This window comes from Polyodon spathula, chromosome 30 (assembly GCF_017654505.1).
Source record: "Polyodon spathula isolate WHYD16114869_AA chromosome 30, ASM1765450v1, whole genome shotgun sequence".
Classification (NCBI taxonomy): domain Eukaryota; kingdom Metazoa; phylum Chordata; class Actinopteri; order Acipenseriformes; family Polyodontidae; genus Polyodon; species Polyodon spathula.
The window spans coordinates 3,826,554-3,898,642 of NC_054563.1; the positions used below are offsets into that span (position 1 = coordinate 3,826,554).

General features: G+C 38.0%; 2 protein-coding genes across 2 annotated transcripts; both read right to left on the bottom strand.

Moving 5' to 3' along the window:
* Positions 1–1,949: 1,949 nt before the first annotated feature.
* On the bottom strand, positions 1,950–17,395 carry tmem123 (transmembrane protein 123). The gene is made up of 8 exons (XM_041233189.1): positions 17,095–17,395; positions 16,388–16,468; positions 14,663–14,722; positions 11,011–11,037; positions 8,687–8,716; positions 4,352–4,441; positions 3,321–3,465; positions 1,950–2,549 (listed from the first exon to the last, which is right to left on the bottom strand). Exons 1-8 carry the CDS (start codon positions 17,162–17,164, stop codon positions 2,525–2,527), a joined length of 528 nt encoding a protein of 175 aa, XP_041089123.1. The 5' UTR covers positions 17,165–17,395; the 3' UTR covers positions 1,950–2,524.
* Positions 17,396–19,733: 2,338 nt separating this feature from the next.
* On the bottom strand, positions 19,734–38,196 carry zmp:0000001236 (mastermind-like protein 2). Its single transcript, XM_041232587.1, has 5 exons — positions 38,146–38,196; positions 36,510–37,892; positions 25,526–25,672; positions 24,837–24,948; positions 19,734–23,767 (listed from the first exon to the last, which is right to left on the bottom strand). Exons 1-5 carry the CDS (start codon positions 38,194–38,196, stop codon positions 22,821–22,823), a joined length of 2,640 nt encoding a protein of 879 aa, XP_041088521.1. The 3' UTR covers positions 19,734–22,820.
* Between the last annotated feature and the right edge of the window lie 33,893 nt (positions 38,197–72,089).

The following is a 72,089-nucleotide window of genomic DNA, read 5'->3' on the forward strand; positions in this document are numbered from 1 at the left end:
TTTAAACAAAAAAAACACCAATGGGATTTGAACCTGTTTCCAGATGTGTGTTGAGACTTGACCACAGTCTGCTTTATCTTTTTTTTTTTTTTTTTTTTAAGTAATTGACAATTGTTTTTATCATGTTCTCCCCAATTTGGAATAGTCAATTACATTTAGGCTCTGTTCACTGCTTCCACTCCCGTGCTGACTTGGGAGTGGTGAAGATGAACACACTCTGTCCTCTGAAGTGTGTGCCATCAGCTGACCACTTCTTTTACACACTGTAGGGCCACCATGCAGCCACCTCAGAGCTACAGCATTGAAGGACAATGCAGCTCTGGGCAGCTTACAGGCAGTCCTGCAGGTGCCCGGCCAGACTACGGGGGTTGCTGGTGCACGGTGAGCTGAGGACACCCTGGCCGACCTATGCCTCTCTCCGGGCGGTGCTCCCATCCACAGTTGGCAGTGAAATAGCCTGGACTCGAACTGGCGATGTTCAGGCTATAGGGCGAATCCTGCACTCCATGCAGAGCGCCTTTACCGAAGGCGCCACTCGGGAGCCCCCTGCTTTATCTTTTTAAATCCAAACTTGGCATGAGTCACGAATTTGGATTGTGCTGCTCTCATTTGTCGCTGCAGAATTTAATGTCTTCATTTACCACTTACTGTAGAAGTACACTTTCACCCCCTTTTTGATACCTATCTCTACCAAGATATCCTCAGATATATTGTTTTGGGTATGTTAGGAGTGTTTATATCTGTCCAGAAAAATAAATTGAATGGTGCTGCATCCTAGTAAATATTTTAAGTTAGTATTAGTTTTTATCGTGTCTCTGGACGGAGAGTAAGAGACTTTTTTTGCAGATTTACCAAGCCACGTTGCTGATGAATCAATGGAATCATTTTATAAACCGAGTAGACAAAGTTCTAGGGTCAGTGAATCACTAGGAATTGAACATGCATTGATGGACATGCATGGCCTCTTGTTAGTAACTTTATCCGTGTTGATGTACAGCAGTAGGGTTTGATCCAATGTTCAGTGGAAATGTCTGCTTCAGGATTTAGACACACCATCGTATGACACCGATTGGGATGAAATACCACATCGAACGTTATCTATCGTCTGATGAATGAACCAGTGTTCAGAGAGTCTGTTCACTCTAACTTATTTACATTCCTTATTTTCAGTGGAATGGGAATGACCCTTAGTTCACCTGCAGTACATAGCACTGTGCAATTCTAATGAGCAGGATAGATAAAGTTCACATCAGCAAGGAGTGCCTAAAAAGGAGTCAACTGAAATTGTTATTAATACTGTACGACATACAATCATACTACCCACCATTACACTGCCATCTTTGAACTGCTTTTTAACTTTGGATAGGTCATATACTGCAGCTGTAGGTAAATTCTGCTTCAAAATAACCACTTGAATAATAATAATTCAAAATAAAACTTCAAACAGGTTCACCAATTATTTTGCCACCAGAGGGGGCTATGTACCAAAAATTACAGCATAAAGAAAGTTAATTTTATCTACATGAATATTGCAAAGCACAAAACTACATGCATTTAAATAAATGGTATAAAACTAGCAATAAACTACTTTGATCAATCCGGCAACTACTCTTGCATGGAAGTAAGCTGTTTTTTTTTAATTAGTTGTGTAGGATTAAAATTGTTTTAGTCCTTAGAGCATTAGAAAACGATTCAGCACTATCATCCAATCAGCTTCCAGCTGTAGCGGGCTTTTATCAGGCAGTAGATACACCCTAGTCTAGAATCTTGTAAAGTGCTTTGTGATGGTGGTCCACTATGAAAGGCACTCTATAAAGATTATTGTTTATGTCACAGCATCAACAGTGAATCAAAATGTAAATCAATAATTGTCGGCTTTTTCATTTTGACTTGCCGTAATGAAAGCTCAGTTCACATTTATTGGACAGCAAACACTAAACAAGACAAAATTGGTCCAAATTTACTTTATTATCCATCAGAACCAAAACCAAATCAACACTTTGCACCGACAAAAGCAACTAGTCCTTTTTTCTCCAATTACGTATGTGTTGTATTTAAACAACCTGGTTTACATACAGTCGCTCTTTTGATTGGCAAGAATCACAGTAATGCTTCCAGTTCCCTTCCTGCAGGGCCATTTCTGATCAATGTGTCCCTGGTCTGAGAGCTCACTGGTGCCTGACCTATCAGTATCAACACACATCCCTAAAATGACATGCAGATCCTTATATTACAAAGCAGGTAACTAAACATGCAAAAGAAAAACATTTTAAAAGTATAAAAGCACCCCCCACCCCCCCAAACACAACCGTGTAACAAAGTAAAGCATCCAAGTGGTGTCATAACCATGCATTAGGGACAATATATTAAAGTATTTACATTTAAAGCAATAGTGCAGTAAATCTGAAATTATTTCTGTAGTATTGTACAAAAAATAACATCTGTGTCATTTGGATCTTCTTCCCTCAGGTCTTTTTAAGAAACTTAGAAAAGTTCTTCTGGATTTTCTTCATATCGTTATTCTTTAGATTATGGCATCATGTTCCTCGCTAGAAAAAAACAACAACAATTTATATAAATACAGTTTTTAGCTTCCAATAAACAAACTACAATGACTTTCTGCACATTATTTAATATTTTCCTCATTAAAATCTGGCACCAATGTTGGGCAGAGATGGGCCTGGAGATACTATGATTACGTAACGTTAGACCAGTCATTTACTAGATGGGGCAACGACTTGATGAAAGTTGAATGTGAAGGTAAGATTTGGAGTTCCTCCTCCAAAGGCACAGAGACTTGAGCTTGATCCGCTGAGGCGCGGTGGATGGGACACCGCTGTAGAAGTGGTGGACTCAAAACTAGATAATTGTGTGTTGTTTTGCAATTGGAGTTTGGTTTAAATATTGCAAAAAAAAAAGCCATAATAAATGGTACATGATTGTTACAAGCTAATGGTAAGCACTGCTAACCAAAATACATTTGATATAATAAGTAACACATGCTAGAATAACCACGTTTTCAAATATGTGCTTCAAAATACATAAACTAATTTGTTTATATTTTTATAAGTAGGACATATATCATTTAAAGAGCACCTGCAAAAAAACAACTGCATTTTGGTTTCCTCCCTTTCACACAAGGGAGGAAAGCACATGCATTCCAGGATCCACAACACAATAAACACATACACATACAATGCATCATGTAAGTATGCACGACAATACAGGAGAACCGCCATGGTTTGTGCACACGTGTGCATCATCACTTGTTTGTGTTTTTTTTTTTTTAACCAAACTCATATAAATAAAGTAATCCTTACATGGTTCTGTATTGCACTTCTCGTTTTGCACAAGAGAACTTGTATCCCATGAACAGAATGGCCGTCATACCCAGGGTCAGTAAAATGCCACCTATGAAACTGCCTGCGTCGAACCTGGAGCCAGTGCGTGGACTAGCTGTGGTGCCTAAATGGAGAGAAAGATATGAATGAAGTGAGACTGTCATCAAGTCTTCAAATGAAAATAAAAATGGCCTTTTTTGTTGGGTTATTACATTTGGATGACATTTTGTACAGATATCAATTCATAAAATCATATGACACGGTATAAACAGGCTCCACTGGCACAACAACCTATAAAGCAGTTACAGGATTCATTTAAATCAAACACAGGGGCTGGAGAAACAACTCAAAATGGCTTTCACACATAGCAACAATCAAAAGTGCTATTCTCTCTATCCCTCTCATTAATGGCTGTCAACCTCATAGAGTACCATTATGACACCTCTACAGAACAGCCACCAAACAAACTAAATCTGCCCCAGTAAAGGTCAGAAGCGATGGTTCTTCCTGAAAAGGTTGTTTTTCAAGTTTCGGTGAAGACTAATCTCAATTTGACTAATCTCAAGTTTGGATGTGATATTTTGGGGGACAGCCAGTCCGATGAGGTTTGGCTATTTATTTTGTCAGGACCACAATGAAAAAGAGCTTTCCTGAGCAGCCATTTTCTATTGAGAATTCAGGTATGCAAATTTAACACAGTATCTTTTCCTATATTCACACAGATTTGTAAACCTTTCTATTAAAACATAGGAGTATATAAACTTGTTTTCGTGTATGTTTTGTTGAATTTGTACATTAATTAGCTTTTGTTATAATAAACTTTGTGTTAACAAGTTAAGAAGTTGTATGTTTCGATGTGTAAAGCTATACGTTCAATTTGAAAGCACTGTATTGTTTTAAAAAATATTTTACTAACAAAAAGACTAGTTCACACTTCCAGTAATAAAATAATAATAATAATAATAATAATAATAATAATAATAATAATAATAATAATAAACAGGATGTACTTGCAGAGGCAGCAGAAGTCTTTGCAGGGATTGTAGTATTGCTTGTTGTCACAACTGTTGTATTACTTGGTGTATGTGGAGTTGTTCCATCTATTTACAAAAAAAAATGATAAAGATATGTTTAAATTCAGTGAGTGAGCCTTCCCTAAGATTACTTAATAGTAGTTTTGTAGTTCTGCTTTGTCCATACACCCTCAGAATTCAAATGCCAAATCAGGTCACTTTTTTGAAGATTTGATCAAGTCAAAGAAAAACCATCTATTAGAAACTAAAAACCAGTTCATATATACAGTCAGCTCTCATTAACATGAATTTCAAGGGACCAGCAAAAAAAAAAAAAAAAAAAAAAAAAAGAAAGAAAAATCAGGAGTCTAAGTCAAATGCAGACTTTTTACTGAAGTTACAGTAACACTGAAATCAAATTTCAAGCACAGTACAACGAAAACTATTATAAATGTAAAAGTACTGTGCATTTTAATGAAACTCCACTTGTAAGTGAACTTTTAAAAAGTATACATTGCAAATGAAATGCTCTTGAAATCTGCATGTCCCAGCTGCTGTGCTTATTTGTCAGCTTTGTGTCACATTCTGATCACAGGCATTTTAAACCACAAAAGCAAGGCGTCCTCAACATCAGGGCATTGGGCAAATCGGAAATGCCGACGACTTGCATCCAGTTTGCAGTTCGTAGGCCTGTATTACTGTACCCAGGTTTTTCAGAATGGCTGACAGTCTTCGCAGGAATGTTGAAATCTGGAGCATCTTCTTGTATGGTAGTGCATTATCAACCACTTTCAACACCTCTACTTTTGTCTGCAAGGATAGCGCATGTTTTTTGGTCTGGTCATTCATTTCAGTCCTTCATGTAAATGGCAGTGATGTGTGAGCATTATGGCAACTTGAAAACTGTGTCTACTGGACACACAAAATGCATCCTAGGATCAGTAGTCCCAAAACAGCACTAAAATACAGCCCAGATGTGCTTATCTGGATGCAAGTTAATATCTTTCCCACTATCTGGGGAGGGGGGGGGGGGCAATATAATTTGCACAAAACAGAAAATTCATATTCAGTGAATTCATATTATAGGCAATTTACAATAAGCGACTGTAAATTTGGCTGGGGCCATGTAGTAAATTCATATTATCAGGAAATCATGTGTTTAATCCGAGTTAGCTTGTAATGAGAGCGGACTAGTGATTTGTCACTTTATTTGATTCTATTATGAATAGAAGATGGCACATTGTTGAAAGCCAGGAGAGAACACGATTCTATTATTTCCTTCACCTTACCCTGAAGAGGTAACAAACTGCTCAGTATGCCTTTGTACATCTTTAACCAGAACCTGTTAATTTATCTGAACAGTTTGTTAACTCTCGCAGATAAAAGATCCTTTTTAGATTTTTACATACAGCATTAGAAAAGGAACAGTATCAGAGCTGAAGGACAGTCACTCATCGTTTTGTTCCATGTTCAGCAATAGGTTTTCTGTCTTCTTTCTAAAAAAAACATACAAACTAAATCTGTATGCAATTCCTTGTTTGTATGCTTTAAAATCCTAGTTTTCAGTATAATTGTTTAAAGTGAAATCTGCTTGAGGAACAACAAAAAAAAACACTTTAGCAGTTTCTGATGACTCAGTATATCATTTTAATACTCTTCAAATCCAAGGCTCACATGATGCGCTCATGAACCTCTGAAAGTTCCATTCATCCTTATGATTGGAGCTTCTAGGTGTATACCCTAGGCAGCATCTCTCACATGCATCCATCAATAGCCAATCATATTAGTGACTGCATGAATACAATACTGGCAGCTACAGCAATGGAAACTGCTCTGCAATCAATCTGAACCGTTTAACTAAAGGTTCTTGATAATGTCAGTTGCTTTTGCTCCGTTGCTAAAAAAGTATATTTGAACAGCCTGCTAAACTAATTTCACTTTAACTAGTTAAAATCTAAATGTAGAGTATGGACCTTAGAAATAACTTGCCAATTTGTTTTGCAACTCTCCATTTTGTTAAGCACTGCAGATCATTTATTGGTAGATTTGAGCAGTTTGCTATAAATAATTGCTATCATAAAAAAAGAATGCGCTATTAGTCATCATGTAATTTACTGCCAATGCAACTGTCCTACAAAGTGAAAGCACTGCATTTCTGATTTCATTCTCATACTTCCAATATATCTCATAACCTGAATGTACTGACACCATAGTTTACTTCAGTCTGAGCACAAAATGTATTTCTAAAGACAGTCACATTGCAATAGCAGGCGATGTCTCACCTTTGTAGGAAAAGATGCCGATAAGCCTGTTGTAATATGATTAATACAATCCTGTTATCCCATTGTCCTTAGGGTTGATCATGCTTTTGTTTGCAGTGTAAATCTCCTGATTCAGTATGTACAAATTTCAGATGCCTCCCAGTATCAAAAATAAAACAAAACCCAAAACATTTGCTACAATTTATTCAAAAAATATGTTTAAAACTACCCTGAACATTTAAAAGGTCATTTCACTTTGGTTCAAGAAATTGTTTGCTGCATTTACCAGATACATCATGATACGCTGAAAAATGTAATGCAAGGGTATACCGCTAAAGCTGCCTCATAATACAGTACCTTGATTAGCAGGGGGTTACTGACTTTAAAACACAATGCACTTCAGGCACTGTGTTGTCATTCACACATTTGCTTATTGACTTATTTTATGCATTATTTTTTATGCCTGTGATAAAGTTTGATATTCACAATATGGGTTAAGAATATTGTAAAATAAATTTAATAGATGAAAAGGTGGGATGTTATTAGTAATAATTTAAAGAATACTACTAACAACAACAACAACATTTATTTGAATATGCTTACTTTAACTTTTGGTCTCTACTAGCAACAGCATCAATCATATTATTCAAGTTGGAAACTTTGCTACCAAATGTCATAGTGTATTTTCATCTTACATGAAGCAAGTCGTTGTTACAGTACGTGAGATTGTGCATAGAAGATGTGGGAAGAAAAACAATAAACAAGAGGCTTTGGGAATGCGTCTTAACGGTTTGCAGCACTGTGCAGGAAACAAAACTGCTGATATCAGATCATTATTTATAAACCACCAGGCCTGCTCAGCTAATTAAAACACTATATATTTTGTTAACTTCTCAATCAATAACTGGTCACAAATTCAAAGCAGCATGTCCGTATTATGTACTTTTCAGCTAATGCCATCATCACATAAATACAATTTTTAAAGGGGAAGGGATGAAAGTAAAATTCACACTGACCTTCCATAACTAACCCTTTAGTGTCTGTTTTCTAAAGAATCTGTAAATGTTCTCAACAGAAAATATCTTAAACTTGAGACAAAGCAACAGTATACATTGCGTGCATAACAATATGCCTGCATGTTAGTGCACAAGCCTGGAGCTTATATGACTTCAAACAAGCATGTTAGTAACACAAACCCCCTGCCACAGCTTTAAATGCATAGTATCAGTATCCTGAAAAAGTGTTATTCAGTACTATATGATCTACGCAAGTAATTCAAGACAAACAGATGTGTATCTAGGACTGTGTCCTCATTCTGATACTCTCAATAACTTGGACTAAGCACTTCTTTAGATGCAGCTAAAACTCTTTAAAACACGTGTAGATATGGGCACCTCCTCTATTTCCCTGTCGCTGGGGACAAAAACAAAAAAAAGAGCACTGACAGTAGTGTATGCATTTCTGGGCAGCTTACAGGCAAGCCCGCAGGTTCGCTGGTGCGCAGTGAGCCGAGAACACCCTGGCCAACCTAACCCTCCCTCCCCCGGGAGGCGATTTAAGATGAGTGTGACCCTTATATCTCCCTGACTTTTTGCCATTGTGCAAGGTCAAGGCGATCTTGAATAAATATATATATATTTTAATAAATGATTTACTGAACAAATTCACAAGCTCTGGCAGCCCCAAGCACATCACTCTACCACAATCAAAGCTCTAATTTCACCATCCAAAAAAAATGCTTAACATTTTTTTCTCTGAAGTTAAACCTTTGATAAAAGAGGTCTGGGTTAACAGTTATATCCTGTAGCTCTGCAAAACATCTCTGCTTCATAAACAGGCAATCCTAACAAAAACTGTAGCGTTCACTACAGTCAGCAGTTTTAATAATTGTTATGCAATATGTCCTCGTTTACACTATTGGGTTTCAAAGGGCATTGTTTCACAATGTTTTTTATTGGTGCTTCGTGGCCCATCAAAATAATTATTTTGTAAAGATAATATCCAAAACAAAAGAAAGAGCAGTGGAAATACTGAATAAGTTCAAACTGACACAGTGTAAAACTATACTCACTAGCAGTTGTGTTGGGAGACTGTGTTGAGGCTGAAAGACAGAAAGCAGAGAAGTTAGTGTTTAATGTGAAAATGACTTCATAATTAATAATTAATTTAAAGCATGTTATAATAGACAACAATTGTACTCTTGCAAAACTGAACATCACATATCCCACACTGTTACAGATTGTTTGTAAAAATCTGCTCTTCAATAAAAGAACAATACTTAGAAACGTGACTATTATGGGCAACGGTGTTGTGCGTCTGCATTAAAAGTCCTGTTGCAGTACACTTCTTTTAACTGGTGCAGCACTATACTGAGCTGCAGACTAAACATACAGTGGAGCAACCTATAGCAAGAAAAACGGAGCTTGTTTCTGCTTTTCCCTTTCTAAAGTGAATACTATATATAAAGTACTTTACAGTTTTAAATTAGACTGTTGATCTTAAGTTTTTAATCCTTTTTAGGTTCCGATCGTATATTTCAAACTAAAAATATGGTAGGTGGTGATCTGCAACACACTGGAGAGAAACAACAAGACACTAATGAGAAAGATGAGGGTTCGACCCCATAGTTTAAGTTCCATTTATCCACGTCTAGTATTATCTCAGATACACAGTCAATAAAAGTGCTGCAATGGCACAAATAGTATCTGTTAATTTGCCTGAGGGGAATTTCCTGTTACAACGACTGTGAATTATCACATTACTCATCAATTCTTTTCAATTCAGCAGTGCCACAGGGTTTAGCGTATGACATTACAGCAATAGTGGCTTTACTTATTTAGAACCTCACAGCTTTTGGTTGCCAGTAACAGGCAGAGAGATGGTGATTTGACAAATAAGTCATGCCTTTACCGAATACATTTAAAAAAAAAAAAAACACCTGTTGGTTAACTTCTCACTAAAAGTTTTTTTGGTCATTAATCAATGTTGTTTTTTTATTTTTTAAAATTGTGTGAATTGTGCTTAGGTAACAGGCCTTTGAAGTTGTACTCATGCAGTATCACCACCAAAAAACCAACATGTGAAGCAAAGCAAAGAGAAGCTGGAAGGTTGTGAGGTCAGCCCTCAAGCTCTACTTTTACTAGAGTGAATACAGCAGCAGCAAATAGATATTTCTGTATAGTCTAGTTCACTGTTGCACAGGGACTATTTAAAGAATCTTTCACACGGCAACTTCTGATAAAAGCTGCAAGGAACTAGGGTTCATATAAATACTGTTTCCCAGTGCACGATACACTTAATTTATTATCCTTGAAATGGAACAAGACAAAAAAAAAAAAAAAAAAAAAAAAAAAAGTGCTGAATTATATCACTATATACAAGTTATGAAGCGACCTCCTACTCTACAAAAGTCACTGGACAAGTTATCAGTGGGATTGGATTTGGACCATTGTCCATACAGGACCACACGTACTGAGCCTATGATATTGCTGTGGCATTAACATCAGTACAAAAATAAAACAACCACACATCGCAGCTTTAGTGTCTAAAAGATTATCACAAATTCATGAGATGACTCAGTCCAGTTTCATGACTCTTGCAGACAAAGGACTGAAAAAAAAAAACCATATTAAATGTACATTTTACAAACTTTGGCCATGCTTATATATATATATATATATATATATATATATATATATATATATATATATATATATATATATATATATATATATATATATATATGGCATATTAGTCTTCATAATTTTTGTCTTAAGACCAATGGGGAGTTCTGGTTATTCACCCTCATATATGTCATGTCATAATGCTCACATTATCAGTTTCATCTTCATCGTACCATCGTAACTCGGCATTAGTACCATTGAGCCGTTTCTTAAAGATGAAATTACTTTAATTTATTAGGTAATGTACGAGCTTATTAATCTCAAGTTAATATATATATATATATATATATATATATATATATATATATATATATATAATATATATATATATATAATATATATATATATATATATATATATGCGCGGGTGTACTGCACTATGTTTAATAAACTGTACCATGTATCACTCTTTTGGACAAACATGTTTAAATTATCTCAGCTACACAAAAAAAAAAAAAAGTACATTTTTTATTGGACTTTTGGTGGCACTGGAAACTATTACTGTAAATAAGACTACATCAAAATGTCTCTCTCTTTCCTATGGAATTAGAAATGAGCAAGACAAACATTCTCCTTGAACTTTAAACCAATCATTCGACCCAGAAATAGTGCTGGGCAGCTAGTCTCATCAACAATCACACACGCATGCAACACATTCATTTGTGCTTGTTACATCTCGGACTCTGGTTTAAGCGCAAGTAAAGAAAACTGACCTTTTGTCATGGCAGTGGTATCGGAAGCTGAAAAAGACACAGATTTTAAGAACTTTGGACAAGACACAATTCCAGAATTTCTATTCTATTGACAATAGCATTCTGACATGCATTACCTTATTTGTCAAAGAAGAAAAATGTAATAGTTCACCCCTCACATGCAATTCGAATACACCGATATCAAATGCCTTTGTGAAACTGGATTTGAGAAGAAACAGTGCTGTTCTGTATTCACAGTATTTGCAGAGATAGACTATCACAACAAGTTCATACTGTGCTTTAAGCAAACAAATACAAAAGAACAGTTACTAATTGGAGCAGGAATAACTGAGGGAAAAATTAAGCAAAGTTTCATTTCTAACTTAAACGTTAGGAATTAAGTAATGATTTCAATAATAATAAAAAAATATTACATTTTAATTAAGTTAATTAAATGTTTCTTTTGGTTTCATGACAAGGTGTTTTTTACCCAACTATCAAGACTCCTTTTGCAAAAATTTAAGCATTTCCATTTTTTAAATAAGCATAATAAAATAGTATTATATAGGCCAACATCCATTTAAAAGTGTAATTTGTACACTATAAAATGTAAACCTACATGTGATTTTGCACATATACTTCAGGGCATTTATCATGCTTTTTATATGTTTTTTACAATGGTACACACTATGATTATGCATGTCAAAAATGGTTTTCCAGGATATTTCAAATGACATTAACATCCACCATGCTACATTCTTGGCACACACAAGATGATCTGAGTGTTTGTTTGTTTTTTTGTTTTTTGCAATTTCAGCTGGTTCAGAAAGTGTGACAACAGTACTTTGCAATGTTTAATGTTAAGCAATGCAAGCGGGTTTCAGTCCTTTTTGCAGAAACCTGTCAAAAAATTTTACAATCTTCAAAACGATTGTTTAGCATGCCCAATGTTGCAGGTTGAGTAGATGTTAAACTTTTACTCAAATATAAGAAAAGTGGACCACCTATGGGATTCTCTGACCAATGCACAGCTTTTTTTTTTTTTTACTATCAAAGACACATGCATCTGTATTCTATGACAGAAAGAGGTATTCACATGGATAACACAGTGCTGCAAGTCTAGTATATTTTCTGTAGTTTAACAGCACTACAGTATCTGCATTCTCTATCACGAAGGTGAGTCACCAGGTAATACAGAGCTGCAAGGTCACAATGGAGGTTAATTTACCTTAGCTCAGCCAGCTGACTCAAATAGAACCACTGACTCACAAACACATACACCTGCAGACACACACACAATACAATGTTTTGCTCACTGTGTTTTTTTTTAAATCTCATGTTAAACACAATCTGTAAAAAAACTAAATAGGCCTTTGTATCAATAGAACAGATTCCTGCTATGATTAATTTGGCCACTTTCAATTAAAATGAAAATAGCTCAGTAGAACACTCTGGAGCTTGGCAACATGTTTTTATAGCTTCCTTCAATACTTGATGATTATCAACATCAGCCATGAAATTACCTTGTCCTATAATGTGAGCATAAACGATTGTTTCATGAGGGACCTGATGGTCTAATTTATAAAATCATATTCCTGGTCATGTGAGATTATTTACATTCTATACATATCAAGTTATATCCAGTGTTTGTCAGTTTTCTCTTTGCATTTGGTTCAGTACAAAATCTACCACATGCAAATTCACAATATTTTGGTGCTAATCACCTTATTTGAAAAGACTGTGCTCTTGTTTCTCTGGGTGTAATTTACTAAACTGTAAAAAACTAAAACAAAAAAACACCCAAACTTCTATCCAGCAACTACTACCAACTGTATATTACACAACTCTGCAGTGCATCTGCCTGAGAACTGCAGGAATGACACTTTAAACACTGATGGGCCTGAAGCTAACCTTAATATGTCACGTTTCCTTAAATCACTTCCATTCACCTATTTCCATTCTTTATTTCTGGCAACACCCAGCATTAACTGATTTTAAGTCATGTTAACAGAACCAGTTCTTTTGAAAACCAGATTTTTTTTTTTTTTTTTTTTAACAGATTGAAAAATATACAATAATTCTCAAGAGTAAAAAAAAATAAATTTAAAAAAAGTTGCTTTCAAGATGGCTGTCATAAAAATACAAAACAATAATTTAATTGCAGTAGATCCAGCCACTTCATCTATTGCTCTGTTCTAATTTACACGATCACCCATCTGAAGAATGTGGATGGAAGTGTTTATAATGAATTGAAACTTTTTTTCCAATAGGACACACACACACACATATATATATATATATATATATATATATATATATATATATATATATATATATATATATATATATATATATACATACACACACACACACATACATACATACATACATACATACACACGTAATGACCTACACCTTATATGCTTTTTGGACAGTTTATTTCAAGTATTCCCTTACTGACTGACTTTTTTTTTTTTGCATAGTGGAGCAAATCTAGCCTATTATCTGCCTGTCTTATTATCTCAGGTTTGAAAACCAATCTCCTATTTTTACAATGCAGGACTTTAATTTTCCTGTAGAGACAGCACTGCCACTCATTTTCATTTCCTGGCCAGCTGTTTCAATAACACTTTCCTGTTACTACAGCACAAGATGGAGAAGGTCTCGCTCCATCCAAGGAAATCCCAGGTTATCGACTAGGCCTAAACCACACTCGAGTTTCCTGCTTCTATCTGTGCAAATCTACTAGGAAGTCACTACAAGACACCCCCCCCCCCCCAGAAAAGTCTAAATTCTTCTAAAAAGTAGAAAGTCCAGCCTAAAATTAAAATGAACACAAACTACGTCCTCGAACAGCTAGCAATAAGCATGTATTAAAGCTTTTAGTTTAAAGCCAGGTCCACATCTGAGCGATCCGTCGTGCAACCAAATCATTCTCGAAAATGTGCAACTTAAAACGCCTGCAAACGCTTTGTCCACACCTGATCAGAAACACAGGGCATGCAGTGGACATCTTTAAATTTACTGCCTCTCTACCACAGGAAAGTAAACAGTCGGGTGATTGTAAAAACCAATCATATTTCACAACCGTGCATGAGATAAATAACGTCACTACAAATCGCTTGATGCCGTGAATGATAAAAATCACCTCTAAAGATCAGCTTAATGAGTTTAGCAATAGCGATCCAGACGACAAACACTATCTCGGAGATCAAACTAATATGACTGCTATTTTTTGGTTTTATTACTACCACACTGAAGTTAGTTTAAATTATTGATTCATGGCACCAGCGAGTTTGTAACTGTCTTAGAATTTTAAAGTGTACCAATAAATACTTCCTGTGTTAACTGTTATTCAATAGTGCTGTTTGCTTATCTTAGAAGGTGACAGGGGGGACTCAATTTTAGCTTTTAATCTTAGCCTTTTATTGTGGAATAATACATTTTTTAAATTTAAATCTGAGAATTTGGGTTTTTTTTTTATTGCAGGAAAACTAGAATAAACACCCTGCAGAACTAACAAAATAATTTTTTCTTTTACCAAGTGTGGTTTACAAGGTTATTTTAGGCCCATACCGAATATTCAATTTATCTTAACAGCAGAAATAATTATAAGAGGTCTTGACATGATTTGAAGATAATTAGAATATATGAATGTATTTCTTGTTCTTACCGTCACAATCAGTCTTGCACTGTGATGCATTACGCAGTGAGCTGTTTCCACATGCTGGGGCTATAAAAAGAAGCATTATTATTCTTCATTACAAACATTATAATGTATGGGTCAGAACGTATTATCATCACATAATAATACACATCTCGAGTTGGTTTTGAGCAACAATGCACAAGTGGCACAGCCGCTACAGGAAATGCAGAATAATAAGTTATTTATATATATATATATATATATATATATATATATATATATATATATATATATATATATATATATATATATATATATATATATATATATATATATATATATATATATATATATATATATATATATATATATATATATAAATGTATATAAATCTATATTCAGTATAGCATTCTGTTTCCATGGCAACATAGAACAGAGGAAATTACAGACAAAAGTTTTTATAACACCCTCCTTAAGTTACTTTCTTCACAAATAATGCTTTTATAAAAGTTACGGTGTAAACAGCATGAGCATATAAAATGTAGACCCAATATATTTCAGCAGGACACTTTTTTGGAAACAGATAAAGTCACAGGTGGAGTCAGCCCATCTGGGTTAAAGGGTCATGGAATAGCAAATATGGGGTTTCTCCAGCACTTGATAAACCCTGTCTTCTTTTTTGTATAAAATGGACCTATCTAGTTTTGTTGAAATTCGCTAATGTCGACCCTGTGCTTCGGCTTGTTCAAACTGGTTTTGTTTACAGTCAATAACAGAAGCATTATAATTATATTCAGATATCAGGACGGAGTTGAAGCCTTGAAGAACTGAATCTATCTGAAAGGTTCTTACAGTACCTTTCAGTTGACATTTGCAGAGACATACTTTAAAGTAACTATTACATTTTGCAATACAATTTATAAGACAGCTTGGAAAAATCCAACATTGACAGGATAATAAACTTGGGATGTTTTCTTTGTATATTTTTTTAGTACAGTTTACAGTAACACACCTCTATGTGTCTGATTATATGCAGATATATACATTATTTCCCACAGGAATCAATACATACTTTATGTGACAAGCTCCACATAAAGACCAGTCCACTATAAGGACCTGCTCTCAATTAACATCCTTTTACAGTCCATTTAGTGGTTGGAATCGAGAGTTTCTGCTGCACGAGCATAGTCGGGCACCTTGTTGCACTATTATGTACTTAGACAAAGCAGCAGAACTTTCTGTGATGTCATTTCTGAGAGAAAGATAAAAAGAACTGCTGTGTCTCTTTGGAGTCATGTGATTATATGGCTCTCCCATGATTCCCAGCATCAGTAAAACATGTTCTAAAACCCTTGCCTACTTAACTGAATGTAGGATTACATTTTGTTTAATGCCTCTAGAATTTTGAATTTGCAGTAAATTTAACATTTAATAATGATATGACTAGGACTGAGAGTGTCTGATACATACAGCTGCAGTATATCTCATCTCCAAAAAGGATCCTAGCAACAGTGAACAGACAGCAGGCATACAACAGCTAAAAATAGCAGAGTGTTATAAAGCTGAGAGTGAGCAAGTGGCTCCGTAGTGATAAAGCCCTGCAATTCTAAGCTCTTCATCTTTAACCAAACAACAGAACAGATTTCAAACTGGTGTTACTTGATCTTGAATATTAAGCAATTTATGACAGTAGTTTTATTTTTTTTTTTTTTTTTTTTTTTTTAATAACCTGAGCAAATCACATCATATTACCTGTTTCATTTGCACAAGCCATCCACAAACAGCCAGTCTGATTAGTGCATGTGTGGCAATCTTTAAAAGTGGCACATGGGTCTGAAACATTAAAATAATATAAAAAAATTCAATTATTAAAACCGCAAAAAAAGGTAAATGACAGCATAGCATTCACTTGTACTTTGGTCATATCTATAATGGTATACAAACATGAAGATGTATTATCAAATAAACCCAGTTAAAATTACTTCCACGGCCATTTAAGATGACATTACAATTGTAATATGGAGGGTAGGAATGGCTCGATTTAATCCACTATTAGCTGCTGCTATAGAACTGTAACGACAGGTAAATTGCACACCTACGCTTTGTTTGTGGTAAAATACTTTATTTCGCCAAACCAGTGACTTCTGCACAGTTAAAAAGATACAGTGGTTTGTTTTTAGATTTGTAAGTGGGCACATTAGCAGGAGTCAATATATATATATATATATATATATTTTTTTTTATTAAAAACCTAACTTTGTTTATCAACTTCGACATTTCTGAAATATACGGATGCCACTAGAACTAAACGAACACGATTTAGTGGGCCAAACTGTAAAAATGCGTCACCAATGTCTGCCCAAACCCTACACCATTCGTAAAAGTAATTGGATTAAGCGTGGTTTTCTAGTTCTGTACGTTTAGTATATTAATAAAAACATGTGTCGCGTTGTACTTACCACAGAATGCGCTCAAACAAATAACCAGAAGCAGCCCGGACACGCACGCACAGACACAACTTAACCTCATTTTAAACTGTACTTCAGTTACAAAGTTGGAAAACTGGGGTTCAGTCACCACAAGTTAGATCTGTCGACAAAAGGATATATCTGTCCGAGCGACAACTGCAATCCTCAGTAAAGCGACAGGTAATTATTTTCAAAATAAAAACTCCATAAAACACCACTATCACTCTGTTATTTTTTCACAGTTAGCACTGAATTCAGCAGCCTCTGACTCAAAGCGCTCAGTGTAAACCGCCCCCACGAGTCAAGCAGGCCGGGCTGCCTTTTTTGTACAGTGAGCTGTCACGCTCTTAAAGGCACAGTAACACGTACATTTTAGACAGGAAACCCATACAGTAGTGCATTACTTTTACTTTTTATTTATTTTTAAACCATTAAATAGTATAGCTAATCTAAATATAATAGCATTTCTCCCGGATTCAAACTGTCTGACGCAAGCTGTCTGATAGAAATCCTAAACAAATGACATTTTAAATGACTGTATTTCATCAATATCAAGATCTGCTGTAGATAAATATAGAGCTCATTGTCGAAATATGATGCTCATCACAAAAATGTAAAATAAAACCTACATTTACCTTTTTTTTTTTTAAAGCTTTAGTTGTCTTTACAGTTTCCTAAATACGTTCACCTTCCATTAATGCTTGGCTTCACTCCATTCAATGTAACCCTATAAATCACTGCCATTACGCTATACTCCATGTAACTTCAGTTTTATAAAGCAAATCTTAAAAATAAATAAATAAATAAACTCTTAATTGCTGTCGATATGGCAATCAACAAGGGACATTGCCTCATCATATTTGAGATTATAACAAATAGTTCTGGTCAAGAGTAATACAAATTATATATTGTCTTTCTATTTAATGGCTACTAGTCGACTAATAATTTTACAGTTCATAGTGGAAATTCAGTTTGAAGATGGGGAGATGAGTTTGTGTCACTAGTGCAAAATCTACCTTTGTGGAATGTAAACTGCCTCAGAGCTTGCTTGCTAATAAAACAAAGTGCAAAGAATGAGATTATTGCAAACAGGGTATCATATTGAAGGTGTATATGGTTGTGCGTCTGCTGTAGCTTTAATTAAGTAGCAGCATGTAAATAGTTCAGATATAATGCTGCAGTGCATTTTAAACCAAACATCTATTTATATTCTTTCTAACAACCAGGTGGGCAATGTTCTACATTGCAAGATTCCCAGCAGGTACACGAGGTTACATCTGTTTGGGGCACTTTGTGCAAATAAGAACTAATTAACGTTTTATTTCCATTTTCCAAACCCAGTGCTAAGACTGGCTGAGGGATTAGTGTCTGACTCTGGTGTTTAAAAATATCTGGGATCTTCCTTGGCTGTCATTCAGGGTTTAATAGACCACAGAATAGTATACTGCGCGATGACAGTGTCAGATGTTCCAGACAGTAGGTGTACGAGCCTAAATATCCGATATAAAAAATAACTATATTGATTAATAACTACATACCAGCATTATACCTGTGAAATATACCTGAACATATTAAATTAATTGTATAAATATATAAAACTGTGTGGATTTATTGTAGTGGTTTAAAAAATAGCTGAGTTTTTTTAAATTATTATTATTTTTCATTACTAAAACACACAGTTGCTGGGGGGGGGGGGGGGGGGGGGGGGGGGGGGTAGATTGCTATGATTTTGTGTGTGTTGCCTTTTTTTTTTGGGGGGGGGGTGGGGGGGGGGGGGGGGGTTAGAAAAACAATTGCACTCACACAGTACAGGGGCCATTTCTAAAAACAAAAAAACAAAACTCCTCACTTCAGAAATGTAGCTTGCCTTTAACGTGTATTTATATAGCTGACCCTTCTTTTTTTTATAGAAAGTATTCGTTCAGTATGAGGTCGGATTCAGTAACACAATTGTGACATACCGACATAATACTGACACCTTGTGGACAGTTTGTGCAACTTTTTGTATTATTACTTCAGGCTAAGGGATGAGCAATAAAAAAAATAAACAAAGGCTGAATTATGGATGATGCGTTCCGGAACATTTCATACCTCTCTTTAGAACAACGTAGTGTGTTATATACAGGGCGCATATGAGGGCTGAGTGTTAGAAGACAGACGTAACTCCCATTTCTCGGAGAAACTAGAGGAGCTTCCTCGCTCGGTCCGGGAAACAGGTACCCGTGAGAGCGCAGAGGTTCCATGTGGTTGGAACTGAAAACATATAGGACGGGGAGAGCTTGAGCTGCTCGGAGGACCACGTTCTAGTAGCCTGGGTAAACCCGGCTTCCCAAGGGGCAGAAAGGTCTCGGATCTGGAAACAGAAAGAATTAGATGGGGCCGGCACCAGGTCGTGAGCCCCGAGTGATGTGCAGAGATGTGTACCATGCAGAGGGATTACACTGTCCAGTGCAAACGGATCCCGTGTGACCCTGTGCCAGCGCGACTTCCAGTTGTTTCAGTGTTGTCTTGAGGGTGGAATTGTTCCTCTAGAAGAATGTTAGCCATGCTAAGCTATTAATGCAGTAACATTAATAATGTTGCCTTCTGCAGCGCACTTCCGTAACGAAAGAACAAACTGTCCCACTGACTTTGCAAACAGAAATTGGGCCATACTGGTACTTAAAATAACGTCTTCCATCTTAATGTTAAAAATGGATAAGCAGTGGCCGTTCTGCAACTTAATTTGTATTTAATGTGTTTTTTTTTTATGCTGATTTCCAGTTTGGAATGTTTTAGTTTATTAAATAATAACCTTTGTGATAACGTTTATTTCTAATAGTACAGGGGGTTAGTTTTTTTTTTGTTTTTTTTAATAAATAAGCTTCAGTTGTTGGGTGTTATTTCTATCTTGATGTAGTTTGTACTGGGTTTTGACTATACTTTACTACATTGCTGTGCTTTTACCACGGTTTACTACCGTAAGCTTTCATAATTATTAACATTTTAAGAGTCTTTTTCAGAAGCAACCCGTTGAAAAAAAAGATGTAAGCCAGGTTAAAAATAATGAAATCGATTAGTATACTGTATTAATAGGTAAGAAAATTAACATTCTGAAAATGTAGATGGTATTAAGTGTCCCTTTAAGCAGCATAAAACATATATCACATAGAACCATTTGTATTAGACAGTAAGAAGGTTGATCCATTATAAGATAGTGTAACAGTTCTGTTCTGCGGACACCCAAGTTCCTACACAACGCAGCAGACAGAGGTAATGTTTGTCAGTATAGCTTTATTTAATGTAACAAGGCATGTTTTAAAAGACACATTTCTACAAATATATTTCAGGAAGTGTAAATGGGCCTCAGTTTGGTGCAGAAAGAAAAATAGGTTGCTTAAAAAACAGCATCGCTGTGACTGAGCTGTGTGTAAAAACTATGTAGCTAACCCCAGGCAACGCTTGCTGATCTGATTGTATTTTCATCCACTGTCCACTGATATTTCCTTTTCAGCAGGACATGCTGGCTAAACCACTTCATGATAAAGATTTCCCTGCACGTAATGGGACACCTTCCTTTTCCATTACACAGAAAGACTACAGCCAAGACCAATGGAAACTGAAACAGCAGTCAAGTCTAGAGGTGTACCCATACAAAATACCTCACTAAAGTCATTCATAAGCCCTATATTTCTAGTATCTATATGGGCATAGGGTGCTTAAAACAGCCATGTTCACCACAGAGCAGACATGAAGTCGATTAAACACAACCGATTTTATTCCCTTTGAACTCAAACTCCTTAGGTGCATGGTACTGCTGCTGAAGCTTAACGATTCCCTGAATGAAACCCTTCGGGTGACTGAAACCGCTGCACAGCCTCTTTCAGTGGTCGTCTGAGGAAAAGGATCAGTGGTTCAGATGATCAAACAGAACGTTCAGCGGGCCTCATTAAATAAGGGACAATTCAAAGATTCTGTACAGTTTTCCAGCATGCTAAAGGGCCGCTTCAAAATGTATAGAGTGGACTTTAAGGTGAAGTATGTAGTTCTTTTTTTTTTTTTTTAACTTTGCAAACTCCTCCCAAGTTGTTCTGCAGGGGTCCCGGGATGCTGCAGCAATATTTAACTCTGTGTCATTCATCTGTCCCACAGTTTATTAAAGAAGGATGGTCCACGTCATGTGTGCAGTCAAACCTGCTCAGTACGTGGATGGGGGACCTTCATGCAATATCAGGAGCTGCAGATGGGACTAGGGGGCACTGTGCTGCTCTGTGGGTATTAAAGAGCCAATTGACAGCAGGGATGTTAACCCTACCCCTATAGGTTCATTCAGTTCTGGTCTGGTTAAATGACCTCCCCGGCTAATTCTCAGATAACAATGCTTGGAAACAAGATGTCAATTATATGAGTATGTTCACAATGGGGCAAAGAAAACATGCAGGGACTGTAATTGGTGTGGACTGACAGGGAGGAGGAGGCTGGTCTAAAGCATGCTTCAAAGTGGAGATAACGTATTAGAAAATGTTCAACAGCACAATGATGAGTAAAAGAGTGAGAAATTAGGAAACATAATATGTTTAGTAGTATTAAGGGCTAGATGTCATCTTTAAGGTTTTTTTTTTTTTTTTTTTTAAACAACACATTAAAACCAACGTTTTGCTTTATGAGCCCGGGAGCTTAAATGACTGCACCAGTTTGCCGCCACATTTTACAAAACAAAGACCAATCCTCTTTTAAAAAAAAAAAAAAAAAAAAGTACAAAATATAACATTTACTTAATCTGAGTGACAGAAGTATAAATATAATCTTCTGAAGAATATGATTCATTTATCAAAACATACTTTACAAATCTTTACAAAGCACACAGTACAATCTGTACATTTGAATACATTAGGCATCTAGAATCACTGCTAGTGCATTCATAATAGTCCAGGAATAGTCATTTTTGTTTTTTTAAATTTACAAATACATTAAACCAAGACAAAGTTAGTTTAAAGGAAAGTAAAACAAATAAAAAGTTTGGTCCAAGTGAAAATGATTTTCTAGACACAGGATAATAAAGAACAGGATTTCTGAGAGGAGGAAGAACTTGTCTAAGGACATGTTCATATCACTGACACGGCTTCATGTAATCTGCATTAGTGTTCTGCTTAACTGCAGGGTGCTCAAGATGAAAACTAGATGGCTTCCAAGACTGTCACTGTACTGGTGGGATTGAAGCCAGCACAAGCAACTAATTACAGTAGGAGCGTGTGCCAAATGAAACAAACTAAAGCAGGACTCATTCATGGATGATTTCAGTAAGTGCTATGCACTCCTATGCATGGAGCAGTATGCCAGTTATTGATGAATATAGAAACAGAAACACATTAGTGACCTGCACACTGTCAGTGTCCTGTCTCTAATCCAGTAAAGGTTGTGAAAGGGGGAGTAAATGCATTGTTGGTGTTTGTTTCAAAATCAGCCTTGTTCATCTTCTTTTACAGGATATATAATATACTACCACTGTTTCCCAGAAATGTAGCCAATGTACATTAAAATCACCCCCCCACCCTCCCACCCCCAATGCCGGTACATATGTTTGTTTAAAAAGTTAAATACAGTATAAAAAAAAAATACAAAAAAGTAGATACATTTAACCCATATGCATTATCAATTGGCAATAGGAACCAGCTGTGAATTCTACAGTTCACTTGCTACATTACGTTCACGTACACTTGTTTGCAGTGACCTGTCCTTTAAGAATGACTCCCCAAAATTTCATCCAGGTTAATGTCTTTCATCCAGTCATCGTTCCCTGAGCCCGACTTCAACAGGGAGTCTATGAAGTCAGAATCGCTGTTGATTCCTGGCACAGTGTTGTCTCCTTGCTGAAGGAAATCGAATGTTAAATCGCTACTATGACTGTTCCCTTGGTAGCATCGAGAGTTCTGGCTGGCGGCTGTGAAGGTGCCCGAGTTTACTGGCGCTATCGGGGTGAGTTGATTCATACTGGCCATGGTGGGCAGAGCTGGCATTCTGGGCTGGCTAGGCCTTGGGGCGAGCCCTCTGGCTGCAGCCACTGCCTGCCCGCTAATGGTCTGATCCATTGAGTTGAGAGGGTGCATGGAGATGTCTGATGCTATCTGGCTTGGTGGGGCCATGGCCCTCTGTGGAAAGTGATGATTGGTCATGTCAGGCTGCACTGGCTGATGGGACTGTAGTGTGTTTGGGAACCTCCTCCCTCCCACTGGAGGAGCAGCAGTTTGTTTGGACCCCTGAGGAGGCCAGTTTGGCCCCACCATGCTGGAATTGGTCATCATATTTGGCAGTCTCTGTCCTGTCATACCTGGTGCTTCTTGTTTCAATGTCGGTCTCATATGCTGGGTGTTGGACACTGGTCCAGACCTAAAGGAGGTCATGCTGTTGCCATGGTTGGTAGGCCCTGGGAACCTGGAGTTATCTTGGTCCATTCCTATCTGGTTTTGGTTTCCATGCTGCTGGAGCTGAGCGACAGCGGAAGGGACAGTGTAGTCTCCCTGCTGGGGGTCAGGACCACTCCCATACATCCTGTCATTGGGGACAGGTGGCATTTTGGTGCCCTGCCCAGGGGGAAGGTGGCAGGGGTTGTTTTGCAGACCTCCCTGATTCAAAACAGCATTTGGCAAGGGCTGGGTAGAGTTCATACCCATAGCGAGTCCTCCCCCTGAAGAAAACGAAGAAGAAATATGTTAATGAGTTTGTGATTTGTGAAAACCTTTCAAATACAGTGTACAGTAGGCTCTATAAGGCTTCTTTTCATGTAGTTACGCCTCCTACAAGGCTGAGGTTTTATGGCCAAAACTGATATTTGTTTTTTAACATACTGTTTTCCGAATTGCTTTAATACATGTAAAAATAAAGACGGCCAAAATTAAAAGCTGAAAAAAAAGATCTGGCAGATGTTAACGATAGGTCATAGTTAGAATTAGCTTACATTGCTCAATATTTATCAAGATATCAGATAATACAGAAACATGATCAATTGTGATTTATGTCAATGAGCTAAAAATCATAAAATGTACTTACTACGATCAATCATGATTAAATCATAACCATTTTAAACAGATAATAAGTTCCCAAACCACTGCAAGAGAAGCTCCACCAACTCAGGTCTTAGAAATGACTTCAGCTCTCACCACCCAACGTGATATTCTTTCATAGCATGATCATTTCAACCCATTTCTCCCCTACTCCCCAGCACCCAGGGCTTTAATTGGACTGTAGCACCGCCCAAAGTACAGTGAAGTACAAATGATGAAGTTCTTAAGAAAGCAACACATTTGATTTATTTGATTACCGTCTTTCTTATGTCCCAAATCATTTGTGTCTGATTTACTACTAGGTAAAAGCAGATAGATAGAACATACAATTGACAATTAAATTCCTGTAACACTTCCTATAAAACATTCTGTTTTTGCGCTGATGTCATGAAATATTTTTGCACTGTCATGAAAGATTTTTGCGCTGATGTCATGAAATGTTTTTGCACTGATGTCATATATGCCCTCAGAGAAGCCCTCCAATAGAGCTACATTTATGTGCATACAGAAAAGACTGAAAGCATATTGCATTGGAAATAAATAAGCTTTAGGCTGTACAATTACTATGCAGTACATTTGAAGGTTAACGCCTTTGTTTGACAATGGTTAAATGTTTAGCCCCAATTCTAAATGTGTAACTCTAATCTATTAACACCTCAAGCTGGACTGACTGATTAGAATAGACTAACTTACCTGCATACTGGTTCGGCTGCTGTGACCCAACCATGTTTCTCCGTGGCTGTTTGTAGTCTGGAGGAGGCCTGGTCAAATGCCGGTTTAATTGATCCTGCGCACTCATTTTGTCCTACAAAAGACAAGGAAAAAAAGTTATTTAAAAAGTCCAGCGATTTACGAATTAACTGAGATTATATTTTTGAGAAGTTGAACTGCAGTGATATTTTTGGCAGTGAAAAATGCTTTGCAGCCTGATACTGTCCCATGGGGTCATTTCTGTCCCACTGGCCATTTCTATGTAGATTTTTATTTTCCAGCGATATAAAGTAGTGGAAAAACAAATAAATAAAAGCGCCAAGCTTTTCTTAAATTGTACCTTTTTCTCCAAAGGTTAAGATGTCTTTTTATTTATTCATAGCATTAAAACAGGACCAAGGGTCAAATGTACAAGTGACCTTACAGAGGCTGACTTTTGACTTCCAATCTGACATCCTCTCTTCCTCTTATTATAACCCAAAACATGCTTGCAAAGAGTACAGTAGGTACAGTATGTGCTCTCTCAGAGTCAGTGGGTACAGTAGGTACAGTATGTGCTCTCAGTCAGTGGGTACAGTAGGTACAGTATGTGCTCTCAGAGTCAGTGGGTACAGTAGGTACAGTATGTGCTCTCAGTCAGTGGGTACAGTAGGTACAGTATGTGCTCTCACCGGGTCAGCCATGATCTGCTGCTGTAAAGCCAGCTGCCTCTGCAAGGCCTGGGTCTTTTCCATCGACTTCTGCTGGGTCTGGGCGGAGCTGCTCAGGAAGCTGTTTCCTACTGGAGGACAGGGGCTGGGAACCATGGGCGGCTGATTCTGAAAAAAATGAATTAATAAATATGTGAATCCAGTCAAGATCACCTGTGCAGAAGGCACAGATATGGCCAAAAGTTTTGCATTACCCTACAGAATTAACAAATGTTGCTTCACAAAGGCGAATTAAACCTACTGAATAATGTCACGTTAATATATTGAATTGCATACTGCTTTGTAGTTTTCCATATACTTAATGAAAAACTGACCAATATTAAAATTTGACATTTCCGAAATCTAACATGAAATACTGTACTACTACTATGGCTTCCGGTAGACTTTTGCGGTATCATTTTATACTTTACATGATGTTGAATAAAAGATCTAAATTATGTTCTGCAGAACAAACTACTAATAAAAACTAAATGTTCATACAGTTTTTTTTTGTTTGTTTTTGTTTAATTGTGTGTCAATCCTAAAACATGTCTAAAATTACTATTAACTCTTAAGTAAAACCACACATCTAAAAGGAGTACTTTCAAATGTTTCCTTTGACTGTCCTGTCGAATTACTTTTCATTGCATAGCAAAAGAAACACAGCAACTAAATATGTGGCTTTTGAGGTTATCTTGCAAACAAAGTTTGCTACAAAGAGCTGTAAAAAATCTGTGGGAACTTGACAGACTGTTTTTGTCAACAAAAAATGAAAGCATGCCGTGTGGCTTAATGCAAAGGGGGTCTTTGATCGAATTGTCTGTAAACAAAGTAAAAAGGATACAAGAAAAAAAGCAATTAGTGGCTGAAAGTGGAAAAGGTATACATGAGGAACGCACGGTAAGTGGGTTATGAGATATAGCTGGAGGCTACAACAGAATAGAGACAGCCTTTAAGTGCGTTCTCTGTATTAATGACATGGGCAGTGCCCAAAGCAATGTGGTGGGGAAACGGTTCATTTTTAATGGACAACCCCTGTAGTGGGGATCCTGTATCGGATCAATATTACAGTGTACTGCAAAAAAAGACAGGCATCCTTCAGCTGAGGACCAATCAAAACCTGAAAAGTGAACACCCTTTAACAGTCTTTAGAGTAGTACACACAGCAAGTAACAATGGTCACCATAGAATATTTGGATTTGTTTCTTTGTGTAGACTCTGTGCATTACTGTGCAAATCTATGACGTACATACATTTATACATATATAAAAAGAAAAAAAACAACCCTACATCATGAAAACTCAAATTATTTGCACTGCCAATAATCTACCACTAGAGGGCACTGTTATAATGTACACTAAAGACATTCCCTCACGTCATGGCATGCAGCGCTGTAAGTCACCTGTCCTCAAAATATAATGCACACGGCTGCATTTGAAAAATAATCTTTTCAGCTAATAAAACTATACATTGAAATTAATAAAGTGGGGATTAGTGGATAGCAGGTGTGCGAGCAACCAACATCTATACAGTATTGTCTTTTAATTTGGTGTATTTTTTTTTAATATATTTTTCTTGTGTTAATTAAGCCTTTGAGCCGTTTCAACCATTTACTAAGCATACTAAGAAATTAACAATTAAATAGCAGACTGGTATACTGTGTCGCACTGCCTCACGTAGTCTTTCGTTTCTGGTGGTCTCCAGGTTATTTTGATCCCTGACATCAGTGGACTGTATTTCTTTAAAACCAGCTCTTCTGAACAGCATGTTCCTGGCTGGAATTTGTGGGAGGAAAAAAGAAGCACAAGGACAGAAGAGCCAGCGCTTGTTTTCCACTAGACAAATGAATACCCTTTAATAGGTTCTGTAAATTAATGGAAAAACAAAATGCCCCTGAACATATCTGAAAGGCTCTTCAGAATTAGGTTCAATGAAGATTATTGCAACCTCAGAAGTTCAAATACAGGTCCTTGTTCCAGACTTGGCTGGGAAGGACAGACTAGCGTAAGGCCGTGGTAAATCCCAACCCCCATCTATGATTACAAGCTAGCAGTCACTAACCAAAGGGATGCCACTCCTAGATTTAGAAAGTCTCTCCTTCCTTCACAGCACGAAAGCTTACAGGTACAGTGCCTCATATGCAGGCTGATTTGTTTGTGGTAATGTCACAAGGACAACTTGTGGTGATGTCAGACCATGAAGAGACACAGCAGTACTGGGAGGGAAGCGCTGATGTGCGTATGTATTTTATATCAAAGGTTTAAACAAACAAAAAGGCACAACGGTCAAAACAAATAGACAAACACACAAGTATCGTGCTGGTTTAATTTAGTTCTTTAGTTCTCTTTACTTCACGTTCTCTCCTGTGAACACCCAACCCGAGTGAGAGAGTCATGCCTCTTTAATGCAGCTGTGCTGGAACTCGATTGCTTCTTACTCATTCAATCGAGTTCAGACACAGTCTGCATGGGAACTCTTGGGCAGGGAAGGTAATTAACCCTTCCCTGCCAACTTTAAACACCCAAACACCTACATATTAAATAATAACACGTAACAAAACACAAAATACGCACTGGGGCCAGGTGTACCCCACCACAGGTACACACAGTATATAACCTCTACAGTAAAAAGATTGTCCTAACGTTCTTATCAGGAATATGTATGAATCTGTGGATTCTATAGATGCATGTAAAACTCTAAAGCGTCATAAACATACCGTACATCCACATTTTGTCTAAACGTCACTCTTGAGACATTTATTGCTTTTTAAAGGCTTCCTGTCGGCAAGATGAGTCAAGATAGGCAGGCATTCTGAGCAGTAAAAGATCTCAGTGAATAGGTTCTACTCATGGCAATCATTAGTGGAAACAGGCGGCTACAAAGTGAGCTTGAAATAATGCAACATGCTTCAAAGCCAATCACTGAGATCTTATCCTGAAATGCACAAAAGGGTACTCACAGGAAGCTGTTAAAAAGTGACAGATGTCTCAAGAGTCACAGTACAACAAAATGTTAGATAGGAACAATAGGAAGCTCTGATATTGGGCCCTATTCAAAACAGTTTTTTGAATATATGTTTGTAAGACAGTAAATGTTTAGTCCTTTTTAAAACACTTGGAAAGGGTTTCATGCGCTGCAGATGTTATATCATTAATCAATGCTGCTTTAAATAAACTTTCTTGCCTCTGGTTAAACCTGTTAATAATGAAAGAAAAAAATGCCATTCATTATGGTAGCACAGCATGGATAATTGGTTGTCCTCAGCACACTGTAGATTGTGTGCTTGTGGAGTGTAGATATATTCTACATAAAAAAGCCGAAGGAGGTAAATGCTTCTGCCTTTGGACTTAACACAGCCGTTTGATTCGAAAGCACTGGTTTAAAACCTGCTCAGCAGGTCGATATTTTGTTGTTGTTTCTAACCAGACCCAGAGCCAAGAGTGATCATCCCTGCCAATCTTGTAGCAACAGGCAAATCAACAGGCCTCATTACCTGGCTTGTCTGACAATCAAGCCTTCAAGGAGAACAAAGGTTGACGTGATCAATCGCTAAGCCTGCACTTGCTTTGGTCTGCACGTGTTCCGGTAAGCTGCCAGCTGTGCAGACTGTTAGCTGACTGGTACAGTATCTTTGAAAGGCTTCTGCATTATTCCATTTTCAGTCTAGAATAGAGCAGATATAATATCATACATTGTCTGATGCCAGCTACTGAAGATATTTCAGCATCACTTTATGAGATGTGTCAGTCCTAATGGTTTAACCCACACATACACCACGACTGATTTAATAGGAACATTACTGTTAGTCATGCCACATATATAGAAGAACTGCAGCTTTAAAGTCATATCACTGAGGTATTTAAGGCAAAATGTTTGGTTACTTGATTTAGTTCTCGAGTCTTGAAAGGTCTAAATAATTGCAGCTTTGCTAACAATATGCTCCCAATACGTCTCACATAAAGGCTTTCTTAACACTTACAAAACCGTTGGTTTTTCAGGCCTCAGAATCTTTGATTGTGTTTAAACTGAGTGGCTTTATTTATAAATGAAACCTGATAAAAACTCAAGCAAATGCTAAAGCCGCATGGTCTTGCTCTGGGCTTCTAATGGTATGTAATGTTAAGTCTTTTACAATAAGGTGAACTGAAAACATGGAGCTGAAGTAAACCTTTCCCAGAATGGGTGAAGTCTGTAAAAACAGGATTTAATTTTTCCTCAAACCACAAGACAAAAACCGATGGCTTTGGCTCCTGGTCAGGAGGTGTCACCCAGCATTCTGTGACACAGCAAAGGAAGTGTGAGTGTTTCCCCCTGCAGGTTGTCCATTGCAAGCGCTCCCTCCCAACACACAGGGTCACAAGAACAGCAAACTTTTGCTTAGAGCTCACAGAAGTGGATTTTGGGACATGTGTGGATTTATGTGGCAGTTCATACAATTTAAAAACTAAAAACTGTACTCATATATTCTATGTTATTATAAAATGCCATAAAAAAATTATTTATAATCTCTATGTTCATAGATATGTGCACAAATATAATCTGATGTCATGACATCTTCATTGGCTTCCTTTGTAATTGTAGCATATATACATTAAAAAGGCTTTTCCACTTGCTTCAGTTCAGTAAAAAATACATTGAAAAAAAAACAGAACAGCAACTCAGATGCATAGCATCATTTTTTATTTAAATATGAGCAAACAAATTATGAGGAAAACAAAACCTTTTAAAATGAAGCACTTCCAACTTATTTACTTAAATTCATGTGTCTAAATCTCAGTTCCTCTTTTGCTGTATTTTGATTTGTTTAACTCACTGTTCTGCATTCCTTCCAGTTTTGAAAAGGTTTGATTGGGATTTAATTGCAGTTTGGGATTTTGAATCTTGCGATTCTGCACTTTAAAACATATACAGAGTGATCACCGCTAGCTATTTTAAGCTATTCAAACCTTTCCTAACTCAGCTGAAGAGGCAAGCAAGTCAGTATCTTTTCTTTGCATTGAATTTGGGCCTGCCCCGAGAATACAGGCTGGTTTTGTTCACTGTGCTGTGTGTGCCCTGGAGTTGTGCCAAGGCACTAGTGCCGCCCAATTACTTTGTGCATTCTCTCTCTCTCTCTCTCTCTCTCTCTCTCTCTCTCTCTCTCTCTCTCCACAAATTTCCACAATGGGAATGACGCACCCTACCAGCTTCTAATCATGCCGAACCTTATGCTAACCTAAGGAAATTTAAACTTATCTTTCATCATCTCCAAACCCAATTCCTTAAGAGTGGTAGTTTTTAAACAAAGTAAGGTTGTGATACAAATTTCTAGTTGTCCCGATCTTCTCCACCCAGTGAAACAGATTACTGAAATTACTAAATTCATTATTAATACTTATATTTCAAAATGTGGTTCTTCTGATTATTTTCATTGGTGATAGTTCCAATGCATGACTTCCAATGCACAAAGACTGGTTTACTATTGTTCGATATTGTTTTCTATCCTAAAGCCTACACTCATGTTTAGTACATTATTCCATTTTTAAACCTCTTTAGGTGAGCTTGATTCAGGTCTACTCTTAAATATAATTCTCTAGTGTCTCTTTGCTACATTCATCCACAGTTTAAGCTTCTGTGTACTGAATTATTAGTTGTACTGATTATTCATTCTTTTCCAACTCATACTCATATGAAATCACGTTGATCAATTTCTGAATATTTTCCTTTACAGCACTAGGGGGCGCCGTATATCCGATGCTTTTTTTTTCTCCCACCCCACAGTGGTCTGGCAAATGCTCTTGCACAGTGGAACATTATGCTGACGAACTGGGACTGACAAACTGGGAAGAACACAGACTCCATTATGTTTTTATTCTTAAAATGTTCTTCAGATTTTCCTGCCTTTCCTAATTTCACCCAAATTATTAGTAGCCAAGCTCTCTTTCATCTTTTGCTATCAAATTTCAGTCGCCAAAGATTTGACTTAAGTATTGCTAATGTAAAAAAAAAAAAAAAAAAAAAAAAATGTAATCACTGCAAAACCAAGAGGTGGATTTCTAAGTAGCTGTGTGGTGCTTTTGGTCCTGAATCACACACACCTCTATCAGAATACAATGTGTCGTGCCTATTGTTTACAGCTAATGGGGGTGATGCAAAGTCAACACAACTGCAATATAATGTAGTGTACTGGACACAGAACACTGTACAATGCCAGTAGATTATTCTAAACACTGTACAGATAATGCAATGTATTTTAAATGCGTTTTAAAGATATTCCTGATAAGAGCTGGGCTAAGATCTGGGAATTCACTTTTGCATTTATCTGTGTCCTGTATAATTATTATGATTACAAGCAATCCCTCAGTTTGAATTAGTGTATCAATCCATTCCACAAAACTCCTGGGCTGGTATTGTGACTTATCAATCTAATAAACAACAGAACGCTTAGATGGAAAGGCACACTTTCGTCCTGATGCTGTGGACAGGTTTTTCTAGTTTTTTTTTTTTTTTTTTTAAATAAAAGGAAGAATGCCATCCGTCAAGAAGTGCACTTTGCAGTTTTTAACGTTATCTAGATGACTGAAGCCCTCCTTGCAACTAGTGGTCATTAGGAACTGAATACAGTAATGCTTAGGCTTCAGCTGCTCCGCCCTTTATAATCCAGGTTTGTTGCTTGTTGCTGCGCCAAGGAGCAATTTCCATGGGTTTGTTGGGGTTTGGGGCACCCCTAGAGGGGGATAAGGAGTAAGACTTGTGGTGTCCCCTGGGTTTGTTCTTGGGACTAAGCTGCTGGGCTACACTGCGTGTGGAATGAGAGCCTCTACAGGGAATCGAGGGAGGAGCTTGAGCTGAAGACGAGTTGAGATAAGCAGAGGAAACAGCAGGCAGCCGTAGAACAGATTCTACTGGAGCTTGAAGCAGACAAGCTGGCCCGAGTCTCTTCATCCACTCCAGTGTTACAGTATTATGCACACTGTACCATACAGGTCATGACTCGCGAGCACTTCATCACACACCGCCCTGACGCTTCATCCATTTCCCTCTCCTGGTCGGTTTTAATTTACTCATATTCAAATTAGTGGTTAACACCTCAGTTCTTAAAAAACACAGCCGAGATTTCAGCCCTTCATTCAAACCTTAATTTCTTGGTTACTGTAATTATCCTGGGGCCCCTCTCGACGATTGTAAAATAACAGTTAAATAACAACACATCCAGCAAAGGATGCAGTATGTAAGCAACGTCAATCAGTGTCTGATGACAGAAAACATTTGCCAGATCAAAATGGATTAGGCAGCATCTCTCTATCAAGAGCTATTTGGGAACACATGCCTTACAGAGTAGCATAAAGAAAACAAAAATCATGGCTCTCTGAAGAAGGAATTCCACAGCCTGACAGCACGCTGAGAGAGTAGGAAAAGGGCTCTATCTCAAGCCAGCGCTGGGGGTCTGTGTGGAAAATGCATGAGAAATAGGACTTACGGAAGGGGAAATTCTTAAACAGGGTGGCTCCTGCTGTTAGATAATCAATGCCTGGTCCCTCAGCTAAGGATGAAGACCGCCCTTTTGCTTTTAAACTCTATTCATAGATCCATTTCTGTTTTTAATTTGGGAAGCAGTCCCATTAGCCCAGAGTTACCATTACTGGAGGATCAAGACAGTTGTCTGCTTACTCAAGGTCCCTCCATCTTTCACTTGTAGGTTCCTTGGCCGGCTTAATTTAGCAAAGCTCAAACTGTGCTGGACTCCAGCCCAGAGCTCTAACCACGAAGCCATTCGAAATCTATAATCAACAGTTACAACGCAATATAACAACTTGCTGTTGCTTTCAATGAAACAACCCCAAAACCCCTTCTCATTAACAGCGAGCAGCAATTCAAATTCACAAGCCATACCACGTAAGGGAGTTTGAACAACTTAAATTGTGGTCACAGTTTTTAAATGTGGGACAATGAGAGAGCAGTTAAAATATCCATCCTCAAACATTTACCTTTAAACCCTGGGCATGTTATTTCTGCTTAGCTGGTTTAGACGGAGTGTTATTTATTTTATTTATTTTTTGATCAATGGGATTGAACCTTTGTAAAGAGGAGGGATTAGACGCGTCTCATCCCACTCACTTTTTTTTGTTGATTTACTTTCCATCTGTGGTGGTCCGTTTTACCGAGAGGGGGGCATCTAAATTCAAATACACGTCAACTCCTCCCTCCTTGGTAACACTGAATAGTCATAAAGCTATTTTCCACTCTTTTTTTTTTGCTTGCTTGCTTGTTTTAAATGAATACCATATGTTCCTCAAAACTATAAAGGAGTAGTGTGATGTAATTTAGTCTCCCATCCACTCGTATTCGCACAGGCAGACAGTGGTGCCGGCCTCGCCCCCGACTCTCACACTAAACTTCCTCCGTGCTGGAGTCAGGATGTGGTCCTGGGGGAAGGCCTCGGCAGCTGAACTTGGCAGCGCAGCCCATTCCCAGGAAAGAAGCACATCGTTCACACTGTTGTTAAACAACATGGTAACATTCTCATGCAGCTCCCTCACTTCCTCTACCCACCAACCCTCATAACAGAACACTGAAAATCCCAAATAAAAAAGCAAATTCGAAATTCTTAAGAATCCACAAATTGGTCAACCCACTTATTACACTGAACTTACTAAAGGCCACCGATATTAATTCTGTTTAATTTATTTGATCATTAGAAAAAAAAAGGGTGGCTATGTTATGGGTATGCTTTTATCATTTCCTTTCTTTATAATACAATTCAAGTTCTATTGCCTAACGCATAGTCAAATTTCTTAACTCTCGTTGGCACAAGTGCAATATTCTCACTGGTCTCCCTTTTCTTCTGTTAATAATCTTTTGGTTCTTTGCTTGGATTTTTCAATTGGCCAATGCTATAGATGAACAGTTGCTGCTGCTTCCTCATGTGTTGTAGATTATGGTCACTCCAATGGTACAGCCAATCAGAACATGTCACCTAAAGCAGTTCTTTAAATAATAAAGCTAGAGGTAAAAAATATATACCATTTTACAGTATTGCTATTTGGGTCAATTTAAATTAACGGTTACGCTTGGGGGGGAGGGGGGGTGCTTTAGGTCAAATGCGAAAAGTGTGCAATAAACTGAGCAATATTTATTGTGATATAATGAATGTTAATGGAAGGTGAGGCATTTCCCTTAACATTTCCCTTGTGTGGTAAAGCTCATTGAATAGCGGCCCTTAGCTGGCTTGGTGGAAAACTTGAACCCTAGACCTCCTGTGAGGAACATCATGTTTATTTCTGAATCGACCATTTCCCAGAGGTGCTCTAATTGCTTCTTGCATGACCCCCCAAGCATTAACCTTGCCTGTTAGTCTCTTCACACATTTATTCTCTTAAGTGGAAAAAAAGTGTCTTGTATTACCTGCTTTGAATCGTAATAAAGAGTGCAGCAAACAGCTTAACTACTCAATGAACCCTTTATCAATATCTTAGCTTACTGTAGCCCGACGAGCTTCTGATGTTGTTTAGGTAGGTAGGAGATTTTATACAAAGATGAACAGGTTTCTGGTTTTAAGATAATGTTTTCTGTTTTGGGTTTAAGTATTTAAACTGTTGTGGGAGAACTTGTCTATAAAAATATTTGGGAAAAAAAATCCATATGCACTCAAAATATATTTGGGCAGGTTTTAAACGACGGGTAGGAAGGTTTACAGCAAAAACATTTTTATTTTGCCCTTATTGCTTGTTATTCGTATTAGTTAGTATTGTTACTCAATTTGCGTAGACAAGTTTCACAGTGTTAAAGAGTAAACACAGACGATGGAACGTTCCCCACACACTGTAGCACAGTAGTGCACTAAGAGGCCGTGTGGTTAGACCTGAGGACTAAGAAATCCAGTTTAAGTAAAACTCTATGGGGTTTTAAGCTATTAGTCAAGTGAACAGTAAAAAGCATATGGAAGCAATGGATCAGTACACAGAAAAACCCGACAGCGGGTTATAAAAATCTCCACTATGGATATATTTTTTATACGCATGTTCCGAGGCCTTTGTGGGAGTTCTGAGCGCTTGAATATAAAGTTACTGTTCCATTGGGGATCGTGGCACCGTTCTGGGACCATTCTTTCCAAAGCATTACTAACTCTCTTAACTGTGGGAAGAAACTAAACTGACGTTTGCACTTTCCAAACCGCAGCACGTGTTTCATCTCAGCAGATGCAGAGTGGCAGTGTTGAACCCTGATCTCCCCATGCCTAAGTGAAGCACGCACGGACTTGTATAAAGGCTGTGCTACCCTGCAGCGTAGTCAAGCTGTTACCATCTCAAAACACTCCCAAATTGATTACAATACCGCAGAAAGAATAGGACCGCAGTAGTACATTACAGGTAGCCAAAGTCATACAGCACGTTCCACTTACTGGTCACAATATGTGTTTGTATGAGCAGAAGAATTACTTTTTTTTTTACACGCAAAACAAAAATGTATTCTTCATCCTATCTTGAACCAGTTTTTTTTAGGTCCTCAGGCCATTCTGAATTATACGGTGCTGAGACATTTCAAGCCGCTCCTTGTATACAATTTGTGCCACTAAGGACGTTCACTGCAAAATCTTCAGACAAAAACGTACAGGATGCAGTATCGTATCATGAAATAAGTCTTTGTGAATTTTTCTACTCACAGCATGTGTAAAAGGGCGGAGGCTGGGCACAAACCAGTGACCCTGCACACCGCAAGCGAGCATCTTAACCACTAAGCAAAAGAGACAGGCTGGTTTGCATGCAAGGTTATAGAGCTATTTAACCCCATCTCAATGACACAATCCGTAATGTCAGTGTATCACAAAACACTAACCGTTACACATGTAGAATATCTACTTGCAATAAATGCCTGTGCAACATTTAATGAATCCGGGTGTGTAATTGCTCTGAAAATGTAACATTTGTAAGAAAAAATGATAAGAAAACAAATTCTAACATACATTTGATAAGTCAGTTGGTGTTACCTGTCTCGGCTGTACCATTTTGTAATGTTGTCCTGACATCTGCTGGTTCAACTGCATCTTCTGTTGCAACCCTTTAGTCTGCAGGGCCATGGTGACGCTGGGGAGCCGAGGCAGAGGCTGGTTTTGGAAATGGGGAGGGTGGTGCGGTTGGGCCTGAACGGGAGTTTGTTGCTGCTGCTGTTGCTGTTGCTGTTGCTGTTGCTGCTGTGTGTAGTGCAAAACAGTTGACTTGTTCTGTGAGCCCAACATCGGCGGCATCTGTTGGCTACTGGGCTTGTGGCTGAAATGAGATAAGGGCTTGGTATTGAGGCCTTTGATATCTATGTGGTTGGAGCTGCTGTTGGTGCCTGGCTTGAAGAGGCAGTCATTCATTCCTTTGGCTTGGCTGCTGCTCATGGGCGTCAGGATGGCGTTTTGGGGGCTGATCCTCTGTGGGCAGTGGGAAGCAGGGCCTGTATTCGTCTCTTGTCCAAAGGTTCCTGAATGTGCAGGTAGAGTGGATGACCATTTGGCTGCTGCTGCTGCTGCCTGGTTCTGCTGCTGCTGTTGCTGCTGCTGCTGCTGGTGGTGATGCAGCATTGCTGTTGGCTGTTGGTTGGCGGCCATCTGTTTCAACTGCTCAGCGTGGGAGACTTCTGGCCAGTTGGCTATAGATCTTCCTGCGACTGAAGCCACTTGTGACCCTTGGCTCTGATTTTGAGGTGCAGAAGTCACTGGAGAAGATGATAAGGTACTGTTTGAAATTGAGAATGCCGGCCCTGCTGATGCAGGCCGAAGTTGGGGCGAGCCACCGGTGCCTTGACTGTAACCAGGCGAGTATTCTGTCTTGATGACCATCTTTTCCATCTGGGAGGATGGCTTTGCCATGCAACTTTGGCTCGGTCGCCCCAGATCCAAGTTGAAGGGGTCGTCCTGCTTTATGGTACAGTTTAGCATCTTCTCAAACTCCAGATCGCACAGCGGGACAGACTTGGAGAGCTCATCAAGCAGGTCCTGCAGATCAGGATCAATCTGACTGCCAGGCTCATCTTTGAAATCAAAGACCATCATGCTGTTGTCGGCAGACGCTTGGCCACACGAATGCACTTCCCCAGGTTCCTTCTTCATCTCCTTGAGCGTTAAGCTGAACAGATCACTCCCAATGGGGTGGGACGACATATTACTGTCTTTTCTGTGGAGGCTGTGGCCCATCAATGCAGCACCCTGAATGGGCTGGGACTGTCCATTGCTGAACGAGCATCCACTGTGTCCCATGCCAGCATTTCCATCCAACCGCACCCTCTTAAAATCTGTACCGAAAGCAGCATTGGAAATTCCATTTGTTTTTGGATTGTATCCTGGTGTTGGATTTCTTTCTAGCTTTCTCCTCAATGAACCCTCGAGCTATAAAAAAAAAAGAAGAGACAAAAAGTGTGAAATTTCCATGATCTCTGAGGCGAAAGCATTAGACTTTCGACTGTACATCGTCCTGACAAGACATTCTCTATCCTCAATGGTAAGTCCAGTGACTATAACAGGTTCTATAAAAAGGGGCGTTGTGGAACAAAGACAATGGCATGAGTCATTGTTAGAATAGTGTTACATTTTCTCATTTTGGCATACAGTACCAACAGTTACACTACAGCACAATTCTTACCAAGTCACTGTTAGTATACCCTTCCAGCTGTACTTTTGAACTGAAGCCCATGGATTATAAGTCCCACTCTTGGTGGAAACATGGCATACATACTTCCCACAATCGTATCTTGTTGTACTCAATTTGTAGTCCTTCCTGTAAGTGTACAGGCGTGAAGTAATTAATGATTGAAACTGTGATATACTCGATATATTTTATACTTTATAGTTTATACTGGAAAATTCATACTCCTTATCTGTGTCCTGAACTGTGGTACCTATATTAACGCAGTCGCAGCCTGGGCTTAATGAATGCAAATTGAATTTCTCTTTGTATTGATCGTGGTTTCTCATTACTTTCAGTGTTGGGTACCAAAAACTAACCCTTAAATATAAATGCGTGTCACACACTTGATATGACCGCATCATTCTGTTGCATAATAAAGCACTGCTGTGGGTATGAGATGATTTGACTGCAGTCAAACCTATAAACCTACAGTATGCATCTATTACAGTAGTAAATGGCTATTATTAGGGTGTTTGAAGTACTTGCCTTTGCTTTGAAACAGTGCCAACCCAGACTGCATTATCAGCTTGTATAAACGATCACTTCTCAAATCGAGCGGCAAACAATATTCTTACATTTTTAAAACTTGATGACAAACGATTTCACTACTGTCATATTAGAACACTGTGACGAATGTACTGTACTTCACTAACTCCGTTTCTTACAGTTTTGCTGTGTACAAATTATGAGCTGGCAGTATAATGGTATCCCAGTGGTATTTTTCAACCATTTCTTGCAGGCCGGCCGAAGCAATAGAGGATGTGAGGTGTATTTTCTTTAAACGGCTCTCCATTAATTTCCTCCACCTTGAGGCGGTTTGCAGTGACACTCGTTGCTCTTATTCATTAAAACTGTAACTCGCTCAAACTCATTTACTGTTCTTCCCACACGTATTTCCTGATGAAGGCAAGTACCAAGTTTAACATATTTATTCTGTTCCTGTGCTGTTTTATACATGTACCCAGGTAGCTCTAATTTAAATAAATAACTAAATAAATAAAACACTTCCCACAATGCACTCACAAATAAAATAAACAAATAACACAACATCAGATCAAATTAGTAGCAAATGTAGTCAGCCTCTCTTAGCATTGTGCTTCATTAATTGCTATCCTGAGGAATTCCTTTCACTAATAGAACTCAGTACTTGAACGTCTTCCAGTGACCATTATTAACAGGCTTGGGAAACAGAAACAAACCCTTTAGCAGAGCACAGTCGGATACAACGTTAGAGAACCCTCACTGCATACGGTAGCTGCTTCAAGCAGGTTTTACAAACATCAACACATTCTTCTTCATATTATTTTCTGCCACATTTTCTTGTTTGAAACATCACATCAAAATGTATGAAAAACAAAAATATATGGGGAAAAAAGCACTGTATAATAAATGATATAACATTTAGCACTGTGCTGTAGATAAAAACACTTTGAGGAGTACTTAGTGTATAGAGGTTACAACTACACACAAGCAGAGTACAATCCTTTCTTAAAGTACCACCATTTCATATGAATTCTGCCCGCTCCCTGCAAACAATACTAAAGACACTTCATCCATGATCTGTTCCCGTAGAGACACAGTGATACATTCAGGACCACTAGTCATGGCTTTGGGTTTATTTGGAACCAGATAATTACTTTCCAATGATACATCTGGCTTATTTGGTTAATTAAGGTCTGCCGTCTGGGGTTTAAGAAACTGGTCCTCAGATTCTCAAGGGGATCTTGTTTTGGAGACATGAGGCTCCGTTAATAAATTTCTGGGGTTAAACTAAAAACTATTTTCTAAAAGAAGACAGATTTTCCTGCACATACAGCACACTGGTTTCCTGTTGAGCACAGTATTGAATTATTATTATTATTATTATTATTATTATTATTATTATTATTATTATTATTGTCACGGGTTTTACACGGGTACAGTGTTGTTGAATACTTGGTCATATAGAAAATTCTCACATTGTATATACTTTTTTTTTTTTTTTTTTTTTAAAGAATATCCGTGTTCCAGCCATCATGCAAGTGCTTCACAAATCCCACTTTTTGAAACGTAAAGATACAGGTTTCAAGGTTCGAGCGTCTGTGAGTTTGTAAAGCTTCCAGGTTTGAACCCTATCGCATGGAACAATGTATAACTCAAGGGAGTGTGCACAGCACTTGCACTGCTACCTGAAGTGATGAATTAACCATTTAAGTGTAATATGATCATATTTTGGAGAAGGGGGTATTAATGAGAAGACCGGTACATTCATTCTTATTCCAACGAGGTCTCAGCTCAGTACAGTATGTTATTTTAACTGGCCTATTGTTCCCACATCAAAAGACTAAATAAATAACATCAAAGACATGTAAAGTATTGTCTCTATTCATCTCAGTTAGCTGTACGATGGGTTCTGTGATAGAAATACTGAAGACAATCCTGGATACAATTTGCCATGATACCTTCAGTGAAGCTACGTCTACAGTAAATACCTTCATCTGGTTCTTGTTTAATTTTACATCACTGGGATACATATAAAACTAATAAACTTCAGAGAACACAACTAATAACCATAAGCACATATTACAATGTGCTGTAAAATGTACTAATACATTGAGAATGCATGGTCAATTACAGTGCAAGTTTATTAAAAATGATATTCTAAATTGAGCTGATCCTTTTTGTTCAAAATTCATAACGTGATGTTACTTATTTACAACAAGGCTTCAGCTTCTCATGCCAAAGGACTAGAAGTGTCAGACCCACAATCATCCCAATGACCAAATAACAATAAAGTATTCCAATAAGCCCAGAACCCAGTGAGCTTCTGAAATGAAAAGACAGCTTCATCTCGCAGACTCTCAAGACTAATCAACATGGAATATAGAGTTCCTTATTAACGTTTAATGACCTAGGAACCGCTGTGCCCTCTGAAGAGACAGTGCTGCTCAGTACCATTGAGAGACAACCTTCCGAAGGGACGTCTAGCAAATGAGTCAAACTACAAATGATAGAAAGGCCTTCCAGGGGAAAGATAGTCAATATTTTCACGACAAAAAAAGTCCCCAACACTACGACCCCCTCACACACACGTTTATACACATGTATTGGCAACCACATGAAAAGCAGACACATTTTATTCAAAATGATATTTCTCTTACAGAACAAAAGTTTACTTGAGGTATGGGAAAAGCACAGCAAATATTGTAATAAATCCTAGTGAAACGATGGCAAAGAGCTTTTTAGCTATGACTAATGCACAGTATTAGCCTGGCAATAGGATGATACATTGCAAAATTACAGTGCTAATTTAACTTGGAAAACTTTTAAATGTGAAGACTCCATTTCCTGTTCCCCGAATGCCCTGACAATTTGAATGTTTTCAATAGTCAATATTTCACTGATAAAGGAAAACAAACAGTGATAGCTGACTGCAGTATACTGTAAATGTGTATTGCCATCTGTTGCTGTTTACATGCCCAACCAGGCTTGTGCCATAAAGGGTCTATGCAAAATGCCTAGGAAATGGGTATTACATTTGACACCCAGGATAAAGTATACTGCATTATTCGCTAGACGTAACTTTTCTTATGCAGTTCTTTTGTGCATATAAAAACAGTAGCGTAGTAAAACAATCAGCCACCAGATGGCACCAAATAAAAACCAAGATAATAAAAGTTAAGCAGTGATGCATTAAAGAGGGAGTCATTTTAGCCACAATATTCAGATTGCTTTTTTTTTTTTTAAACTTTTTTAAAAGACAGCTTTACAGGCAAATGATTTAATGGGAGTGGAGACTGTACTTAAGCCCTACTGTAAGCCTTTCTATCAACATTCACCCAAAAAGAAAGCCCATGTACAATGCACTATATCTTCACCGTACATGCAGAACATTTTGAATAGGCCAATTTAATTATTTCAGCTGATAAGAGGTGAGCTTTTGTGACATAACTTGCTGTTTTATGTGTCCTCTATCGACCTCACACTGCTGTAATTCATAATCTTGTCTGTCCCACACATCCATTTGCATTTGCCTCACAATAATCTTTACAGCTGTTGTCAATGCTGTTGCTGTCGGTTCTTTGCATGACAACGCTAGCTGTCTCTTCCTGTGGGGATTCTGTCTCCTGTACTGTTAAGAGGCAGGGGCAGTGTACTGATGTTAAACAGTGTGGAATTAGCTCGAAGTGATCCCAGGAAGAAACATGATAGTGAGGCTTCTGTTAGCATCTGGCACTCCCAGAGCAGGCTTCTTTAACAGCAGTGCGCGGAGAAGCAAACAGGCTAGCAGTGTGGCTACAAAGCTTTTCTTTGTAAAGGTGTGTCTTTATAATATTTTTTTTTTATGCCTCTTTCTAGCATTTCTCTCTGTCCCTCTTGTTCTTAAGGGATCCTTTACAGAAATGATAGCTGTCCACCCTTAGCGCTCATTCTTCAAGCCACCTAACTTTGGAAATTTAGCTTTTTACAGAATCAGGGGTTGAAATAGTTTGCAAGCATTGATCCAAGCATAAAACACATGATGTATACCAGTGTGTGTGTGTGTGTGTGTGTGTGTGTGTATATATATATATATATATATATATATATATATATATATATATATATATATATATATATATATATATATATATATATATTAATAAATATGCTATGGAAATGTATATGACACATTATCCTTTAAATTAGATATTAAAACAGGGATATGGTTATTTTTCTGACACTATAGACTTATACAGGTGTTTGCTTCCTGGGGGTATCTTATCACTTGTAACGCACTAGTTCTGAGTCTGCAGTGCAGAGTGACAAGGTACTGTACCAGGTGCAGCAGTTTAAACCTTTTATATCTATTGTGTTCTGTTTGAAATACAAGTTCTGCATATCAAAGAAATAAGAAGCAAGCAAGAGGGCAAAGTGCCCTTTGACACAGCCAGCGTACCAGTGATAATGCTGCTACTGCAGGTGAATGAAAACAACCAGTGTTTGAAATGGACTTTTCAGCAAAGCTCTTGTATCTATCTGTTTTAAGTAACAGCAATGAAAAGGTACATTTCTGTACAGTCTTTCAAACATCCTTTTCCTGTAGCTTCTATTTCGAGCGAGTGATAAAACATTATTTTAGAAAAGGAGGAAACCATTTTAAAACAGGCTCTTGATAATGATGATGCACTGACACACTGACATGGGGAAAAGACCAGCACGATTCAGTGCAGTGGTTTCACAATGAAAGGAGATGTGCTCAAAACCTTTGTGGGGGCTTTTTTCATGATGCAGTGCAACGCTAATGAACTGAATGGATTGTGGGCCCACGGCTGATGCCAGCTCAGTGAAGGCATGGTGCTTCAGAATTGATTACCTAATGACCAGCATAAAACATTGCAGACTAAAAATAAGTTTTAATTGTCCTGAATACAAACTCCCGGTACATAACAGACTACTCTCACAAAAAAAAAAAAAAACAGAGTTATTTTAAAGCTGTAAAAATAAAATGCTTTTGTATATGACAGCCTACCTCTCTCTACTGGGTTGGCACAAAATATTATTTATAACGTTGTGTTGAAAAGGTTCTGAGCCTGACAGAGAAGTGGGGCAGGTAAGACTAATGCACTAGAATAGCTCTTCGGCATTCTATTTCCCCGTAAAGTTAACAAAGTTAGAAATACCATTGAATGTTGTTTATTTTATGTGGCCCGTTCACCTGTTTTATGTTTACAACCATTCTGAGGGGTTTGCAGTGTTTTTCCACAAATTGTTTGGTTTCTTCCTGTTGTCTTTAACTGCCTTTAATTTTGTTTTCTGGGGCCAGAAAGGGAAGCCACATGGTCAAAAAAAGGGTCCGTGCAAGCCAATAGGGAGACAATTATTGACAGCTTCAAAGAAAAATAGAACCGCTCCAGAATAATTTCAAGAGTAACATACCAACATTATAACAGCCTTTTTTCTTATCTTTGGGTGAACTGTTTTTTGTTATATTTTACTGTTATTAACCAGTGTTAAGGGCTAACCACAGTGACAGATAGCTCTGGGTTCCCAGCCTTCCAGCGTTCTGCAAGACTGCATTGGACAAGTGACAAATATTCAAAAGGATCTACTTGACTGTATGGTAACATGACACTGATGGAAGTCATTTGTCAGCGTTTCACCCTCATTGACAAAAAACAAAACACAATAGGCTTCACAGTTACTTGTTATAACGCACGGGTCAACTACAGTGGTTATTTTCCATTTCTTTTTTTTATTTTTGGTAAAGAAAGGACCCTTATTAGCTGTAGCTCTACCTCGTGGGAAAGTTGCTGTGGTTGCTCTGTTCTCAGTTCTTGTCATTCTTGTGGTTGCAGTGGCATTGCTAGGCTCTGCAGCAATCACTGAGTGACGCAGACACATAATGGTGCCTCCTGCTGCTACAAATAGCTATTTGAAAGATTAAACGTTAAACGGTTTTAATGAAGCTTGCTGTTTCTCTGGAGTGTTTCCCCTAATCACAGGTACATCGATTTCTTGTTTCTTTATCAATAACTTGGACAACCATGTACTTTGGACATCCTATCAGCCACACAGATGATCTGGGACAGTATAGAGTTTGCTTGCAATGGGAGTCTCTCCTGTGCACAGCATGTACTTTCTGATATTTTATTAATTAGCCATTGAATTACCCTCCCACCTCCTAGTAAATGGCAGCAGTGTTATGCATCTTTTGAACAAACTGAAAAATGTTTAATAGATTTATCCTCTATTTCACAAAATGTACTTTAAACTGCATGGGTTTCATCTTATCACAGCAATGCACCAAACTCAGTTAGTATAGCTTTATACCTAAGTCTACCTGAGTCCCAACGCCTTAGTAGTGTTTAATAAATAGGTGGGCTTTTTATTTATTTTAAAGTGCTCTCTTAAACCACCTTGTTCTGAATTTGAAAGTTAGTACCAGAGGAAGGAATTAAATAGGATTAACTCTAACCTTACATGTTTAAAAAGATAAGATAAAGATAATAAAAAGATAATAAAAGCATAGCAAAGTGTAATAAAGCATAGTGAAAGAATGGTAAAGCATCAGTAAGCATTGCAAAGAATACAGAGGTATGGTAAAGCATATTAATAAGCATGGCAAACCAGGGTAAACCATTGGAAAAGCATGATACAAGTGCAAATATACTGTAGAATAATACCATGGTAAACTTGTATATGAGGATTAACAGCAGAAGCCACATTACTGAAACTTACTGACAATGTTGGAGAGAGGTCACACCGGGAACACTGAATATATTGTGCTAAATATCGAAATAAATTAAACACATTTGGGATAGTACTTATGGTAGGGTGGGTCAACACTTAAGCTGTGCAACCACAAAGGCCAGGAAAGAAACAGTAGTTTGATTACCCATGGCTGATACTATCACTGATAAAACTGCCCGCAGCCATAGTGAAACAGTGATTACTAAAAAGATACAGGGACAAAATGAATATTTATACATGCATTTATTTATTTAACTCATGCTTTGACCTCATTAATGACAGATTGAGGACTCCTGCCTCCTTCATCGTTTCACATCCCTTGACAGTCACAGACAGGGCTCATCTGAAGCCTCCATGGTAAATAAACACATTCTAAATCCCATGTCTGCGTGCTGTCAATTCCTTGCATATTCACATCCCACAGCTTCCCAACAGGGCTAAAGGAAAACTAGGCCAGGCCTGAAGTGTCGAATCACGTCTGCACAATTATAAACACCACGCAGGGCCTGGACTTCACTAGCTGGGGGTTGAGGTTTACTGGTGTAGCGCAGACCACTTTAACCTCGTCATTTATGCTGTGGCAGTTTAGGGGCTGCTTGTCAGGAAACTCAGAAAACTGGCAATATGGCAACTATCACCTGGTTTCTAACCATTGTGTGTGTGATAGCAGGTTACATGAAGCACCAATTGCTTTTAAAGTACCAGCCAGCCAACTGTTGTACAACAGGTGCAGACTTATAAAGAGGAGCCTATATGGGCATTAAGGTACCGAAAAGAAGAAAAGGAAGATTATCAACTACTTTCTTAAGGTTTTTTTTTTCTTTTTTTACTGGTTAATCATTAAGCCAGTGCGATAGCAAAAGAACCCTAGCCAAAAGCAGCAAAGTAGCAGCGCGTGTTGTCATGGCAGCTGCAGCTGGCATGCCTGCCCTTCCAAGGTCAATTGAATGTCAACAGAATTCAGAAGCTACCTTTCCTGTCTTAAAGGCTATGTGTTCATTCTCTAAGCTTTTGAAAAGAAAAAGAATAAGCTTTAGATACCAGTACTGTGTGTCTGTGCACTGTGATAGCATCATGTGCGGCAGGCATCAGCAACACGTGCCTGTTGCACTGTGGTCCAGCGTGCATTTTGATTTACTTGATTGAACGCATACACTGGACAAGGGGGTTCTGTTTTAATGATCTAAACATAGTCTCTAGAGCAGTGTTTTTCACAGTATTTAATATTCTTCCCTGTTTAATAACCAAGTACAGAATCTGTGTTCTCTTTCATTCTCTACTCTGTTGTTTCTGAATCATTTATTATTTACCAGGCTTAATTTCTGCTCCCTCTCCAAATCACAGTTTCACAGGGGACAGAAATTACAGGTACACAACCGAAGTCATTTTTCAAAACACCCCAGTGGAAGTGCCCCAGTTTCCACGGTTGAAAAAGGGCATTTGTAAGTAAGATTGGTAAGTTATGATCAAAAACTATGGAGAGAATGATAGTGAACGCTCATGATAGGATATTAAACAGTTTATGAATTAAATATTAAGGAAACATATCACAGAGCGGTCATTTGAATTATTATTGGCCCCTGTGGGTAAACACCAGGTGGGTTAATATAGAGTTAATGAGCGGAGATCTAGCCCTGCTACTCTTCAGGTCATTGTAATAAAAGGAATGGTTTGGAATGAGCAACTCTAAAGAAATCATACAGTTTGTATTCCATGTATGAATACACACTGCATTGATCATGGGGAAGCGGATTACTGGTGTTAACAGTCTAGGGTTTGAAAGATCCCCTCAAAGTTTTCCACAGTAAAAGCATGGGTAAGCCCAGGGGGTATGTTAAAGCATATTAAAAAGCATGGCAAACTATGGTAAACAGTGGTAAATGCATGGTATAACAATGTGAAAAGCATTGGAAAACTGCAAAATGACCGTGCTAAACTTTTAGGGTTTAAACGTTATAGAAATCGGTAAGCTGTTTACCGGTCACATAACATATCCTTAAAGAATAAACACACACACACACACACACACACACACACACACACACACACACACACACACACACACACACACACACACACACACACACACACACACACACACACACACACACACACACACACACACACACACACACACACACACACACACACACACACACACACACTTTTGTTACCAGCTCCCTGGAAGTCCTCTCCCTAATGGACCTTCAAGCTCCCTTTTTATGTCATGTGGATGTTCCCAATTAGCACCAATTATGTAATTTGGGAACAACCACATTCTCACATGTATTTGAGGGATAGGAATTAACCCCATCCCTGTCAGCCACCACCAAAACACCAACCCCAACACTTTATTTACAGGCAGGTCTCTGCCCTGCCACAGTATGTTCCTGTGTCAGTTTGATTTGCTGTGTGATTAGTTTACTCACCATTGTACATCATGACATTATTGTCTATAGCCTGAAATCAGGAGACAGTGCCAATATCTCCAAGTTGTCTAGATGTACTGTATAACCACACACTCTTTTATTTGGAACAGTGCTATACACTAGGTTGGATTTAATTATGTCTCAAAACTCTAGGTAAAGCAAAACCTTTGGCCATTGCTGTAGATCTGTTTTTTTAAAAAAAAAAAAAAAAAAAAAAACATTGCTGTAGCGTTGAAGATGAAAAGCTTATTTTAACACATGTTGTATAAATAGAACAGTGTATCTATGAAACCAGCCATTTTCTCACACAGTATTTGTCAATGCTCCCTCAAACCTCAAACATATTCCTTAGGTAACAAAACAATACAAACCTCTGTCGCAAACTTCCCGAGACAATTCACAGTAATATACTTTAAGTGGTTTAAAAATACGTTGTGTATTAAAGACATCAGATTATTTTGCCTGACTACATCTGAAGAGGAGCCCAGAATTGTACCCCCCCCCCTTACTTTTGAAGACAAAGAAAATTAAATAACCACAAAACTCTAGCTGTCTAGAGAAACTGGACATCTGGAGAGGAGTTTAGAATAAAAACACATTTGGATCCTGGCGTGAGTTCCAACATCCAGCCCATCATTAACAGCTTCTGTATGGTCCTCTCTCCTACCTCGAGGGGCTGTGAAAATGAACAGAATCTTTGTTCAACCCCAACCTCCTCGCCTTGTTTGCTGTTTCTACAGACTTTCCATTCCAGCTCAAGTATTCTCTTGTTTAGAAATGGAAAACCATACAAAAGACCATTCGTCCCCTTAAAAAAAAAAAAAATACAGTTTGGATATTCCAGCCACTTCATTTTTATGAGAATCCACTTTCCCTTGCTTTTAACCCTTTATGAAAATGTCGTTTTCGTCCACTGCTGGGTTCTGGTTCGAATTGGGCTAGCGGAGTACCTTTTTGGAGTTTTGGAGGTCTACGGAAATGTTTACGTTACAGAATTATTCACCTTTTCAATGTTGTCTTGTTTTGCTTCCCTTTTGTTTTGCTTCTACTGTATGGTAGTACCAGCTAATGGAGCTTCCTGATTGGTGAATTCAAGTTTCTAATTAAGCAATAACGATCGCGGTCCAGGGCATTTCCTGGGGATAATTCATTAATGTCAATATTGTTATTAATTGCCCTGGAAATGGCAACAGACAGTCTTTATTGCTATTATAAGCTGTATTATGTAAATAAAGTACATTTAAAACTGCTGTACCTGAGTCCAAAGTTTATTGCATGAACTGGAATCTAGTGCAATCACCAATGGGAATGTTAGTTTTGTCTTCTGATCAAATACGCTCTCCATTCATTACCTGAAATGTATAATATTGAGCCTCCATCCTGCTTTTACAAGAAACGCCCCGTGTCACAGTAAATATAAAACTATATTTGTACTTTTAGTTTTATTATACAATGGTTTCCCTGGCACACTAGTATTGTTTTGTAGCTGAATACATTCTCCATTCATGGACGATAAAAAAAAAAAAAAAAAAAAAAAAAAAAAAAACAGTTTCACTGCACTTTGTTTTCAATATCTTCGCAGCTTACCTCGCTCTAAATCCATTTTCTCTGGTTCACATATTCATTCAGACCTCACTGAGCTCATGTATTGTGCAATGGGCACAGTGTGTTTTTGTAATCAGGCCTATAGTGTTTATAAGGAGCATGATACTGCAGCAGGGAGCAGCTTTTCATTGGTCAGCAGTTTTAGTCCCTCAGCTAACTGGCAAACTTCCCAACAGCCATACAGGACTGAGGCTGCCTGCTGCCAGGGAGAGCAAAAGCAGCAGCATCCACACATTAACAGAGAGAACCTGACGGGTGATAGTCTACAGCGGCTCCCATATAGAGTTGTATTACACATAGGAGTAGTCATTCAAAACGGAAATTAAGCTATTTATGGCTAAAAGCACCTTCCCTTTAATTCAAAACGATATTTGTACACAGTGCAACAGGTAGGTAAGTATTATGATACAACTGTGCTTTTATTTTGAAAAGATCATTTAAATGTTTCTCTTAAAGGGAATATGAAATCCTGTGGCAATAATCAGATCCAAGTGCAAGAAGAAAATGAAACCTGGGATATCTCAGTATGAATGTGATACAGTGAGTGAAACAGAACAAGCTTTTCACCCCTGGAGGCCTGGGTTCAATAACAAGTCAAAGCAGATTAATGCTTTCAGATTTTTTTTCTCTGCAGAATAAAATCCCTTAAGCATCAAAACTACTATTTCCAAAGGGGCTGCACAGTGTTTTATTTATCTGCTACTTGCATGTTAATCAATATCCCATTAGACACAAAGGTAACCAATATCACAAGTGCAATTTAAATTTAAAGTAAACAGCCCAGGGCCCAGTACATCATAAGCCACAGTCACAAGACAGCGGCTTATTATTTAAATTTGAGTTATTGTAACCTGTATTCGTTTTATCTTTACAAATTCTCCAGCTCCTTCTCAGCGACACAGCGCTCTAATCTGAAAGTGTTTGCTCTACGGGGAGGAAGGATAAGTAATGTGAGCTTTATACTGCATACATAATCCATTTTACGCAATTAGAATCCATTTAAACTGCAAAAAAAATGTGAATCTTAGACTAATTTGTATCTTGGCAGCTGAATGGGCCAGGATCACAGCTGATGAATATAAGTGTCATCCAGCATCATCTAAAGTAGGGTTCTTTTGTTAAGCATATGACACAAGCAGCGGCACTCGTTGAAATAAATGAAAATTACTGTAATCAGACAAGAGGGAAAAAGAAATGCACCATAATGAGAAGGGCGCTTTCTTATTATTGCACACCCAAGACCTTTCTACCGAGCTGAGCTGGCGAGCTTGTGTTACAACAGACACTGCAGGCTGCTGTATTAGATTTTAACTGAAGGAAATAATATTGTGTCGCGTTTGTCACAATGAAAAATACTGGCCTAGACTGTGGTATCACAAAAGGACCCATCATTTTTTTTTTTTTTGCTAGAAACTAATCATGAAGAAAGATCAACATACAGCAAAGAGAGAGCTGAGAAATGATAGACCCCCTTTGGCGAAGCTGGACCAATGATATTAAAAAGACTACTAAACCTCTGATACTGTACAACCCTGTGAACATGCGAGCAAGGGCAGGGAGCTATCAACAACACTAGAAGGATAGGAATACCAATGGGGTGGCTGTGGTTCTCAGATCCATATTGCTCGTGTTTAAACCATGACCTCGTGTCTGACAGATACAAGTGTGTTGACACCACCCTGGTGGCACAGAATCCCATTTGCTGACAAGACATCAAATGATGCAGACACATCTGATGATTGCTACCATGCTGTTAGTCATGCCTTCCCTGCTATGAGAGCCCTTGACACTCAGAGCCATCCACATGTTCACGTCTTTGAGTTTAGGTATGACAAATAAATTAAATAATACATGTAACGCATTCAATAATGCATGTTAATCCTGGAAACCCTAGAAATGCATGATCATAATATTAATATTATTTGTTTATTTAGCAGATGCCTTTATCCAGACGACTTACAGAGAGTAGGTTGTGTGAACTATGCATCAGCTGCAGAGTCACTTACAACAACATCTCACCCGAAAGACGGAGCACAAGGAGGTCAAGTGACTTGCTCAAGGTCACACAGTGAGTCAGTGAGTGAGCTGGGATTTGAACCAGGGACCTCCTGGATACAAGCCCATTTCTAACCACCGGGTCTTCTATGTATACTGTACATATATTACCAGACATACAAACCTAGTTAAAAGTTAGCATTTACTGTCCCTGACAGCGATGTTGACTTGGATAAGGTAGTCCAAGATTAATGCTAATCAGGGTATGAGAAACCAGCTGTTTATGTTTCAGAATTAATCTACCCATTACAAAGGGTTTTGGTCAGTGTCCTATTTTTTGCTCTACATACACTGACTGATGAATGATTTGATTTGAATATTGTGCTTTTCTGGGTGGGGGGTTTTAGACACACCTGATTGTTTTGGGCATGATAGCCCTGGGGAAAGGTTCAAGGTGGGGTTAAGCAATTTATTATCAATGACACAGCACGACAGTACATTTCAGCCCCTAGGTGGCTGTGTGGTGAGAGACAACAAGAAGTAACTCAGAGCTCCCAGAGATCTGTTTCATTACTGTGGAGATATAATCAGATTTAAAAAATAATAGAAGGTGTAGAAATTTTTTTTTTTTTTTTCTCACAATAAAAATGTTTTCTAGTACTTTACCGGTTTTGTAATACTGATTTATTTTCCAGGTTTTCAAGCAGGGCTCATAAAACTGTTCTTGCTTGTTACAATACAGACACTCCGAGTGGTACATTTGCTAATATTTAGTTTTCTGATTGTTATGTTTGTTTTGCAATGTAAAGGGTCTGTTTATTTTTTCTTTTGGCTCAATAAAGTAAGTAATGTCAACCCTCCCCAACCCCTCCTCAATTACAGAGTATGAAAGAGCTGATACTCAAAGGCACAGCTTTCTCAAGCATGGGGTTGACAGACAAGTTATATGAGATTAAAGACAATCCGAGCCAAATTTTTTTTTTTTGATAAACAGTAACTTCCCATGAAAATAAATTATATCTGGTAATTTGGAACTTAACCCATTTAAACTACAAGAAGTAGAAAGACAGACCTAATTTTCTCAAGGAAAACTGCTTTAAAAAAAAAAAAAAAAAAAACTGCTGAGGCCTTCTCATTTTTGAGGCCTTTAACATGTAATTGTTTTGACTTGAAAAGACGAGCAAAATACACATACAAATGCAAAAACTTGAACGTCTAAAGAACCCTGCAAAATACTTAATTGCTAGAAGCAAGGAGCGCAATGCTACTCTGTAACACATTTAAAAGGTAGGCAATTAGGATAACACATCTCCTATAATTGCGAGGAATGGTAAATTGTGAGGAAATGGTGAAACATCTCCCCTTATAAAAATACTGCTTTTTTTGCAGTACTATACAGGAAAAACTACTGCAGAGGTCACCACAAGATGGTAATAGTATTCGGTAGCACTAACTGTGATTATATTTCATGCAGTACTTGCTTTCAATTTATTTTTCAAATACGGCTTTAAAATAGAATGGAAGCAACTACTGAAAAAAATCTTAAAACAGGTTTCAGTTTCCTGTAGGACACCCTGTAGGGTATTTTTTATGAGGGTCGCAGCTGAAGACACACTGTGTTCTATTTACTGCAATAAGTATGGTCTTAAACAATTAACTATATGTTGTAGTAAAGTGTTCATTGTGCTAAATTAAAAAAAAAATGTTGTGCCTTTCTATAAGGTCTGCCTAATCATATATATTTATATTTATATGTTCAAGTAAATATGAATTTTCCAGACCCCTGCAGGCCTAGGCAGTCAGCTTGATTGGAAGAGCCGATTGTTTTTGAGTCCTGCTAAAATGCCTGCCGTTTGCTCTTCTCTCTTTGTTAGCTACAGCAGTCCCTGCTTCCCCCACATTTTGCTCTCTAAGTAACACAGACAGCATCTGTGGGTGGGAACTGGTAGACAAAGTAAAGAGAATCAGAAATCAGCATGTTGCTGCTTGAAACAAAATGGATTTTTTTTTTTTTTTTAACATCAAAATGGGCATGTCCTCAAATCATTTTTTTTTTTTTTTTTTTTTTTTTTTTTTTTACAGAGCACAGCCCAAGAGTCTACCGCAGGAATCTTTTTTGAAGATGCATTTTTACCTCGAGTTTCATCCCACTTCTTTGTTTTCTGACGTGAAATTTATTAGATAGCAGTTTTTTTTTTTAGTCCTGGCTGGACCTCAATGTCCCGCCTTTTCTTAGCATTGTATCTTAACCAAAGTCCCATTTACCAAAATATATGTCAAAAGTATGTTCTGTCCTGTTCTCATGTATACTCAATAAAGGAGTTTATTTTTGCACATTCTTCAACTCAATACAAATAATTCCGGACTAAACAGGTTATAAGTTTCTTTCCAAGTCTTTCAGTTGCATGCGTAGTGTAGGCTTTGACAATTGAAGCAGTACAGATTGGCACATACGCTTCCCCTTTCCCCTTCAGACCAACAAATAAAAATGCATTGCTTCAGTTTACCTGGAGATTTTGCTATTCTCTAAATAAAATGTTCACGAGGTAGCGCTGTGAAACTCTCTGAGACTAAACCTGAACAACTACCTGGTACTATAATAAGATCACATACTGTAGGTAGGAACAGATATATGAAACTTACAGTAGAATGCTGACTAGATCAAAAATAAGAAATTAAAAACAGGGTTCTTTCCACTAGAGGGTTTTGTTTGACCATTTTTGCAAAGAACACTATATTTAGGAAAATCTTCCCTGTAACATAGAACAACAAAATAATAGAATAAGGAGAGCAGAAGTGTTAGTGGAAACTTGGAGTCGGCTTCACCGTGTGGGTGGAGGAAATGTAAATCATAGTTAAACAGTTTCCTGGAAGGAAGCGCAGAGAGAAAAACCTGATTAAGCAACGGTTTTCTTTCTTTCATTCACTTCAGATAGCTTAAATGTAATTAGACGCATTTGGCAATGCTCTGTATATAGGGATCAGAGAAAGACTGGAATCGAATGGGCTTCTTTGGATCGAGAAATCAGAGATTCAAACTCTCAGCTGAGGCTGGTTCTGTCCAGTTTTCACTATAAAATTAGTAAATAAATATGAATTCAGCTGTTGTGGATTGTAAAAGGTAAACGCTGCGGTCAAGGCTAACGGTAGGATGAGCAGAGGCAGGAGACAGGAGATTCAAAAAGTGCTTTGCTTCATGCACTTTTATTCTTTACAACTCAAACAAAATAAATTAAACAAACAAAACATCTAAAATAAACTTGCACCCACACAAAGGCTTGCTCGGTGCAGGGCAGGGCAGGGCAGAACGGGGCGCAGCCCTTTGTCTGAATTTACTCTTAGGCACTGTCTCCGAGCCTCTCTTTTGTAGCATGAGGCCAGGCTGTAACTGATCATCAATGAATCAATTAGCACTTGGCCACTTCCACAGATGTTTTAGCAGTGAGGGGACTCTTGACCCCAGCCTTGCCATACTTATATATATCAAAACACAAAATATTCCCAATAATTACATGTGCAGGGCCCCTTCCCCTTAACATTTGACTTCCCGGTACTAAGTGCTTCTTCCTAGAACATATATTGCAAAATATGAAATGTAATGCAATTTTTGAAATGCAGGCTGGTAAGACTGCATGCATCCCTTCATCACTACATTTGTATATTCACTATGTACATTTTATCAAAATACAGTGCAATGTGTTCTGCTATATTTATTTTCAATGAAGGAACCCCCCCTCCCTGTACTTGCTCTCACAGGTGCCCTGCAATACAGTTCTTCTAGGTCTTATAAGGCTGAAGGCATCATGGTCATTTTTCTCTCTTGACATTCAATAATAACTACTTATACTAAATGCAAAATACAATGACATTCACTAGAGATGACATTCAGTCAGAGAAGCAGAGATTGAGAGCACAGAGTAGCACATTGTAATGATTTAATTTCCTCCACTACAACAGCTATGACCAACAGCTGTGCATCCCCCTATAGAATTTACTCATTTTGCTTCATAAAGTCAAATGAAACCTGCTGAATAAATGTTACGTTGACATATTGAATTACATACCGGTTTGTAGTTCTCCCCATACTTAACAAAAAACTAACAAAAAATGGAATACCGTGACATTTAGAAATCCAACTGATTATATATATATATATATATATATATATATATATATATATATATATATATATATATATATATATATGCATATCGTTGCATTATGTCTCAATCCAAAAACTGTAGGTGATGCAAAACTTTCAGACATAGCTGTACATCAGGACCACTAGTCTGGGCTGGGGGGTGAGCTCTTTAGTGTCTGCGAAAAGGAACAGTATCCATTAGCTAGTTTAAAACTTGACACAGGTGAATACTAACTAAATTAGGTTTACTGCAAGTCACCATTACCAGCAGTAACAAACAAGTTGTCCTTGCATCAGCATAACAAGCTGTTTAATCATTGTTCCAGCTTCATGAACAAGCAGAACCAGCTCACAGCTAGCAGAGCCCCAGCTCTGATCATAATGAAAACATTACATAGCATTCAATATGTTGTTAAGAATTTCTAAACATGGTATAAGCCAGTACTGTTCTTATGAGCAATAGAGGGCCTACATTTCGAGATTAGAAACTTTAGATTATAAAGTGAATGTTTGTTTTTGATTAATGCTATTATACATTTTCAACATAAAAGGTAAGGCTCGGGTTACTTTTTGATATGTACGTAAGATTAGGATAAGATTAAATAAAGAACAAACAATGGGAAACAAAACACCCTGTTGAGTGTTACTCATGACTCACAGATGGTCTTCCCAAGTCTGATTGGGTGTGTATCCTGCTGAATAGTACAAGAGTTTATCTGAATATTACAAGGGGACATCTGTCATTTTTTTATAGTTCACTATGTGTTCCTGATAAAGTTGACGGTCAGTTGATCACTTCTGCACATGTAATCCGTGCTGCAGAGTACAGACCCTGCTGTCTAAGCCCTAAAGAAAGCTGTCATGATGTCATTTGCTTGAATTAAACTCAGCGCTGAAAGAGACGGGGCTGGGGAGCACAGGATATATGGTGGAAGTGAAGGACAGGCATAGCCATCTGAAACCAGAGTATTGTTTTACATGCAGTCGGATCTCTCAGCCTGTATACCATACATGGTCATTTCTCACCAGCTGTGTACCTGTTTCCCAGTTAACAGCAAACATAACAAATGCTCCTGCTGCTCCTGCAACAGGAAACAGCCCATAAGCAGAAAGGAAATAGCCTTCCTGTTTTCCTTGTCAAAGACAGTTCATATGGTTTACTGGGCTGCCTCACTCTCAATTCCATTTCCTGCATATGGAACGTATTAATTACACCAACCTGAAACATCTGGCTGCATGCAGCAGCAACACTGGGAGAATATCTATACCATTATTGCATTCGTTTGCAGAACTCAATACATGGCATTCTTCTTCCATTAACTCTTTTAACACTGTAGGCCTGTATGGAGGTCTCGGAAACTGCAGACTGCTATTGCAGTGTAGCAAAAATAACTAAATACGCAGCTGAAAAATGTTGTAGGAAAGTTTATATTTCACAGAACACAGTGGTCCTTCTGTTCTATTTTTTTTCAGCCACATGCCACATTTTCCATCTGCCAGTGGGACAGTGTTAAAGGAGATGTGAAATCAGTCCTGTTCGGTACCATCTGCAGCAGACTGAGATTCGACTGGTTTGACCCGAGACCCGTCAGTCTCAGTTAGGAATCGGATTGGCAGAAATCAGTCTCTTCAATCCCTCTGACGATTAAACAGAGGGCTGTACTGTAAATGAATTATACAATCAGGGGAATAGTGGTGGTAGATTAATGAACTAAAAGGCAGATATGCAAAAAAAAAAAAAAAAGGGGGGATACATTTAGGTGATCTTTTAACCTTTGTGTGCCGTCCGGTTGCTGATCAGACTGTGCTCTGCAGATGGGACCCTGTTTTTACAGACCGCTGAAGTAACTGTGCCAAGACATTGAACAGCAAAACAAACTGCTGATATAAGAATTCAACCTAAGCAAAACAACACCAGCTTTATTTGTATAATCGTGTTGGAACGGATGCAACGAACTGGGATGAAAATACCTTTTTAGGGAGAAACAGCCTCTGCTGCTCTCACACACATCTTACATGGGTCTTTAAGGAGTGCTGCTGCTCATCTGGTAATGCAATCTCTCAGCTCTGGAGCTCTGGAGCTCGTCTCCCTCAGTGTGTCCCATCCAGTGTCTCTCCTCTCTCACAGTCAGTTTCCTCCCGTCACAATATTACTTTATCATCCAAGCCCAGAGAGCCCTGCTGTCCTTACTGATGAGGATTCACTTACAGTTATGACACACACGTTACAATATATATTGTACTATCTATCTATCTATCCTATATATATATAGGATAGATAGATAGATATATCCTATATATTATATATATATATATATATATATATATATATATATATATATATATATATATATATATATATATATATATATATATATATATATATATATATATTATATAAAGCATCCTTAACCTACCCTAAAGGCTGTGCATGCCAACTGGTCACATTAGAAGCATGCACGTTATTTGAATCCAATCTTGACTTTTACTTAGCAAACAATAAGGAGCAAGTCAGCTTCCTAATTACAGTGGCATTCATGTTTTCTAGATGTTTCTCATGTATCTCCCTCGTACTTAATGGTATTGTAAACATCCTAACATGCCACGGCCATAATAAAAAAAAAAAAAAAAAAAATTTCTATGCAGTATGGACTGCACCAAGCCCAACGCTTAAAACATCCTGAATCGTTGCTGTGAGCGTTAATACAGCACAAACCTGGCATTTGAAAATCATGATGCTGGGTGCTTTGATGGCTCAGCTGTACTCTGTAACCCAGACAGCCAGTCATGTCCGTCATGCAGTCGAGCTGTATTGCAGTAAGCCACTATTGTAGTGTGTGTAGTGTCAGATAAACATGATGAGCAGCACAACAATGAATGTGATGATGCTGGCAGCGACTCACATGAGCAACAAGCACCCATGAGTCACGCCACTGCAATTTCCAGTCGTAAAACTGCTGCCTATTCCCAGTTATTTCTTAAGCACTTTACTGTTTTGTTTAGGTCCACTGCAGGACCCTTTATGAGACTGCTAAACTAAAACCTGGCTACAGCTGGTAGATTGTGAAACTCTTGTGAGGCACATTTCTAAGCCAACCAGGATCAAAGCGAATCTAGAATCTTGCAACTCACTTAGGCCTGTATTAAATCAAATTTTATGTGCTGCCATACTGTAGCTTTACTTAGGGCCATTCTATAAAAATGTTTTACACTGATATCAGACTAGTGGCAAGAGTAGTGATGCTTTCTATCGAAATACGCAGAACCAACCTTGCTACTAAATAGGCTATAAACTATAAAAACAATTTTATAAATGTCTTCCACAAAAACCCATTTTCTGTTTATAGTAGCATTAATAGCCTCTGCAGCAGTCAGTAGCTGTTGGTAATTGATCTTGTCTATTGATAAGTGCCCACTGCCGTCGCAGTCAATTACCCACATGTAGTCAGACATTAATGTTTAATTCCAGAGTGAGCAATCAGTGGCTGCTTGGAATTCAAATTCAAACCAGACCCTAAATATTTTACCAGGCTTTCCCCTTGCTTATACAATGCATTTTACTGTGTTTATACTTTTAACAATGGTACAATAGTACAAACTTTTAAAGGAAGGCATGTGTGCTTTACTATTACTAAACAATAAAAGACATGCAGACTGACTAGAAGAAAATCTGGGTTGACAAAAAGAACAAATCTCTGTAGAAATAACAGCAGAATCTCAATAGAATCAGAAGCAAACATTAGCCTCAGAAAGAGGAAACGATTACAACCACAATATTTTGACTTTGCACATCCCTAAAATAACAAAGTCAGCATGTCCTATTCTGATGCAGCTTTTTACATTTAGTTGGTTGTTTAGTTCAGTAAGTTTGGTTACTTCTGCAGAAGATTTAGGTACAGAATAATGAGAACTGCTCTGAAAAGCAAAGAATTATTAAGAATCTCTTCTGAAATTTTTTACTCAACCACTTTGCAAAGCATGAAGGGCTAGATTTGCTTTTTACAGCAAGTTCAAATGATTCCTTTATTGAGCATTTTGTGACATTAACCCACTATGGTATATTGTATGTTTAAACATACTGTACATATTAGATGAACACATCAGGGTATATTCAATTGATCTAAACAGTAGCAGATCTAAATACAGCTAACGTTTAAATCATTCAATAAGGACGACTCTAAAAGTCTGCGTAATTGCGTAAAAGTCTTAACTGTAATTTGTTTTTAAATCCACCAATGTTTAAATCAATTGAATAGATAAGTTCAAACTCCAAACCACTATGTGGACCTACTGTAGTTTTCTGAAGCTTGATTTGAACATACTATAATATATATTGTCGGCTTTTCCTTTCAGAAAACTGGTGCAGATTTCAATTTTGATAAATCAGGTGTAAAGTGTTCCGACATTGCAACTAGAGTGAGCTGTAAATGAACCTCTGCCTGGGAGGTTATAGGAAGTTCATTCTGTTTAGTGTCACCCTCTCCTCATGTCTTTTTCTTTGAAATTAAGATACAGCTTTGCTGTCTTCCGTTGAAAGAAAAGCCACAAGCATGATTACAAATTAGCATTTTCAAAGTGTGATAGTGCAGACCATCTGTAATGGATCTGCTCCGAGTGGCTGTGAATTAATAATACTGACATCCGTATAAGACACATAGGCTTACTTGTTTGTCATTTAAGCCCTTGCCTTTCCATTCAGTTCAATTGGCTGTGATGCCATTTCATTGCACCTCAATCACTCCACGAACATCCAGCCAACCACGGAGTCACAGCTGCTGTGAGAGTGGAAAGTAGCAGGGCTAAAAGAGAAGCATCAGGAGTCGTCCAGATTACATGACTAGCCTTCCCATGAAATTGCAAAATCACTAAATGAAATCTGTGCGAGCCATGCTTTTCCTTCTAGCCTGCCACTAAAACTTGATCATAATTTGAGATCCGCACTACAGCTCTGAGCAGCAAGCAGACCGTGTCAACGTTATAAGACATAAGCACTGCATCTGATGTTCTTTTTAAAATGTGCCCATTTGTGGTTCTATTCAAAATTTGCTTTCAAAATCTAAACCCCTATGTATCGAAGGATAAGAGTTTGGTGGTTTGGTACCAAGAGCGACTAACGTGTATGAGAATGTGATGAACCTCTAATCCTCTTTCACTTCTTTCACTTCTTTCTGTAACTTTTGCTACACATCTCCATGGTTTCAGTTTGAAAGATGTGGGTGGTCTGAGCCAGTATGACTAAAATAAATTAGGGCTGAAATTGATTTTTGGTTACGAGTTTGCTTCAGCAAATGAAGGGTTAAGCTTGAGAAGAGTGAAGCCTGCCAGCTGGCAATTCTATAAGCATTCAGCCACAGAAGAGCTAGGAAATACTCAGCTGTAAAAGCTAAAAGATTAAAACCAAAAATGATATGGTTGAGTCGTGCAGTATGTGCTGAACATTAGGAGGTTAGGGCCTACACCTTTTCTTGCTAACATTAATTAATGTTATTTTAATTGCTAAATAATATACTGCATACTGGGTGATGCCATTGTGTAAGGCACTTGCCTTCACCTGCGAATCTAACAATCAATTCTGGTGGCATCAGCTGCCATCTATTTTACTTCTAGAACTGTAATATTGTATTGCACATAGATTGTGTTTGTCTGCAGCAGGCAATCTCTGGGACCTTGATTTTCACTCATTTACTGCAAGAAGCCTGATTGCTTGTAAATGCATTCACTTATTCATCATTTCCTTTAAGTTGCAAATCAAAAAATGGTCATGTGGCCTTTTGTTAAAATTTGGAAAGTGTACATTTACTTTCAGTTTGAGTTTTTGATGTTTCTTGATCACTCTATCTTAGTTTTACTATACGTTTACAACTTCAATTTTACACTATCAGGATTTCACTTGAGAGGGGTGGGTGTCAGTAATTTGCGTTCTCTGACAGATATGAATGCAATCTCATTAGGGAGCGCTTAAAAGTCATCATGCTGTGAAATCTACAGAAATGTTTTATAAGCAGCTTTCCAGGTAAACTCTCCTACAGAGCAGCTTTCTCGGCACAAATCCACTGATCTAACTGAGGATGACTCAATGTGTAATATTTTCAGAGTCATCTAGTTCTGAAATGCAGAGAATGCTTTACAAGAAGCAGGGTGGAGGGGGGGGGGGGGGGGGGGGGGGGGGCAAATACCTTTGGTTCCAGGGATTCTTAGTAAAGCACATCTCAATTTGCAGAAGCTGAATTTGCTTCTCTAGCTGTTTTTTTTTTGTTTTTTGTTATAGAGAAGGGTTAGATGCATTATGCATGCAGAGCGCTGTTGTGGGGATGTGACAACTCCATGCACTGCAGCTGCAAAGCATTACATGCAATGAACACTCCGTCCAGCTCAATGGGATAACAGCATGTATCGGCATGGTGACCCCAGAACAATGGACATACATAAGGCCTTCACATTCTCACATTCCTGCCACCACAAACTGCACGGAATGAATGTGTTGTGGTCCCAGGTTGATCATTCAAGTAAGGGCCAGACAGGGACTCTTAGCAAGGGTTGCGTCAATACACTATGAAATTTTGATTCTGTCTATCTGAGAAAAAAAAAAGAAAAAAAATCTTGGGACATGGAAACCATTTTTTTTTTTATTTTCTTGTCATCTTCCAAAAGTGTAAAGGAATAAAAAGGTGTGAGGAAGCTATTAAAATGGATAGAACATAAACTTTCAAACCCAGTTCTGTTTTAGTTGTGGGAAGAGGTTGTTTTTTTGTTCCTTTTTCTTTGAAGAAATGTTTGCTGAAGACTTCCGAACTGTACCTGTGAAGTCAGATGTTTTTGGGTGGCTATGAAAAGGAAGACGGATAGACATGTTTTACTTTATGTTTTTATTATTTCCTCTTTCCCGTCTAAAACTCAATTTACAGTAGTTAAGCCTTGACACGGATATTCATGGTGTACAGTCTAACACCTCCTGTTAATTGTACATAGTGGTATAGTAAGAATTATAAACATAGAGAGGTCTCTGTTTAAAATGGATGGGCATTTCAAACCCCTCATGCATGGCATGAGATGATAGCGCTCTCACATAACTAGGACTCCATGGCAAACAGATTGTATATTCACACAATGTCAGTGGCCATGCTGATTGGCAAAAAAAGTGCACAGCAGTTTTATCAACAGAAGCTGGAAGTTTCTGAAGCAGCTATAACCACGACAATTTTTTAATCAATCTAATATAAATATGACTATTAACCGTCAGTGAAAGAATATACATAAAAAAAGTTTATTGGGGGGGAGGGGCTCTTTCCTATAGATTAACTCTTCACAAGGCTTCAAAACTAATTATTTTAGAAATCACTAGACTGCATGAATACTTTTTGGTGCCATTCTATAGTATGCCTGTGTTTAATGTGAATGCCAGCATGCATGGTTGCATGTGTCCATCTGTGTGTGTTGTGATCCTGGGGTGTTTTTGACTGTTTCCATTTGAAACTGCAGCTGTAATAAGCAAAACACCACAGTGAAGAAAAGGGCATGTGATCTAACAAGAAGTTTCTCAACAGCTTCTAAAAACTGTGGAGGTTTTTCTTCTTTTGCGGAAATATTAAAACCACAAAAAGACAAAACAGACTTCAAGAAGACACAACATTCTGTATTAGGAAGCAATGCTTTTCAAATGTGTTTTTTAGATTATTATTATTTTTTTTAAACTGGAAAATGATTCAATGCTCTTGGAGCTGCACAGGTTGTGATGGAATTATCCAAGGACTAAAACAATGTTCGCTTCCAACAGCTTTCTCTATTTTTAACATCCGTGTATCGCTCAGGCATCTTGAAGGCATTGCTGGAATGTAAAAGTTCTGGATATTTTAATGAGCGGCTGGATCATACAGTTTGGAAATATTTAATTAAACCAGGTTGGGGCACTCACTTATATATATATATATATATATATATATATATATATATATATATATATATATATATATATATTACTGTTTTGTGTGCTTACATTTACAGTAGATTAGAAAAGCAAACATAACACTATTGAAAAAAATATTGTGCAGCCTCTTGACATTTTATTTTGTAGCTACCTTGATTTCCCCCATTATCATTGTATCACTATTAAGATAAAATATCAATTTCTCATTTTTTAACCCTGAAACATGGCATCATACTGACTTGTAAATATAAAATGTGTTAATTTAACCAGTTCGCTACTTTTTTGTGATTATTATTTTATAAGAACAGAGGAGAAGTAGTCAGTAATTATACTGTATAACTCAGTTTAAAAATGAGAAACTTTACTGTGACCAGTGAAGTAACTTTGGGTTAAAAACTGGAGGGGGCAGTTTCTTTAGCTGGGGCATACAGTAATAAAATAAAAAAATAAACCTTCACATTCAGATCGGTGCCTTTTCGGGCATGAACTCCCTCTTGGGAGGACGGGAGTGAGTATTGCACATCCACTCTACGACAATAGTAGTCCAACGTTCAAATAGAGAATATTTGTATAGTATTGAGACCACAGACATCAGAAAACAGTATCACAAATGAAACATTTTACAAAGAAAAAAAAAAAAAATACTACCGGCTCGCCCACAATGCATTGTGCGTCAACTCTGGGTCCTAGTGCAGATTTCTATACTGACTAGTGATTATACAAATACATTTTTGAGAAATAAAAGATTTAGTGCTGCTGCAATGTGAGAGGGGCATTTGTCGTTACAGTGACAGGGACATGTCGTCGTCCCCCGAGTCATGCCTTTGAGTGACTGTCTTGAACCTACAATACCGTGTGCTTCCCCAGCCCTGGAGAGACTACCCTTTGACCCTTTAGAACAAAGCTGGAACCTGGTGTTTGCTCCTTGGTGACCACCTCTATTGCAGCTGGAGCACATACTGCACAAGCCAATGAAATCGCAGCATGGAATGACTGACAGTTCAACCCATAAAACTGTCCATAACAAGTGCTGAAAATGCATAAGAAAAATCTCAGTGAGATTTTTAATTGACTGGCATGTTAACTATTTGCATGTTTTTTAAATAAAGTTATTCCCAGTGTCTTATGTAACTGTACAGTACAGTGTTGGACAGGCTGTCTGTATGAAGGGTGGTTCTCTACATGCTGTTGATAGTTGTTATTTTTTTGGTTGTGGCGGTGGCAATTTGTATAACCTCAAACAAAACTTGTAACCACCACATAGTTTCTCCTCTTGCTACACACCCAGGAGGTGGGTCAAGTTAGTGCCACAGTGTTCTAGATTAAAGCTACAGTAATTTAGATTTGACCCAAAACTAACGAATACAAACTGCTCTGAAGCAAACACTTAAAGGCGATGCCATCTCCACTGTATATAAAGAATCCAGTGCACATCAACTAAATGCATAAATAAACTGAAAACGAGAAGATTTCTATCCCTTGGGTGCTTATAAATTGTGGTTGTAGACTTGGGCAATATGTTAACTTGCAAAAAGTGGTCTGCTTATGAAATAAGCCTAGGGAGCGAGCAGATTTATGTTCAGTAGAAAGAAATGTCCCAGTTAACCCTCCTCTGTTGTTGAATTATTGAGGCTTAGATTAAAGAAACATCCCTTTGCTCGCCGGCTAGAAAAACAGATTTTGAAAGAGTAATAAAAAGGGGTACTGGGTTACCCGGGCTTGGTGAACAGCCAAACATCTGTTTGGTAGATTAGAGATGATGAAAGCAATGGCTGTTTCCTGTGCCGTTCCCAAAAACGCACTTGAATCTTGTAGCAAAAGTAAATTGATGTCAGTGACTCTCAGCGTGGTATTTTACAATTGCTCAAGGTGGCTGCATATATTCTTGAACAAAAAATAAAATTCAAACCTGTGAAAGGTTAATGGATTTCAGTGTTATAACCCACAGTAATTATAAAATAGACCCCACAAGGATATATTACAGTTGTTTTCCACCAATTAAAATACACATTAGGCAATATGATACAGGGATAGTAATTTCAGCTAAGATATTTTGTGCACATCATTTGTGTGCACTAGGGCACACTTAACTACTTAAGTGGTCTGCGTCATGTTAAGAGAGACTGTGTATTGTGATACATGAAAAAAGCCTTATCTCACTACTTGTAGTCTGCCAAGCGGTTCTCAAATTATGGATACATGTGATGTATACTTGACATGAATATCTCATTTCAGTGTTGCCTTTTAACAAAACAGTACATAATTAATGATCATTTCAATTTCTAACACGTGTTCATGCAACATGACCATATCGTGATATTGTATCATGTTCCAACCTGCCTATCCTGATACGTCGTGTTATAAGTTTATAGTGTGTTACGCCCCGGAATGACTCAGATAGGCTGAATGTCAAATTAAATTCATGATTCAGGAACTTCACAGGCTTGTGTATAATAGCCCCATCCTTAGCTGGTAACAAAGCTGCAGTATATAATGAACATAAAAATTCCAATGATAAGAGTTAGGCCAATATCAAGATACAGTATGAGCTAAATATGCAACTGGGGTATGCATAATGCTATCTGAAAGTTGTACTGACCAAAAATGTGCTTGGTTTTCACTCTGTAATGTGATACTGTACGACAGCAATCATCCATGTAAAATATGAAGCCTGCAGAAATGTTTTCTAGCTTTAAGACATTAGCTGAACTGGGAAGCTGAAGCTAAAAGCAAAGACACAGATCTATATTTCACACTGATGTGGGTAGAGTATTAGTAAGTGTTGACCAGCTTTAAAATTTAGTAGCACTCAGCTGTTTCTGCCAATGATTTAATATGCCCTGGCAGACTCTGTTTCAGCATCAATAGATCTCCAGTAGATTTTGTGCCGAGCTTAGCTAAAATAAATAAATAAATAAATAGTAACCAAACTGAGTGGTGAAGAAATAGCCAATTGCCAGTGCATACAATCTTTAAAAAGAAAGCAGAAAATGGAAAAGCCTTTGGGTTTACAGACTGGAGTACAGAATTGCGTCCCAGCTTTCGGAAAAATAATTATTATATTAAGTGTGCTTTAAATACAATGCTAACAGGTATATTTTTCTGTAGAAATGATACTTAAAAAAAAAAAAAAAATCATATTCTTTCCATAACATTATGGCATCCCTGGAGTTGTTCCTGCTTGAGCCAGGAAGAAGAAGGGCTGTTACTTGGAAATTGCAAACGGAAGTCTCACCCGTCACTGCGGATGGTGCATGGGCCGCTCCACGACATGGGTGATTTGGTGTATAGACATATTTTTTACATACAATTATCAAAGCAAATACATCAGGTTTGATTGTAAAATCAGCACTACCTTTATTTAAACATTGCACGCCCACCGTAAACCATAAAGACTATAATGTGCTTGTCGCTGAAGTGTAAATTATTTACAAGTTAATTTCAATTCCATCTTTGGAGATTAAACATTTATACATGTTAAATTACAAACTTTCACACCAGTATATACCAGCTGTATTCCGCTGATTCCAAGATGTTCCCTATCACAGCCAGAGAAACACAAACACTTAGCAACCAGAAGCTTCTCACACAGCTTTCGCATGAGGTAATCTAGTTGTAGTTGAATGGGTTACCTGAATATCACGGTACCACAGATAGGGCGGGCACTGCCAAGGTAATGCCCCTTTCCTCAACTCAGTTGAAGGTCTATGTGATGAACCTGACCAACCTCTGCAGACAGTGGACTAAAACCTAATTAGACTTGCAGACAGTGTACAGTACAGACTCCTTAATATTGAGGGGGACAAAATAAATCAGCATTTCAGCATTTTTTGTTTTTAGGAGATCAACTCTTCTGTGTGTTCGTATCAAGTCATATACAGTGCGCGTGGTGTGTGCGTTATATTCCTCTTAGCGACCCTCTTTCATCATGACTCCCCAGGCTTTTTTTTTTTTTTTCTTCTCTCAACACCAGATTTCAAATGTAATCCCCCTGCCATTTTATGTTATCTATTTATGCTACCTATGTGGTTAATTATATGATACATGCTTCTTGTCAATCTAACTTTAGTTTAGTGACAGTAGGCTCACAGCCTCATTAGCAATACTGAGCAGTGTATGTTGTGTCCATTATATGAAGTGGTGGAGGTCACATTCCACTCCACAATGTAATGCTATGTGAACAACCCCAAAATACTCTGCCCCTTCCTGCTATTCAATCCTGAACTGACAACTTTTCCCAAACTATCTAGTAGTTTTGCTGGGACAGGTGTGAGAATAACCTAGGCCTCTGAGGCAAGTCCAATGCTAATGTCAATGTTACACTGTTTTGTAGACAGCTGCTACTGAATAAACCATGGTATGGCTTGCAAGCTTCCAAGACTAGAGTCACCAGTCTTTAAAAACCACAGGAGAGGAAACAAAACAAAGGATCAGATGCTCTGTTCTCTTTTTAGACAGGCTGCACAGTACGTGGAATGCGGTAAGGGGTTATTCAAGCTAAAGAACTTAAAAAGTATTTGATCCTCCTGGTGTCGGCTGCCACGACAAGCTAAAGCACACAGGTTTTTTTTTTGTATCTTTTTTTTTTTTTTTACTTTTACCGTGTTCTGAAAGAAACAACGGCCTTTCTTTGTTGCCTTTGTAGATTACATGTAATTTTTTCTAAAAAAGAATAGGAAGGAAGTGGGGGGTGGGGAGGTAGTAGGGATGGCAAGGGAGGGGGGTGAGTGGGTGGGGGAGGGTCAGAGAGTGGGAGTGAGAAAGGAATGCTCTCTCTCTCTCCCTCTCACCACACAGCTGCACAGGAAGGTGAACTGCTCCAGGGCTCCAAATTCCTTTACGAGAGAGAAAAAAAGAAGAAAAGTTGATCCATGCAGGGACCAGCAGCAGTTATGTGAAAAATGTACCCGGACAAAGAGAACACAAAGTGCAAGAGAAGACTGTGAAAATGACCACATCATAAATCATACATTTTCCATTAATTAAAACTTGAACTCAATTCCTTCCGTCCGCATACAGTACAGTATTAATCTTCAGCAGACATAAAAGTTTCTTTCTTAGTTCATATTATAACATCCCTCTCTTTAATTCAACGGACTCTGCATTCAATGATTTCTGCAGTCCTTGATAACAGCGCAATATTCAGTATGTCCCAGTTGCTTTAACACAGCAAAACACAAAGAGACAGCAGATTAAACATGCCCTCAAGTTATTACAACGTCTTCCATTTAATTGGACACCCACTAGGCAAGACACATTTCCCAAGGGTTGTTCAAAATAGTATTGACAGTTTCATGAGGTCCAGCTGTAGGAAAAATAAACAAACGATGGTCACAAGGCTTAACTTGCAATGGGAAGATGCTGAAAATGGTCAAATGTGCACTGTTTTGTGATTATTTAGCCAAGAAATATTGTATTCTTAAAGTGGAAACTACTTGCAACTGAAATGGAGGAGGGATTGGTATAGAGAACAATATGCTTGCTGACTCCTGCCTCTTTCTAACGGCTGCAAGTTAAGATGAGGTTTACAAATGGTGGCTTGTTACACCACCTACACTTTGAAAGTCACAGCTGCTTAGTAGTAGAGCTGGCTTATTCGTTTCATAGGTTTCCATGTAACTTCTGCTCATCAGTTGATTTAATGCTCCTCCTGCCCTCTTAACAGTCACTGAGCAATTCAATAACGCACCGATGCCTCAGAAGGTACAGCAGCATGACACGCTGACTGCAGACAGGTACAAAGCATTCACAGTCTGCGCTTGGGATGGGGGTGACTTGGATCTTTTCTATACCCCAAAAATATTATGTTCTTCATATCATAAATTCCCCACTCCTGATCACAGTAAAGCCTAGAAATTAGGTATCTCAGTCAGCGAGAATTAAAATAAATAAATAAATAAATAAATTCTAGACTAGATTTCTGTATCCCCTTACACAAATATACTGCAGTACAGTAGTATTGCAACAGGTCTCAGAGGTACTGAATGCAGTTTAATGCGCTAGTTTACATTAATGTCCAGTGCAGCGGACAGTTTTCCATGCTTAGGTTGCTTGAAATAAATGTGTCCATTTAAAGCAAGTTTTGAGATCTAAAATGTTTTTAGCTGCCATGTAATGTACACTCTTGACGGGTGTCCCTGTGACTGTGCCTCTCTGTGACCTCGGGACTGTGAATAAGCTGCTGAGGTCCTTACTGCAGGCACAGTACGCTACATGCACACTATCACACTATAGGCTTCAGATGGGATTACACACAAACCCAATGTACTTTCTGCCCAGTACATTCTGTTTACTTAAAACACTTGCTCAAATAAACCCAGTGAAACTTTGCATGCCCGCACCTTAGAATTCATGGGCAACGCTCCACCCTTAGTGATGAATATTACTACGGGGTAAAAAAAAAAAAAAATAATCCAGATCTTGAAGCATCATTACTGTCAAAGGCTATTTATGTTTTAGAAATAAAAATAACTGTTAAGGCTTTATTTGCAGTGATGTAATAAACAGGAATTATGAGCAACTGAAACATCTGAGTAACAGACAATAATCTTCCTTGTTTCCTGTTATTGTCAATTTGAAGCAAACCACGGCTTAATCTTATGAAAGAATCCGACACGTAAAACAATCACCACTAATTGTTTCTGTGTCCTAACACTGAGGATTTTATACACATTTTTAACACAGATGTATGGAGTCTCATATTATGTGTGTGTTTGTGTGTGTGTGTGTGTGTGTGTTCACTAGTAAATACATAAATTAGATTTTTATTTTTTTTTTTAAATACCAGATCCTTCAGAACCTAAAACATTGTATGCTTTCATCAGTCACAACAGTTCAGAAGTGTTCTGTAGTATTTTAACAACCTACACAAAGGGACAGGGCATGTTCGGAATAAAAATAAAAATAAAAATAAATAAGCAGCAGCAGCAGCAGCAGCAGCTGCAACAGGGTGAAAAATGACATTTTTATTCATTTCGAGATGAATTCCACTACTCCACAGGATGACAGCATCAAAAAAAAAGCACCCAAGTTGAAATATCTGCTCTTTACAACCATAAAGTGCACTTACTCTGAAAGCTGGGGGTGCTGCGGAGTGATCAGTGTTTATCAAAACCCCGCTGTGAATGTAATGAGGCTGCAGAAAGCATTTGGAGATTATACAGTCACACACTAATGCCTTGCTATTGCACATTTTTGGCGCATTCTTTTTTTTTTTTCCTTCCCCCGCAGTCTTTTGCATTTTTACTGTTCAGAATCTAAAGATACATAACTGTTCACCTACAGTAACAGACAAACTGAGAGCGTTCTTCATCCTGTATTGTACGGTACCAGCTATCAATTTTAAACATGAAAATGCAGCACCTTTGCTGTAACATGTTCTTAAGAATGGAAAAACAAAAACACTGCGAACGAGCGGACGCCATTCGGCCTGTCTAAGTTTATCCAGTTCCTAGCAGCTGACTGATCTCAGAACTTTGTCAGGTGGGGTCTTAAAGGATCCAAGCAATTCTGCCTCAACAACATTACTAGGTAGCCCATTCTAAACCCTCACCACTCTGTGTGAACAAATGACTCCTTCCCTCAGTCTATCTTCTTAATTTTCAACTGTGTCCACTCTTTTTTTCAAAAACAGTATTCTAGACAGGTAAGATTTACTGAAGTATGTTTAGAAACACGTCAAGATATTTATCCTAACCTTTGTCCCCAACAACATCCTAGCTAGTAGTTTCCTGTTGTTGCTTTGTGCTTTGAAGGACTGTTTGCCAAGCTCTGAAGAGATGGAGATTACCATCTGAGGACCCCTATGGAACTGTCAGTCCTGACAGTGAAAGATGCAAAATGTAGTACTACCAGAACTAACCGGATACAGCTCTGCACTTTATTGTGGGTGAACTTTCTTAGAAAGCTTAACCTTAAACTATGCCTTTGTAAAACAGGGGGGCTGATGATAAGAACTACTATACACTAAGGACTAACCCCCCCACTCATTTCATTTCCTTTCTAGACCTGCTTCAACCTACAGTAGTCCTCCAGAGGTGAAAGGTTAAAGAAAAGTGCATTAACCCACCGAGTCTCACAGCATTGCGAACATGACATCATGACAGCTCTTACTGAAGTGTGGGCTCTGCCCAGCAGAGTTCTGATGTGTTAGTGTTCTGCCCCGGAGAGCTCAGAGTTCCAGTTTTTAAAAGCCCTCTCTCTGGTGTGTGCGCTGCATAGCCTGCTGCTGTTATACTACAAGCCTACATCTGCTGTTTCAAAGTAGCAGACCTGTTTTAATTCAGTGCCGTTAAAAGAGGAATTATTAATCTGGATGTTTCTTAATTATCTCCAGTTTTACAAGAGACACGTGTCTGGTATTAAATAAACTAAAGATTGAAAGAATCATTGAAAAGGCATTTAGCACCAACCTGCACATTTCAGAATACTAGAGGGGATGAACAGCAATTGATTTTATGTAACTCTAACCTACTGTGTCCCCAGACCAGTGACACAGGATATTCCAGAGTTCTAAACCATGCACACTTTGTGTTTGAAGATGTTCTCAAGCTGCAATTGCTCACAGAAGTGCCTTGGTATGGACAGGACATCC

What these genes read in the sequence shown, in the direction of transcription:
- tmem123 (XM_041233189.1), bottom strand. Translation starts at nt 17,164, where the DNA reads ATGAGGTTAAGTTGTGTCTGTGCGTGCGTGTCCGGGCTGCTTCTGGTT. An exon ending in GTCTCCCAACACAACTGCTA is followed by an intron (nt 4,442 to 8,686) that starts GTGAGTATAGTT and finishes TTTTGTAAATAG; the next exon opens with ATGGAACAACTCCACATACA. An exon ending in GACTTCTGCTGCCTCTGCAA is followed by an intron (nt 3,466 to 4,351) that starts GTACATCCTGTT and finishes CTCTCCATTTAG; the next exon opens with GCACCACAGCTAGTCCACGC.
- zmp:0000001236 (XM_041232587.1), bottom strand. Translation starts at nt 38,196, where the DNA reads ATGGGCTTCAGTTCAAAAGTACAGCTGGAAGGGTATACTAACAGTGAC. An exon ending in AGCAGATCATGGCTGACCCG is followed by an intron (nt 24,949 to 25,525) that starts GTGAGAGCACAT and finishes TGTCTTTTGTAG; the next exon opens with GACAAAATGAGTGCGCAGGA. An exon ending in GCAGCCGAACCAGTATGCAG is followed by an intron (nt 23,768 to 24,836) that starts GTAAGTTAGTCT and finishes CGTTTTCTTCAG; the next exon opens with GGGGAGGACTCGCTATGGGT.